Genomic DNA, 72,089 nt, shown 5'->3' with positions numbered 1-72,089 from the left:
CCCAGGAGGGAGACTGCTCCAATCTTTGATGGTTCGTGGAAAGAAAGAAAATTTCCGGTAATCATTTGATGCTGCTGGAATTTGGAAGCTTCTGTCATGCATATTTCTTGACAATCGTTTAGATGGAATCAAACGATCTTCCTTTGTCACAGCAACTTTCTCGTTTACTATTTTAAAGAGCATGGTTAGTCTTGCATCTTTTCGTCTTTGTTCGAGTGATCTCCATTCTAGGTGGTTTAGCATCTTGCTTACACTTGAGTGATTTTGGTGTTTATTCATCACATAACGTGCTGCACGTCTCTGGACCATCTCTATTCGGTCTATTTCTGTTTTGTTGTATGGGTCCCATACAGGACTGGCGTATTCTGTTATTGGTCTAACAAGTGTTTTGTACGCACTTTCCTTTACAGACGTTGATCCGATGTTCAGGTTTCGTTTTAGGAAACCGATTGTTCTATTGGCTTTGTTGCAGATGTTGTTAACATGGTCATTCCATTTCATTTCGGACGTGAATGTGCAGCCTAGGTATTTTGCGCTTTTGACAGGTTCTAAAGTGTGACCATGTAATTTTTATGATGTTGCAATGGTGTTGCTTTTCCGGCTGATGGTGAGTACATTGCACTTGTCTGGGTGGAAGGGCCATTTTCCATTTGGTTTCCCATATTGCCAATTTATCTAGATCTTTTTGTAGGTCGTTGGAATCTTTGTCGTTTGATATTGTAAGGTAGGCTATGGTGTCATCAGCAAATAGGCGAATAGTAGATTTAATTCCATCAGGCATGTCGTTGATGTAAAACAGGAATAGCGAAGGCCCAAGGACTGAGCCTTGTGGTACCCCAGATTTTACATCAATATGTGATGAGCTCTCTCCGTCCACTACTACTCCGATGTGATAGGAAGCTAGCAATCCACCTATTGACATTTCCTCTGATTCCGTAGTGTTCGAGTTTATGAACGAGTAGACTGTGACCAACTTTGTCGAAAGCTTTAGAGAAATCCATAATTAGTACGTCTGTCTGTTTACCTGCACTCATGTTTTTAGTGATGTCGTCCACAAATTCAATTAGCTGGGTTTCACAAGATCGTTTGGAGCGAAAGCCATGTTGTAATGGGTATAGAATTTGGTGGCGATCTGCATGGTTCATGATATGGCTTGTGATTATGTGCTCTATGAGTTTGCAGCATATACAAGTCAGAGATATTGGTCGGTTGTTCTCTGCTCTATATCTCTCGCCTTTCATGAAGACTGGGCTAACATTGGCATTCCTCCAGTCAGATGGTACATCCCCTGTTTCGATTGATGTTTGGAAGATCAGTGTGAGTATGGGGGCTATTTCCTTCGCCAGCTCTTTCAGTAATCTTGGTCTTATGTTGTCAGGTCCTGCTGCTTTGTTTGGATTGATGTTTATAAGCAATTTCAATATACCATTCTCTGCTGTTATGGTAAGTTCCTCAGCGGACGGGTATTTTCCTGACATCTGGCATCGAGATGAGAACTCATGCTGGTTGTATGTCTCTTTGGTGGAGAAAGCCGATTGGAACTGTTTGTTAAGGATGTTTGCTTGTTCTACTGGGTGTGAGTGTAGAAGTCCCTCACTTCGTAGTGGTGCCACTCCACTGCTCTATGTACGTTTATGTTTTATGTACGTCCAGAACTGTTTCATACTACTGTATTGATTATTTTCCTCTTTAGGTGTTACAATGTTCTCAATATATTTCCAGTATGCTCTGCGAAGTTCTCTCTGGACCATTTGCTTGGTTTCTTTAAATTTGGAGGTGATTTTTGGATCAGCAGACTTTTTCTTTTTCTTGTACAGTCTGTCTCGTCGATGGATTAACTTGCGTATATTCGGAGTGAGCCAGGGGAGGCTATCTTTCTGTTTTGCAGTTTTATGCGGGATATGATTATTTACACTCTGGTTAAGCTTGGATTTGAACAGTAACCAGAGTTCCTCCACTGAACTCCCATTTGCAGCTAATTCTTTGACCCTCTGGTAGGTTTCACGTCTTCTTATATCTAATCACTGATATAAACCTATTTAACCTAGACCGGCCAGTATTTATATACGGTCCCCGCAATGCATCGCTCGAGGGTGGGGATAAAAATCTACAAGAGGTTAAAACAAAAATTATCATGTTAAAGTTATGATAATCATATAACAGTTACATGAAAATTGTATATTAGATGGCCCGAACACCAATTCAACAGAATAATCATTTTTACGTACTAAATAATAATAAAAAAAAACAGAATACAGAAACTTCTCTCACCAGAAGTTAATTTTAATGTACATAATTTACCAGATGAATTGTATAACTTATTGAATGGTGCTGTAACCGAAGATGAGATTTTAAAAAGTGTAAAAAACTTTAAAATGATAAAGATAGTGGATGTGACAAAATAATTAATGAATATATAAAATGTACTGTATATGATCTTACCCCAATGTATGTTAACTTTTTTAATTCAGTATTAGATACAGGAATAGTTCCAGAGTAAGGTCTCTTAGTATTATGATTCCTATTTTTAAGAATAAAGGTTCCAAAGCAGACCCTGCATATTATAGAGGTGTAACATTAAACTCTTGTTTAGGAAAGACTTTTTCATCAATAATAAAAGAGAGATTAAATAGTTCCTCAGATGAAGTTGAACTTATATCAGAATCTCAGGCTGGATTAAGAAAAGGATTTTCAACTACCGATAATATTTTTGTGCTGCATTCAATTTTATCTGTATTTTTTTCGATGGGCAAAAAAATATTTTGCACATTTGTGGATTTTAAGAGAGCATTTTACACTGTTTGGAGAACAGGGTTATGGCAAAAGTTACAAAAATCTCACATTACTAGGAAAATATTTAGTTATTTATAATATGTATCAAAATATAAAGACATGTGTTCGATATGGTAACCAAAGGTCAGCTTTCTTCAACTGTGATGTTTGTGTTAGACAGGGTGAAAAATTATCACCGTTTTTGTTTTCGGTGTTTTTGAATGATTTAGAAAACTTTTTTGTGAAAAATGATGTGAAAGATTTAGAATATATTTCTAAAAACTGTGAAGAATTGTTACAAGTAATAGTCAAAATCTTTGTAATTTTGTACACAGATAACAGTTATTATGTCTGATAGTAAGGAAGAACTACAACATGCACTCGATGTTTTTGAACAATATTGTAACATATGGAAACTCCAAGTTTATATAGATAAAACAAAAATTATTGTGTTTAGTAAAAAAAAGGTACGAGACAAGTTTGATTTTCATGTATATGGTAATGCTATACTGAGAAGTTATTTAGGAATAACTTTTAATTATAACGGTAATTTTTGTACTGCTAGAAAAAGGATTTTTGATCAAGCACAAAAAGCAATGTTTGCTCTCTACAGGAAGATAAAACATATATCATTGCCTATTGATATTCAATTATAACTCTCCGATGCTGTAATCGCACTATATTATTATATTCATCAGAGGTTTGGGGGTTTGAAAATAAACAGAATATTGAGAAAATGCATTTGCAATTCTGTAAAAATATTCTTGGTGTTCGGAATAGTACACCAAATTTTATGGTTTACGGGGAATTAGGTCGGGTTCCGTTAGATATCTCTATAAAACTTAGGATGGCATCATTTTGGTGCAGAACTATTAAAACAAAGAGCAAACTGTCAAATATCCTTCTAAGACTTATGATTAAACTACATGAAACTAATCCTACCAAATTTAAATGGATTCAATATGTAAAATCTATATTTGATGATACAGGTCTTAGTTTTATATGGAACGATCTATTGACTGGTTAAAAAGTATGGTTAAACAGCGATTAACAGATCAGTACTATCAGCATTGGTTCTCGCAGATACATAATGCATCTAGGGGTGAATTCTTTTCTTTATTCAAACTCGAGTTTGGTTTGGAACCGTATCTATACTTCGATGCTCGAATCTGAAGTTACCTATTGAGACGGGCAGATGGGCGGGAATAGAATATGTACATTATGTAATTAGGGAATAGGGGATGAGTTTCATATATTGTTTACCTGTAAAAATGCTGAAGTTTCTGCTCTTAGATCAAAGTTTATACCAAATTACTATGTAAAAGCAAGAATAAATTTACTGGCTTGCTGTCTATATGTAACGTACAAGTTCAAAGGAAATTATCAATTTTCGTGAAGAAAATCATAAAATACTTAATCTAATTATACCAATTGTCTTTTATAATATACTATGTATTTGTGTTTCGTTTGTCCTGTCTCGCTATGTATTATCTTAATATGTTTGTATATGTTGTCCTCTTGTACACAAGGTACGTGTCTAGTGAGGTTATGAATAAAATCTTGAAAATCTTGAATCCCATTTGAATAATTTTCACCAGAATTTTTTTTTTACAAAGCTTGCATGGACATATTGCAATCATTTTATTAACCAATCGCTCATTACGCTAACTTTCGTGGTGTTCTGGAAGAACGTCAAAAGTAATATAGAACTTGCCATTCTCAGACACGCTGCATTATGCATGCATTAAACTCTTTAGGCAACAAAATAATTTAAAAAAGTGAAGTGATTAAAGAAAGTGACCGATTACGCACGAAGCATAATGGTTGCTAGAATCTATTCTCATTAATTCTCTGATTGACAGAAGTCATGGGCGTTATGTAATACTGTAAACAGAGTCGGGCTGCATATGTCGATACTTTTAACAGCGTGAACTTCACGATCTTGATTATATAAAAATGCAGTGCAACATTGTCTAAAATTTTCACTTGTGATCAGTACTTTTAATGTTTACAATGTTACATGTAAAAATATATCCAAGTATTTTTATTTCTAGTTTACATTCTTTAGAAATTTAAAAGGTCTACACGACAAGTGCCAACATTGGATAAAATACACAATAGATATTCAAAAGACCAATGTTAAAATTCATTTCAAACTTTTGAATACATGGTGCTTGATTTTTCCTTGATTAGAATTTAGAATTAATTTACATGTTTATTTAATTATATATTGCAACTGACACATGTTATGACCTAACCATACTTAATTAAATGCACTTAATTCATATGTTTTACTGTTACTTCTTATAACAGTAAAACATATAAAATTAGTGCATAATTAATAAATTTAACCTTCTAATGTGAATAACGTTCTCTCTCTCTCCTTTTATATAACATAGACTAGTATGACACATATTTTTTATCATGAGACGCAGATAAAAAAATATTTGAAGGATCGATTGGTGTTTGCATTACGTCTAGTGGCAAATATTTCATGCATGTTCAGACCAAGCACAAATTGACGATAAATACAAAAGGTAGGTCCTGTGATAAGAGTGCACTAGGATGACGACCAGAACATTTGGAATGCCACTAAAATATAAAGGTATATTGGATAGGGACAGACATTAAGCTTTACAACAGACAGCATACGGACCCTTTAGATAGTTGTTGAAAGAGTTTTTGACGTGCAGAGAACGTGGCACTCTGACTACACGAGGCATCGAATTTTACATCCCTATTTTTGGATTGGAAATTTATACATCGGTAACAGAAATTGCAAGAACTTGGTAAGAATCGTTATTTCTATAGGAGTCGATTGCATATTTTTGGAATCAAATTGAGAATGGAAATGGGAATTTCGGTATGCTGGTGTCAAGCAAACCTGATCTTGCGGATTATTTTTAGTAAAACGCAATGCATTTGCATAGAAGAAAGTCGCGATATACTGCTTAAATACGTTGATGACCATTTTGTGAATTTGACTTTTTTGAAAATTATTTTTATGGTTCAATATTAAAACTTTTCTTTATACAATTTTTCAAATCACAAAATAGTAATAACTCCTCTTGTATAGGCAAATACTTCTCAAAATCAAAAGTCAGCTTTAGTTTTGTCAACCCTTAACTGGTCTTGAAGTTTCCGAAAAATTAATTAAAGCAAATTTTAGGTATTGTACGAAGTAAAGACAAACAGACAGATGGACATCCAGACAAACAGACTATGCGGTATAACATAATATGTCCTATACGAGGGCATTAAAAATCAAACACAATTCATCATACACTGCACATGTGTTATTTGGAAGTTGACACTGGTCAAACAATACACAAAAAGGACAAACATAGATCATATACCTCAATATTGTTATGTGTGAAACAATTTTGCCTAATCTTCAAGACTCCATAACATTTATATGGTTCTTTAATCTGTCGGGCATTTTTATTTATAACCTTAATGGATATTTAGTAAGCACGGTATTTCCCTGTGACTGCCAATCGCCGTGTTCACTCCAACTTTGTAAGAAGATGTGGTATGATTAAAATCTCTATCAGAGACCAAACGCGGTATATAATGTCCTCGTTTCGTAATTGTCGTTGCTTATGTTCCCACGAAATAAACTTGAATTGCATCAATCTTTTGATTTCTTTGACACTTATTTTCTTCACAGATCTTAAACATGGACAAGTATTGATTTGATATATTCCTATTAAATAAGTTGTAGAAAAGAAATACAGTTTAATTGAACCAAGATGTTGGTTTCTTTTATACTTATTTTCTTTACCGATAATATACATGTTAGTATCAATATATTCGTATTAATTAAGTTAGAATTAAGTTGTATAACATACATTAATGAATAGTGAAAAATAATGAACAACAGCCTTTTTAACGAGACAATCATTCCACTATAAGTTTTAATACTGTAGATCTTGATTATTCCACTCAAGATAACAGGCCATATATTAAGGACAGTCCTTGATGATACCAATTACTAGTAGTCAGTACTATAATGTTGACAAACAATATAAAAGATGGACGAAAGATACCAGAGAGACAGTCAAACTCATAAATCTAAAACAAACTGACAACGCCATGGCTAAAAAAGAAAAAGACAAAAAGACAAACAAATGATGTATTAAAAAAAAAATCTTCTACGGTTATTTTAGACCTGGGATTGTTTTGACCCTTATGATTGATAAATTGATTAGTTTAAACATATTTCATTTTCTTAAATATGCAAAAGGGACGAGACCATACAGACCAGACGTGGCTGCGTACTTGTACATCCCATACAGTGACAGGTATGCGTTACTTTGCAGAAGGCGTTTCGATTCCCCAGTCACCATGCTTGAACATACTTTCTACTGTAGCGGGGTTGCTTCCCTCCTTAGTACAGGTAGAATATATAAAGCCAGTCTTAATCAACTGAGCTAGGGAGTCGATTCTTTGGCTCAGTGTGTTAACGCACTGACTGTCACGCAGGCGACCGGGGTTCGAATCCCGGTGGTGACGATATAAATTTGTAGAGTAGACACGTGCTCTCCGGTTACACTACAAACAGATTCTTTGATTGATTATTTATCTCTGAAAAAAGGAGAACTGTATGTTTAAAGACATGAATCATCATAAATTTCGCATGAAAAGAAGAATATTACTCAAGCTATTATATTTAACAAAAATATTGACTAAAGGATAATATTTAATTATTAATGAAATGAAATGCTCATTTATGGGGTTGAAGGCATATATAAACAATACAATACAAATACTTACTGTGGTTGGGCTTTCTTTTTCAACATATTGTCAGATCGATGCAGTTTAATAATTATGTATGTGTAAGGTAATATTAGTTACATAGTGTGTTAGTGACCTAATATGATATATACAGGTTCAGTAAATTCCATATGGGGTGAGAGCGAGTTAAGTCACTAACACACTATGTAACGAATTTATCTTACCGACTATCTTTATTTGTTGAATTAAGACTAGAGTTGTCTCATTTGCTATCATAGCACATCTTTTTATTTCTATATTAAAGTGTTCAAGTGTTCAATTTTAAGAACCTTCTTCAATTGGTCTGCCCTAAAAATCTAATGTAAACGATAATTATTTATTATCAGCATTCTTTATATAACAATATTAAACAGAACTTTCAATACTTTTAAATAATTAAACAGTGCAAAGTCGTAACTCCACTACTTATCGTTTACATTAGATTTTTAGGGCAGACCAATTGAAGAAGGTTCTTAAAATTGAACACTTGAACACTTTAATATAGAAATAAAAAGATGTGTTATGATAGCAAATGAGACAACTCTAGTCTTAATTCAACAAATAAAGATAGTCGGTAAGATAAATTCGTTACATAGTGTGTTAGTGACTTAATTCGCTCTCACCCCATATGGAATTTACTGACCCTGTACATATCATATTAGGTCACTAACCGTGACACTATGTAACTAATAATATCCGTTTTTGAGATACCGAAAATGTCTGATTATAAAATGAATACAGGCTTGACGTTGAATATTTTACGATATTTAAAGGTTCTACATTATCTTTATTATTGTTGGTGTTGTGTTTAAGTGCTATGAGATAGAGTCCGCCATTTTGTCCCTGGGCGAATTTCAATATTTTTACCATTCATGGTTGCAAAGTAGAAAACCGTTGTGTTTTGATCTATAAGGATAATCAGGCAGTTTTAAGAAGTTAATAATCGTTTTGCTTTTTGCAGTAATAAATGGATGGACTGACTTCCACATCTTTACATTAATACAAGCCGGTCCATCATATGATATGGGTTTGAGATTGTTACACGAGTTTCTGCGGATCTATACAATTTTCTGTAAATGTAAAATTAAAGATTTTAGTAATAATTTGAAATAAAAACATTTTTATTTATTTCTACAAAAGAAGAAGACGCCAAAAATACCCCGAACTTAAAAATATTTATAACAATGAATGTTCATTGTTAAGGTCTTTCCTCTCCGCGAGGAAAGACCTTATTGTTTTTCTCCTCCTGTTTTTTTTTTCATCCAGCATTTGTTTGACATGGCCACCCCTCGTTTCTATTGGAGTTATCAAGACCAAATATGGACCATCGGTAGACCTCATCATGAAGTATTACCAGATGAGGCTGTGTAGGATTTCATCATCCCCTTTAGAAGTTATCTCCCTTTTATTGTTTTTTTTCGACATGGCCCCCCCTCGTTGTTTTTAAAGATATCATGACCTTATTTGGACAAAAGTTAGATCTCATCATGATGTGTTACCATATGAGGCTCCTAAGGATTTCATCATTCCCTATGAGAGTTACGTCCCCTTAAAGCAATTTCTTTCTTTTACATTTTTCTCAAAAAGTATTCAAGATAGAATCGATTTGAAAACGGCAACATGTACAAGACCAGATGGCAATGATAATAAACATATACAATCATTTTGTTGTTAACCCTTATAAGGAGTTATTTCCCTTGAAAAAATATACACAATTTTTGAAAAATTGTATCTCGAGAACCGGGAGTCGTAAAGACTTAGGACCTACACCAATAATCTTAAGTTCATGTGACCTTTAATTTGCACCCAAGGTCAAAGGTCACCAAGTGCAAAAAAAAATACGCTGCAATTTCAAACTTGTATATTAAGAAAACGATAAGAGTTTGCTGCATACTTACATCGTATAAAATGTTCCTCTCGACGAGCTCTACATTTTATACACTGAGCTCAAAAGTGTCCGACTGTCTGTTAAAAAGTTACAATGGGATGATTCTTAAAAGTATAGTAGTTTGTGTATATCTTTTTAAAGGTAACAGATATTAACCTACTATAAACTGCAAAGATGATCAGTAATTCAAGACCTTCAATTTGAGGTCAATGTCAGGTCATGTCGACATTTCACCTTGACCTTCACATTATACTATGACCTTGACCTTGTGATATTTGAAAGGTCAAGTGGTCCTGAGTTGAATGGTGATAGTCCCATGTCTCTACGTCTTCCGGTTCTCAAGTTTGGTATTGCATCATATATTTGATGATTAATTGTGACCTTGGTGAACTTTGAAATTGTCCAAATTCTTTTTTATAATGTTGTCCTTTAACTGTAGATCATTTATCATTTAACAGATTTGAGATATCTTATGTCGTTTTAGAGATAATGCAGTTTGAAATTTTGCGAGCGGCGGCATGTATTTCTGAATCAACAACAGCTTACCACTTAAAATGTTTAAGAAATTGAAGAAGTTAACATAGTTATATGTTTGACCAAATACCCAAAAAAATCCATTGAAAAAAACACCAAAAAATCATTTTGAAATTTTCATGTTTTCCATTGACTTTATAAGTTTCATAACTTCTATTTATATAGTTGATATTGCATCATTTTTGGCACTTTGTCAAATGGGGTCATCTGATATATCAAATTGACGGTCTCAATAAACTCTACTTTTCAAATTTCAAATTGACGTCCCCCAACAATTGGTTGAATGGGGACATTGAGTGCAAAAAATAAATTTTCTTTTACGATAGGGTTGTTGTATATCAAATGAAAGGTCATGATGTGTACATTTGAAATATCAAATTCCAAACCTCCAAAAATTGGTTGGATGGGGTTATTAAGTGCAAAAATCAAACTTTTTAGAACATGGCGTTGTCGCATATCAAATGAAAGCTCATCTACCCTGTGTTACATATATCATACTTCCGATCTCAAAAATGTAGGCGGATGAGGTCATTAAGTGTAAAAAAGCGAAAAGTTTCAAAAGGTATGCTTGTCGTATATCAAACGAAGGTCGTACAGAGAACATTACGAAAACATCACTTTTACAGGAAAGACCTTTCAATTGTTTTACAAACAATTGAGATACTAGTTTAATTTGTTTTTATGCACAGAATGCGCGACTCATATTAGCGTAAATTACCAAACTTTTTTCAGAAATGTAAACAATGTAAACAATGTACCACGTTACAACAACACGTGGAACATGGGAAATGATTTATAGTTTGTGTGTTTTCCTCAATACAGTTTTCATCACTAAGAATAATAATCATAATTAATATAAGGTTATCTTTATTGAAAAGCACTTTACGCCCATATGGGCCAATGGCTTAAAACATTATACATAATATACAGTTTACATATATAAAACAATGAAAATAAACAATGCAGACACTTTGAACTATAATCCATGTCTTTCTTTAAATCAATATATATGTTCCAGACCGTATGAGTATTTGGACCGTACGCGTACGGTCTGGACCGTATGCGTACTTTTTCAAAATACGTATACGGTCGGACCGTACGCGTACGGTCTGACTTATATTAAGAAGTTGGTCAAGTTTATTAGATACAAATGTATATAACAGATCAACATAACTTATATCTCAAACTAATATAAAAAGTTCAATAGTAATTGAAATAAAAACTTAATACTTTAACTATTTAAAAAAATCACGCTTATTAAAATCTGTTAATCTCCTGTATTCAGCATGTCAGTAATTCATTAATTGCAGCCCAGTATGCTCATTGAAATTGAAGTTATCGGAAGTAAACATAATGTGGGAGGACAATTGTTATAGAATATTTAGGAACTTTACAAAAAAATGCATATGCAAAGGAACATGCATGAACAAAACATGTTAATGTAAAAAAAAAATATGACGTTCCTTGTGGTAGCAAGACTAGTGTCACCTTGGGCCAGAGTAACAAAATAGGATTCAGATATACAATTAAACAAATATTTAATGTCAATTGTTCGCTTATTTACTTCATCCATCTATTTGTAATAATAACAATTTGTATAACTAAAAATAAAGATTTTGATAAATGTTTGTTTAAAGATTAACCCATATGATCTCAAAACATGTCTGGTCAGCTGGACCGTACGCGTATACTCATACGGTCCGACCGTACGCGTATGGTCGGACCGTACGAGTATACGCATACGGTCCGGACCGTACGCGTACGGTCCAAATACTCATATGGTCTGGAACATATATATATGTATATATAAGAGATTCAAATTATATCAAGGACTTCCTGCCCTCAGTCTTAGTGACTTTTTTTAAAAAGGAGCCTAATTTGCAAGTGTGCTGTTTTGTTTCAGGATTGAGGACAGACTTGGGGTAATTGTAATTGTAATCGTTAATCAGCTGTAATTGATTACAATTTTTCAAGTAATCATTGTAATCATTAATCAGCCAAAAATCTGAATACATGTAATTTAATTTAATCAATTACTTTTCAAAATGCCCTGTAATCCTGATTACATTTTGATTACATTCTGATTACAATGAAAAAAATCTTGAACTGTGTTTATGGTCAATAAATGAACCTTTTTGTTATTCTTATTTAATCGATATTTAACAAGTTAAGATAATTTGGTTTACTTTATCAAGCATGTTAATTGATTTGTATACTTCAGTAAAAAATGAACTGTTACAATATTAAACAAGACTGTGTCCAAAGTACACCGATGCCCCACTCGCACTATCATTTTCCATGTTCAATGGACCGTGAAAATTGGTAAAAAATATAATAAGGCAATAAAATTAGAAAGATCATATCATAGGGAACATGTGTACTAAGTTTCAAGTTGATTGGACTTCAGCTTCATCAAAAACTACCTTGACCAAAAACTTTAACCTGAAACTCGCACTTTCATTTTCTATGTTCAGTGGACCGTGAAATTGGGGTCAAAAAAGTTTAATTTGGCTTTAAAATTAGAAAGATCATATCATAAGTAACATGTGTACTAAGTTTCAAGTTGATTGGACTTCAGCTCCATCAAAAACTACCTTGACCAAAAACTTTAACCTGAAGCGGGACAGACGGACGGACGGACGGACGAACGGACGCACAGACTAGAAAACATAATGCCCCTCTAATATCGTAGGTGGGGCATAAAAAGTCATCATTTATATAGCCTAAGAAGGCCTTAGTAAAAGATATTGTACATATATTCACAATTTAAAGAAGTACATATGTATATTTGATAAAAAAAACCCTGTTATATTTAAGCAATATTATATTTTTCTTTAACCCTGAATTATAATCTTTTGTTAATATTGTGATTATTGTAAACTTTGAATTGACAGGTAGGAAACCAATTAAGGTTTGTTTATATTGCAATTTCCAATTGAGTATAGCTGTAGGACAATATATATAATAAAAGATTAATCAGACATGTGAAAATTTATCTAATTAGCACATACTAAATCAAATGGTGGACAAATATCTTGTTTAATATAAGCAAATGTTTGTATGTACTTGGACTGGACCTGTAAATTGCATTGTACTTGTATTTTGTTTACAATTTGTTTAAACAATTCTATTAATTTTTTTCATAATTTTTATCTGTTAACTTTATTTCATCCGTATTTTAACTTCCAAAAACTGCACCTTGAAATACATATAAAGTCTGGAAGAGGTCAAAAGACAAACGCAAACTCTTTATAAAGCCATATTCAGTTGAAGTCAAAATGATTTAGAGATCAATGATGATAAAGTGTAATGGGTGACACAATGTTCATGTAGTGATTCTAGTGAACTTTTGTGGTTTATCAAATAGATGAAGTTTGAAGTTATCATTTTAAAATATATAAAACAAAATTCTTTCTAAAAAGAACTAACGTTATAGTAAACGTTAATTCATTCTCATCATTCAAAATGTGCTTTTTTTTAATTCATTGTAATCAGATGTAATCATGATTACTTTGCCAATGTAATCATTAATTTAATCAGACACTTTCAGAAATGAAGTAATCATTAATTTAATTTAATCGTACAAATGACAAAGTAATTGTAATTTAATCAATTACATTGAAAGTAATCGGACCCATCTCTGATTGAGGATGTTTTAATTTATCTATATCATTTAAGTTATTATATTTATTTTTATTTAAAAATTCTTTTCTTAATTGTTCATTTATTTTATATTTAAAAAAGAAATGAAACTCATCATCTAGTACATCACAATGTGATATCTTAACTTTCAACGTAAACATCTCGGGAGTTTTTATAGGTAACATGGTTCCATGTTTCGCGTGTTTTTCACAAAGACAAAGAAAGTCAAAGTTCAAGCCATTCGTTTTTCTCGGAGATTATAAACAATCCTAGCCAGAAGCATCGCACAGGTAGAAGTAGATAGAAGAACATCAAAGCAACAAAATGGTATTAAATTTGCACAAAAACAGCACTATGATAGACTGGACATTCGATTAACACTAGATTCTCCAGTGTATGTTTTATTATGAAAAACTTATTGTCAGTTCCCAAAAAATGCATTGTTAAAAGGAAACATTAAATTCTGATCTTCTCTACACGTATATATATATGTGATTAAGTTTATAAAATATGTATCTGAATTTCATGTTTTCAGTTTCTCCCACCCTATGAAGAGATAGACCTTTTAAATGAAGATGAAAATAACAAGTGGAGTGTTGACCCTGACTTCAAAAAACAAACTGAAGATGAAGATTAACAATTAGAATTAACCGAGGTTGTCGATGTTGATTTGTATGATGTGTGTGGAAATGATGGTAAATATATTTTAGTTTAAGAAATATACCTACAGAGAATAACAAAGCCCTACATTTGGTGATGAACATTTAGGCTGACATATACATTTGTATTGAAACTAGGTCAGACCAGACAGACTTCTGTCTGCCCAAAAAGTCAAAGACGTCCTTTTTTAGCTCACCTGGCCGAAAGGCCAAGTGAGCTTTTCTCATCACTTGGCGTCCGGCGTCCGTCGTCGTCGTCCTGCGTTAACTTTTACAAAAATCTTCTCCTCTGAAACTACTGGGCCAAATTTAACCAAACTTGGCCACAATCATTATTGGGGTATCTAGTTTAAAAAATGTGTCCGGTGACCCGGTCAACCAACCAAGATGGCCGCCATGGCTAAAAATAGAACATAGGGGTAAAATGCAGTTTTTGGCTTATAACTCAAAAACCAAAGCATTTAGAGCAAATCTGACATGGGGTAATATTGTTCATCAGGTCAAGATCTATCTGCCCTGAAATTTTCAGATGAATCGGACATTTCGTTGTTGGGTTGCTGCCCCTGAAATGGTAATTTTAAGGAAATTTTGCTGTTTTTGGTTATTATCTTGAATATTATTATAGATAGAGATAAACTGTAAACAGCAATAATGTTCAGCAAAGTAAGATCTACAAATAAGTTAAATGACCATAATGGTCAGTTGACCACTTTAGGAGTTATTGCCCTTTATAGTCAATTTTTAACCATTTTTCGTAAATCTTAGTAATCTTTTAGAAAAATCTTCTCCTCTGAAACTACTGGGCCAAATTTAACCAAACTTGGCCATAATCATTATTGGGGTATCTAGTTTAAAAAATGTGTCCGGTGACCCGCCCAACCAACCAAGATGGCCGCCATGGCTAAAAATAGAACATAGGGGTAAAATGCAGTTTTTGGCTTATAACTCAAAAACCAAAGCATTTAGAGCAAATCTGACATGGGGTAAAATTGTTCATCAGGTCAAGATCTATCTGCCCTGAAATTTTCAGATGAATCGGACATTCCGTTGTTGGGTTGCTGCCCCTGAAATGGTAATTTTAAGGAAATTTTGGTGTTTTTGGTTATTATCTTGAATATTATTATAGATAGAGATAAACTGTAAACAGCAATAATGTTCAGCAAAGTAAGATCTACAAATAAGTCAACATGACCAAAATGGTCAGTTGACCACTTTAGGAGTAATTGCCCTTTATAGTCAATTTTTAACCATTTTTCGTAAATCTTAGTAATCTTTTTGAAAAATCTTCTCCTCTGAAACTACTGGGCCAAATTTAACCAAACTTGGCCATAATCAACATTGGGATATCTAGTTTTAAAAATGTGTCCGGTGACCCGGCCTACCAACCTAGATGGCCGCCATGGCTAAAAATAGAACATAGGGGTAAAATGCAGTTTTTGGCTTATAACTCAAAAACCAAAGCATTTAGAGCAAATCTGACATGGGGTAAAATTGTTCATGAGGTCAAGATATATCTGCCCTGAAATTTTCAGATGAATTGGACATTTCGTTGTTGGGTTGCTGCCCCTGAAATGGTAATTTTAAGGAATTTTTGCTGTTTTTGGTTATTATCTTGAATATTATTATAGATAGAGATAAACTGTAAACAGCAATAATGTTCAGCAAAGTAAGATCTACAAATAAGTCAACATGACCAAAATGGTCAGTTTACCACTTTAGGAGTAATTGCCCTTTATAGTCAATTTTTAACCATTTTTCTTAAATCTTAGTAATCTTTTAGAAAAATCTTCTCCTCTGAAACTACTGGGCCAAATTTAACCAAACTTAGCCATAATCATCATTTGGGTATTTAGTTAAAAAAATGTGTCCGGTAACTCGGCCAACAAACCAAGATGGCCGCCATGGCTAAAAATAGAACATGGGGGTAAAATGCAGTTTTTGGCTTATAACTCAAAAACCAAAGCATTAAGAGCAAATCTGACAGGAAGTAGAATTGTTGATCAGGTCACGATCTATCTGCCCTGGAATTTTCAGATGAATCGGTTAATCGATTGTTAGGTTGCTGCCCCTGAATTGGTAATTTTGAGGAAATTTTGCTGTTTTTTTGTTATTATCTTGAATATTATTATAGATAGAGATAAACTGTAAACAGCAATAATGTACAGCAAAGTAAGAACTAAAAATAAGTCACTATGACCAAAATAGTCAATTGACCCCCTAAGGAGTTATTGCCCTTCATAGTCAATTTTTAACAATTTTCTTAAAATTTGAAGATTTTCAATAACATTTTCCACAGAAAGTACTGTTATAGATAGAGATAATTGTAAGCAGCAAGAATGTTTAGTAAAGTAAGATCTACAAACAAATCACCATCACCAAAACACAATTTTGTCATGAATCCATCAGTGTCCATTGTTTAATATTCACATGGACCAAGGTGAGCGACACAGGCTCTTTAGAGCCTCTAGTTCCAATTGTCATTAAAAAATAATTTGTAAAAGAGCCATTTCAAATTGCTGTTTTTTCATGGATTTGATTTTTTTTTAAAACATGTTGGTTTTTTACCGGACACGGAATGACCATTATATATTTTGACAAAATGTTCTGACATGATTGAATAATATTTATTTAGCGATTTTGGTAAATGATCTTCTAATAGAGAAAGATGATTCTTGACATTAAATTACTATTTCAGAAAGAGTACTAATAAAATGTTAATAAAATGTAAGTAAAGATAATTTAGTAATAATTTTCTTGACAAATATTAAACATATTTAAGTGATAAAACATGTGTAACTTATTTTGAAATTAACTATTCAGATTTTTAGATATTAATAAATACTAGTATTGTATTTACCTTACTCATGTATGGATCACGTGAGTACTCCTATTTTTGTTGTTAAACTTGTTTAATAATTAAGTTTTAAAATATTGTTTGAATATTTAGAAATAGGACTTGTGCCTATGTAAAAACTACCTCAGGACATTTAACCATGGACAATACATTTCATAAAGATACAAAAATAAACATACATACCAAAACCACACAGATATATGTAATTATATTTCATTGCTGGTAAAAATGAGGGTATATTGGATAGGGACAGAAATTTTACCTTGCAACAGGACACCTACGGACCCCTCAAAGAGTTGTTACAAGGGTTCTTACCGTACAAAGAGCGTGACAAGAGGCATCCGGTTTAACGTCCCCATTCTGACCGGACGTGACTGCGAACTTTATACATCCCGCACAGCCAAACGGACGCCCCCCTTCGGCAAGCGTTTTACTGCCGGTCGAGAGAAGACCAAGTGACCATATTTCGTTTCCTCAGTCACCCTTGGGGGTATAGGATGATGAAGAATCAGAACAATTGTTTTTATCCGACGAGTTGTTAACATTTTATTACATTGTTTTAGATTTTTTAAATATGGATATTTGCAAAAGAGGGAGGTTTGGCATGCCACAAAACCAGGTTCAACCCACAAGTTTTTCCTTTAAAAATGTCCTGTACCAAGTCAGGAATATGGCCATTGTTATATTATAGTTCGTTTCTGTTACATTTTAACGTTGTGTCGTTTGTTTTCTTTTATTTTTGAGTGTGAATTCACATTACTATAAGAGATCATCAGACGTGTCACGGTACTTATCTATCCCAAATTCATGTATTTGTTTTGATGTTATATTTGTTATTCTCATAGGATTTTGTCTAATGCTTAGTCCGTTTCTGCGTGTTTTACATTTTAATGTTGTGTCGTTGTTCTCCTCTTATATTTAATGCGTTTCCCTCAGTTTTAGTTTGTTACCCCGATTTTGTTTTTTGTCCATGGATTTATGAGTTTTGAACAGCGGTATACTACTGCTGCCTTTATTTATGTCTATCAAAACATGGATACAAATGGAAAGTTTGCAGAGAGGAATATTAATGAAAATGTCCTCAAAACCATGCAAATTATAAACAAAAAGAGGCTGACGGCTAGGAGTGTAGTAAATTTTAGAGGTGCTCCTTCTCTCGGGAGAAGTATATCTCCTTAGCCGGAAGTGATGTCTTCCAACTCGGGGCTGCCAGTTCTAACCCATGGTCTTTGACGAATGTGTATTACACAGCTGCTACAAGACGTTTATACATTTACAAGAAGCCGCGCTAATCTGACAATTGTTGTTGCTAATTAGTCATTTTACCTTTGTCTCTCAGCTAGATACAATTAGCGACTTAATTACTTTATTTACCTGTATTATTGTTGGTAAGTTATTAGCATGCCCACACAAGCACTTCAATAGGTGTCATAATCATTTCCAGAGACATACATACACAGAGCTGTAACAGTGGTCAGCGAAATCTAATAAAAAAACGCGCATCACACGAGACTTTAACGTGATCGCCATTTTTATTCTATCACGACAAGTACACCACCTCGCATCGATTTTTGTTTTCCATCAAGCATTTCAAAACAGCATAATGTAGGTATATTGTAACCCGTATTTGTTATTTTCTATCGATTTATGAGTTTCGAACAGCGGTATACTACGGATGCCTTTTTCTATATTTCAATTTCGTATATTATTTACCTTGTTTTATTCAGTTTGTAGTAATTATTAGTTAAAATATTGTGACGGTTAACGTTTTATTGCAGTCTATAATTAGGGGAAAGCCTGGCCGACATGGACGTTATGAAAATTTTGAACACGGTCGTATTTTTTTTTTTTTTATGAAAACCTTTTCATTCGAAAACGAATGAAACCATTTGTGAGATGAATTTATAGTTTCCCCAAGACATATTGGTTTTGTGTAAATAAGTTGAATTTTTCATAATTTCACCCACTTTGGTGCAATTTACAATTAAAAAAAATCAGTATTCAAGCTGTCGGCTATGTTCATTTTCTTCAATATTAAGACAGTCACCTGTCCATGGCTACAGTTTATAAACTTGTCCATCTTTGATAATGAATAATTGTTCCCATCACATGAATTACTTTCCTATGACACACTGGATTTGTGTCTATACATGTAAATAAACTCATCATGGATACCAGGACTAAAATTTTTATATACGCCAGACGCGCGTTTTATCTACAAAAGACTCATCAGTGACGCTCGAATCCAAAAAAAGTTAAAAAAAAAAAAAAAAAAAAGGCAAATAAAGTACGAAGTTGAAGAGCATTGAGATCCAAAATTCCTAAAAGTGTTGCCAAATACAGCTAAGGTAATCTATGCCTGAAAGTTTTTTTTTCATATTTTCACTCACTTTGACGCAATTTACAATTAAAAATCAGTATTCAAGCTGTCGTCCATGTTAAGGATTATGTACCCTTCTGTTGATTCAATGCTAAATATATGGAAATTTTATAGAAAATCCACAGCCTTTATCCTTGTTCTATCATATTTGGCAAGTTGATGACTGATAGATATAGGATCATTGCATGCAGTGCTAGCATTGATTTCCTTACAACAAGTTTATTAATGTCGTTATTGGTTAAAACAAATAAAAATATGGACCAAATCAAGTACACCTTTTAGGGTGCGCTCGACTTTAGTGACTCAGCACGAGGTATTTTGGAATTTACAGGTTGGTTAGAACTTTTTGTAAAAAATAAACACTAGCACAGCATAGAAAAGCAAGTGAGTAATATGTTTCAAATCTTATTACAAAACGCTGTGTATTAAAGGCTGTGGATTTTCTATAAAAATCTTGGATTATTTGCCACAAAGTACTCTTTTTCTTTTAAATGCAATGAAACAGTAAATTATAATGCTTTCCATCAAGTCCCCCCCTTGTATATGTACAAAATGGCCTGTCTCTATTATTCATTATAACTGTAGTTTTGATACAATTGATGTTTAAAAAATTCGTACAAAAATGGCTACAGAAGGGGTCATAAACCTTAAGTTTCTTCAATATAAAGACAGACACCTGTCCACGGCTACAGTTTATAAACTTGCCCATCTTAGAGAATAATTGTTCCAATCACACGAATAACTTTCCTATGACATACTGGATTTGTGTATATATTGCATACCAACTTTGTCGACCAAAATGTACAGCATCAGATCACTGCAGTGGCAACACAGACTGAGTCTCCCTTATCACAACTGTCTGAATATGGGCAATTAGTATGCACATTGAAATTAGAACTAAGTGAAAATTATATACTTTAGAAAGATTTAAATAGGAAAACATTATGGAGCCTTACCTTGTTGAAGATAAAACATACATTAAGATTAAACTCTCAGGGGTTGTTCTATCAAGGATTTTCGTCCACAACAAAGAAATTTGGAAGGACAATTGCATTTGGACAGGACAGTGTACAATAGCATAGATTAGGTGCAAAAACTGCTAGCAAGACTGCGCATGCTGTTTGTATGTGTTGGTTATCCAGATGAGCAATTTCAGTACATTACTCCAGTAAGCTCAGAAATTAGTAATGCATTTACGAATGAAATAAGGTGTTATAGAGAAGGTGATTATGGTGGCACAAAGTGGGATACTGCCTACGCATCAACTATACGTTCTGTCAAATGCAAACATCTGGGTAGTCGTTGCTTGTTTTGTGCAGAAGACCGACGAATGTTGAGAAAAAGACAACAGAAAGCCGAGGAGAAGAAAATTTCCCCACCTGTGACTTTTGTTCATCGAACATATCAACATGTGACGTGTCCCGAAAAAAATCTAGTGACCAAAATTGAACAACAAAAAACTGAAATGAGAACCTTGTCTTCAGAAGTACAAAAATTAAAGAGACAACTTCATAAACAAATAGTGCAAAATGGTGTAACTTTAAAAAATCCCAGCGTAGAAAACATTGAACTAAAAGACCTCATGTCAACATGTCAAAATGACTTTGAACAAGCCTTTCCAAATCCAAATAACCTCCAATGATTGTTCTGGGAACAGCAGATTAAATACAATACAACAGGAAAGAACGGTATGCGTTGGCATCTCATGTTGATAAGATTGTGCTTGTTCATGAGAAGAAAAAGTGCGATGGTAGATAATTCTATGATGGACAGTGGTTTTATTAAGCTACCAAGCACAAGTAAACTCATCATATATACTAGGACTAAATTTTGTATATACGCCAGACGCGCGTTTCGTCTACAAAAGACTCATCAGTGACGCTCGAATCCAAAAAGTTAAAAGGGCCAAATAAAGTACGAAGTTGAAGAGCAGTACGAACTAAAATTCCTAAAAGTTTTGCCAAAATACAGCTAAGGTAATCTATGCCTGAGGTAGAAAAACCTTAGAATTTCAAAAATTCTAAATTTTTTAAACACTCTGATTATTCTCATACAAAGAGTGCTCTGGGTTTCCAACCAGATGTGATGAAGATGTTACATGATGAAGCAAGCAAGTTAGGTAACAAATTAACTGTTACCATTACAATTTGTTCTATAGGCGGTAGCATAACTGTCAAAATGAATAATTTTATTATGAAAACATCTTATAGTGACCAACTTATGCAGCATTTCAAGACAGAAGAGAATAATTTAATCAGGCTCAAGCCATAATATAAAACATGATGCCATGTTATTAGAATCAGTCTTCGAGTTAATAATAAATGTCCACTTCTGTTTGGACATATTTCAGTAGGCACCCTTTAAGGTCGATAGAATAAATGTTACACTTGAATGTACAGGTATCTGTCATAATGCCTAAATGTATTGAATTATATTTAGGAAACATAGGAATTAATGCAAAAGTAGTCTGAATATAAATATATTGCAATGCATGTACATGTACAAACTGTTTCTAGCAATAAACATTTAACAATGTTTAAGTAATTAAATCACATGAATATTTTCACCTGCACATTGGTACTGCATGTTTAAATACAATGAAAACCGAGATGCTGTAAAAGAGCTAACCAACAACAACAAAAGTCTGGCATTTTTATTTTAACCTTATAGTCATGAAAGTCATACATGTTCAGTGAACATGTAAAATGTACAAAAATGTACCTATGAATATACAGCTGTACAGTTTCGTTGATCAGGTTTTGCGTCATGTATATGCCGCTTAAATTTTCTTGATTGTTTAAAATATCATGTACGTACATGTACCTTGAAAATAAACATCAAATTTAGGGTATCTAAGAGGTTTATATATATAAAAAAGAAGAGATGTGGTATGATTGTCAGAGTCTATATTCTGTGTCTTTATTTACATGATACAAATATATACATCATCAATAAATTCAATGACTTCATTATGTTATTCTATGAAAGGTTTCAATTTGTTTTCCAGCTATGTATGAAAACAACCATAAAAGCTTTGTTGGTATTTTATTTGACGAAATAAAGATACAGGAGGATTTAGTGTACGGTAAAAACACTGGGGATTTGATAGGATTTTGTGATCCGGACTCCATTGGCAATGAAATTCTGAACTTGGAAAATCTTGTAGGAAACTGTAAAAAATCACAACTTGCAAAATGTATGCTAGTGATTAAGGGTGGGAGAGGGTGTGACAAGTAACTTGAAAGGAGTAGGTTCAGTAAGACCCCTTTTTGGCCCCAAAATTTTGCAGTTTTACAAAATTGTGAAAATGTAATCTTTTATCTATTTATTGGAAAGAAGAATGCCTCTGCTACATAAACATGGGCTTTTTTGGACAACACAATGCACCTATATCGTGTACTAGCATCATTAAGCCATGCTAAATTACTGAAATCTTCACAATTTTAGAATTTTAGTTCAATTTAAAACGGTTTCCGTCTTAAATGAAAGTTGCCACATTCGTGTTCATTCGTAATATTGACATGTAAGTTGTATTTGATGATAATACATAACATATATAAAGGTTGAGGATGAACACGGATGCGGCCACTTTCATTTTTGACAAAAACCATCTGAAAAGTGACGTTTTTTGGCACATTTGATAAATTTGTCATATTTAAGCTTGAATCGGAGCGTTTTTAATGATCAGTTAAAATCTTTCACATAAACTAATCGAATCAATTGAAATAGACACTTAAGTGTTTAAAAAGTGTCCAAAATCTCTCGTTAGATGAAATTGAAATTTGAGGCCAAAATCGGTCCTTACCGGACATACTCCTGTCCCCTAGCTTCGCTACAAACAGTATTACTGCTGATTTGTATACCCTATATTGTCAGAAACTGTTTTGTTTAATATTTGAAACTTAAATATTTTTTTCGATTGCCTGAATGGGAGAAATTTGTTTGAAGGACGTAATAAAAGGATTTGGAACCCTTCACAGGTAGGTGGTGATGATCCTCGACTAAATTGGTTAAAAGTGGATATTTTATTTAAATATATTATTAATCATGGTTGAAATCGCAGGGCAGTGATTGCATTGCAATCTTATCTGGTAACTATGTACATTGTTTATATCTCCTGCGCCTCTGTATCATAACGTTATTCATATTGACCAATCAAGTTGCAGCATAGGTACCCTTGATATGTCTGGCATTTCATATCAACCAATCAAGAGCTAGTATTCATATTTCCCGCCTCATTAATTAGACAATCAGATTTAAGTAAATTATCATCGTCTGGCATCATCGGCAGTTTCAGCATTCAAAATAATAACTTGCAGCAGCAAACACCTTGTTTAAACTAAGGCTAAAGAATTTTATTCTCATACTCATTAATTATATGTTTAACAATCGAAAGTGGACGTTCTATACAGTACGATGGAAATCTTACATTTACAGTACTATGTGATGAATTTACGATACAAACGAAAGTTTGATTTCATCTGTGAAAAAACTTCAGGAATACGGTGATAAATCCATGGACTTCAAGATATAAACTCGTGTGGTACAGCGTAATAAATACCGATGAAACGGTGTAGAAATTCGCAGAATCGTATCGCATGTGCAAACCAGAACTTTTAAAGTTGATGAGCATTAAGCTGGAACGTTCTAGACATCGCAAGGGATAATACCATATTAGCGTAACTTCGGGAGCTGACCGGGAAATCATGTTTTGGTGCAGTTATGACTGGAAATATTAACTTTGCTGAGATAACGTGCAATCAGTTAGCAAGATGACTTTGGAAGGCTCAAGCTCCAAAACCATGACAGACGTGGAACGGGTTCTAACTTGGGCAGATGCAAAAAAGTTTAGCGAGGCCACGGTAAATGCAGTAATAAGCCTAGGATTTGACTCAATGAAAGCTTTGGCGCTTTTAGAAGGCGAAGATCTCCAGAAGACCAAAATACCGATTGGACAACAGAAGCTATTCCTGAAGAGCATAAGGCAGTCATTTAAAGCAGAAACTGAAAACGCGCCAAAAAGCAGTAATGGTGGACTTCCGGCATGTCCGACTATAGAAGATGCGTGCGCACCGGAAGTAACAGACATTCAAGATGGCGGTAACAATAACAAAAACAATCCAACATCCGGATTGACAGACACGTGTGTTGGCAATGTTTTGAATCAATTACAACAGCAGCAATTAGCATGCGGTGTTATTAGAAGAGGGTCCTCTAGTCAAGAATAACATACTGGACTACTTATCATATGCCAATCGTACATACAAGTTGTTTCTTTCGCATGATGTAACATCAGTTGTCTTTTATGATAGAGAGTATCGCAGGTTGCAAAATTTACATAAGTTCAGATGGGGAACTGATGTACCACATATTCAAACTGTGTTTATGAAATCAAAGGGTAGTAACTCAAACAAGTTTTCTAAACCTCCAGTTTCTACCTCTAAGGGTTTTAAACCATTTTCCTCTCACACAGCTGGTGGGAAAGAAATATGTAAAAAATTTAACTCCAGGCTATGTTGTTCACTTAGTGGGTGCAAATTTGAACATGTGTGTAATGTCCCAGGCTGTGGACAAAGACACTCTGGCTCTGGACATCAGTCTAGCTTTCCAAAAAACGGACAGGCCCAGTAAAACCTCTGCGTGACCTTCACCTTGATGCTTGGGTTACTGAACTAAAGTATGACTTTGACAAAGAATACTTACTTCATGGTATAGAATTTGGGTTTGACATTGTGACCTCAGCAGCTAATGAGTTACCATCAGGAATAGTTGTTAAAAAAACACCCATCCGCTTCACCTAACAACCCCTTTACGAAAAAGCTCATTTGCAAGTTCTAAATGAAATAGAATGTGGCAACTATGTTTTTGCTGAAAAAAAATCCCCGCATAATAAGTCCATTAGCAGTTATACCTAAACCAGATGGGGGAGTCCGTATTATTCATGACTGTAGTAGACCAGAGGGGTCTGTAGTAAATAAAGGCAACAGTAGTATACCGCTGTTCAAAACTCAGTAAACTCCTTTGTTGGTGAAATAGAAAAACAAAGATTTCAAACTTTAGATGAAGCATCAAAATTAGTTACTCCTAACTGTTATATGGCTAAAGTAGATTTGAAAACCGCTTATAGATCTGTGAACCTTAGCTCACAAAGTCAAGAAGTAACTGTTTAAAATGGACCTTCCCTGATGGAACAGAATATACTTTTTATGATACAAAGCTCCCATTTGGATCAAAATTGGCACCCCATATTTTTGATAGGCTATCCCAAGCTGTCAGTCGTCTGATGTCACGCAGAGGTTTTACTATCATCGCATACTTAGATGATTTTCTTATTTGTGAAACAACAAAGCAGCGTTGCATTCAAGCATTGAACATTTTACTCGCCCTTCTTCGCAAGTTGGGATTTATGATAAATTGGGAAATTGACTCTACTGCAATGGAGCTAAGGCTTCCAGGGGAAAAGCTTTCCCTACTTAAGCATGAATTGGCAGAATTTAGTAAGCGAAAAAGAGCATCAAAAAAGCAATTGCAATCTATAGCAGGCAAACTTAATTGGGCATCAGCAGTGGTTCATGGCGGGAGAGTATTCCTTCGCAGAATTATTGACGCGATTACCCTTTTAAAGCATGATTGGCATAAGGCAATCCTCCATGACGAAATATGGCATGATATTGGTGGAAAACATTCTTAGAGACTTTTAATGGAAAGTCCCTCATTTTAGAAAAGATCCCCTTGTCATCAGTATACACAGATGCATGTAAGAAGGGGGTAGGGGGTTTCTTTGGATGTGACTGGTTTTATACGAATTGGGAAAATGATTTCCCTGTAGTGAAAAATCTCCATCTGTAGTGAAAAATCTCCATCTGTAGTGAAAAATCTCAATAACAATGAGCTTGAGGCTCTTGCAGTAGTCTTGGCAGCGCAAAGATAGGGGAAAGATTGGGAAAATAAAAGAGTTGTTGTATTCTCAGACAATATGACCACTGTTGCATGCTTGAATAAGTGCACTTCACGCAGGAAAATTTTGACGTCTCACCTTAGGGGCTTGTTTTGGCTCTCTGCAACATATAATTTTCATATAAAAGCTGTCCATGTTCCAGGGAAAGCAAATATTATGGCAGACTTCATATCTAGGTTACATGAGCCAAATGCGTTTTACCAATTTATGAATTTCTATCTTCCCAAACCACGGTTTTTAAGGCATTTGGAATCCCATATGTCTAACCAAGCCCTATCCTATCTTTAATGTAGGCATTCCAAGTGAAGGGCAGGTGCAGGAGTAGGATAGCCTAGTTTTGTTTTTCCATAGCAGGAAGTTTGCAGACTCAACAAAAAAGACATGTATGTTGTATTTTAGAAGTTATGAATCCTTTTGCAGAGGTTTACTAATTCCTATGATCCCAATTAGCAAAGACAATTTGGCCAGATAAATTGTTTTTCTAACACAAAGGCTTTGTTATAACTCAGTTGTCAATTATTTAAATATTGTGCGCCTCCTGCATGAAGAGGCTGAGTTGCCTTACCCTATTGACACACATTTTGTCAAAGGTGTCTGAAAAGGGGTTAAAAGAGTTCTAGGGGCTGAAAAACGCCCAAAATTACCCATAACTCCTAAAATACTGTCTGGCATTTTTACAACTATAGACTTAAATGAAAGTTTGGATATAACTTTTTGGACAGCTTGCTTAGTAGCATGTTTTTCCTTTTTCAGGATATCAAACCTTTTTACACCATCTTTACAGGAATTTAATCCTGATCGGCATTTAAATAGGGCATCGATTAAGTTTTCGAAGGAGGGGCCACTTTAACACTCAGGAAAACAAAGACCATACAAAATAGGGAAAGAGCTCTTGAAGTACCTTTACCTATAATTCTAGGTTCCCCATTCTGTCCCTGTCAAGCTTTGAAACTATCGTTTGATATATGCCCTTCCTCTCATAATTTGGTGTCAGCTTTTTATGTTTTCATCCAAGTCCAAGTTAATGCCCCTTACATATAATGGGTTTTTAGCCAGATTAAAACAGTCTTTAGGATATGACAGTTCTAAGTACTCCGGGCACAGTTTTCGTAGAGGCGGGGCAACATTTGCATTAGAATGTGGCGTCCCTTCTGAAATAATCCAGACACAGGGGGATTGGAAGAGGGATGCATACAAAAAATATTTAGATCCTTCTTTCACTCACCGACAAACTGTTATGAATGTCTTTGCAAAAGCACTTCCCAAAATGGTATAAAATGGTTTTCTAATCATAAAATTTTTCAATATCATTGTAATCTTAGTTTTTATTTTTCTGAGTACAAATATTTATACACTATTCTAAATACATGTTTGGATTTCTATTTAGGAGAACCACAGTTTTTATTACACATCATTTATCTTTTGTATTCATGCATTACTTACATTTTGTATTTGCCTTAATTCATTTAGCATTATGTTCAATTATTGTATAATTGAAATAATTACATGCATACTTAAAAGGATTTAAAATCTACAATTTTAAATCCCGTTATCCATTGGGTACAAACTCGAAGATTTTAATTTGGGCAGGTGGTGGTTCACTGTTGGGTATTTAACATTTGTGTTGATTAGTTTGATCGCAACCTCGCTTTGGTCTTTTCGAAATACGTCGGCAAGATTGCAGAAGACGAAAATTGGACGAGAAAATAATCTTCTTAAAATTTAGTAAGTAGTAATTGATTCTTAGTTTATAAATCCTGAGAATAACACGAAAGAGCAAACTATAGGCATATAATCGGAGAGAGATTTGTGAAATACGTATGTTGTTCGATATTCACTTTTAATATTTTATATATATATAAGGTAAAGCACATGTATTTATTTGAATAAAGATAACACATACACTTTAAGTTTCAGATCATGTATAGGAGGTCCGGCAGAAAAAGGGTGCTGACAAGCAGGGCAAATAATGGAGGCGCAGCGGCGGCTGCAAAGAAGTCGAAACAGCAACAGGAAGAGGCGACAGCTAATATTGCAGATAGATTAGCTAGGAATTTACCTAGAACAAGTTGATTGATTGATTGTTGGTTGCTTAACGTCCAGTGGCAAATATTTCATGCATATTCAGGACGAGAACAAGTTCACAATAAATACAATAGGTAGGTTGTTGTAATAGAGGCCATCTAGGATGATGGTCGGGGAAATTTGGACTGCCACTGGAAAATGAGGGTATATTGGATAGGGACAGAAATTTTGCCTTGCAACAGGCCACCTACGGACCCCTCAAAGAGTTGTTGCAAGGGTTCTTAACGTGCAAAGAGCGTGGCACTCTCTTTGCACGAGGCATCGGATTTAACGTCCCCTTCTGACGGACGTGACTGCGAACTTGATACATCCCGCACAGCCAAACGGACGTCCCACTTCGGCAAGCGTTTTACTGCCGGTCGGGAGAAGACCAAGTGACCATATTTCTATACCCCAGTCACCCTTGGGGTACCTAGAACAAGTGGAACACCACCTGTACAGCTCGGCTCAAACACAGTGACAACTAATGTACTACCACACAGTCCAATAATGATCCCAGCAACACTGCCAGCAGAAACAATTTACCCTGCTCCAGGTAATACAACATTACACCAACCCCTAATTAACACAGGTTATGCCTTACCCATTGAAACGGTTAAGGCGTCAGATGACATAGCGCGAAACGTATCGCAAAATGTCAAACAAAAAGTAATAAATGGGGAATATGTAGATATGGGCAGTTTGTTAAATAATTCACAAAACATAACAGGAGTGAATCAAACACTTACATTTAATCAGGGACAGATTATATTACAACCTAAGCAACAGGATACAAGAATTAACACAATAGGTATATGGACGGATGCCTTTTTAATATATATCAGTATTTATTGTTCTATACATACATCTCAGTTCCAAGAACTGTTGAAGTATATGCAAACTGTCAGGTTAGGGGCTAAACGCTTTGCAGGTTTAGGATGGAAATTGTATGATTAACAGTTTAGACTACGTAGATCACAGGAGCCTGCTGGATCCTGGTCTGTTATAGACACTGAGCTATGGTTATTGTATATGCAACCAGCAGGTCCAATTAATGGGTCAGAGTTCGATATTGCACAAAAACCAACAAACAATTTTCTTAAATGCTATGCATATAATTATAATGGGACGTGCACCCAACAATATTGCACATACAAATATGCTTGTTTAAAATACAGTGGGGTACATCCGGTTATATATTGCACTAATAGCAAAGTGACTAACTCTAATAATCCTCAGTCACCTGGGATTGTTCAGAGATTCAGATCAGCCCGGCCTCAAGCACCACAAAAAACAGCATCTAATTTCAACCCTTTGCACCTAGGCAAATGCAAAATAACACAAGATTCCGTTCTCCTGGAGCATTTATGGGACAAAGGCAAAACCCCAGTCAAAATTAAATCTTTAAGGGAATTACTGTCAAATTATGAAAACAAAACTGATGCAGCAATGTTATTATTAGGATTTATAGAGGGGTTTAGATTAAACTATACTGGTCCAAGGATCTCGAGTTTTGCAAGCAATCTCATTTCGGCAGAAGTTCACAAAACTGAAACGAATTTAAAATTACAAAAAGAAGTGCATCTTGGTAGAATGTTGGGCCCCTTTTCAAAAATACCAATTTCAACTTTAAAAATATCTCCTATTGGGGTAGTTGCAAAAAATGACGGGGGCTGGCGTCTTATAACTCACTTGTCATATCCTCTAAACTGGATTGTGAATGATTTCATTGATCCAAAAATTTGTAAAGTAAAGTATTCTTCTTTTGATAAAGTGGTTGGGATGATCTCTGAATTAGGAAATAACGTGCTTTGCGCAAAAATGGACATTAGTCAGGCCTTTAGAATTTTATTGGTTCACCCAGCTGATTTTGACCTTCTGGGAATTTTCTTTGATGGGAAATATTATATTAATAAATGTCTGCCTGAAGGCTGTTCTATATCATGTGCCCTCTTTGAAAAATTTGCCACTTTTTTGCATAAAACAGTTGCATTGAAGGCTGGCATTGAGACTTTAGACCATTATTTGGATGACTTTTTCTTTGCTGGTGAAAGTTCAACGGATAATTGTACCATTTTGATGGACACTTTTAATGAAGTATGTAGGCAGCTAGGTGTTCCACTAGCAGAGAATAAAACAGTAGGTCCTACCACATGTATCACATTTTTAGGCCTTGAAATTGACACAGTACTTATGTTGGTTAGAATCCCCCCTGAAAAACTGGATAAACTTAAAATTTATGCTTGATCAGGTCTTGTCGAAAAAGAAAATGGCACTGAAGGAACTTGAATCAATTACTGGTTTAATGGCATTTTGTTCAAGGGCTATTATATCAGCCCGTGCATTCATTCGTCGTTTTTACGATTTGATAGCTTCAGTTAAGAATGGAAAGCCTTATTATACTGTCAGATTGAATTCAGAGGTCAAAGCAGATGCTAGAGTTTGGTTAAATTTTCTAGATCAATTCAATGGTCAGTGTTATTTTCCTGATAGATTTTGGTCGACTAATGAAAGTCTGGAATTATTCACTGATAGTGCAGGTTATGCTTTATTAGGTTGTGGAGCTTATTTTCAAGGTCACTGGGTACAATACCAGTGGCCAAGTAGTTGGGCTGATACTAGCATTTTATTGGATATAACATGTTTGGAGCTTATTCCCATTGTGCTGTCTTTCATGATATGGGGTCCTTCATTTAGAAATAAAAAGATTTTGTTGAGAATAGATAATCAGGCATTAGTAAGCATTGTGAACAAAAGAACATCAAAATCAAAGAGAGTTATGATATTGATAAGACAACTAGTTTTTCTCACTATGAACAATAACATACAATTTAGGGCACAACATATTGAGGGTGAGCATAATGCAATCGCAGATGCTCTTTCTCGATTTCAGGAACAACGTTTTATGGACTTGGTCCCGAATGCAGACAGTTCTCCAGCAGCAATCCCACAAGAATTCCTGTCGATGATTTCAGAACTGAAATGAATCATTTACTTATAAATTCATTAGCACCCAGTACACAGAAAGCATTTTTGCATAGCATGGACATATTTGTTAAATTCAGAGAAAATCATGGTTTTTCTGATGTCTGGCCTATTCCACTTGATGACTTGACATCATTCATTGTTTATATGTTTAGAAAGAAATTGTCCCACTCAACAGTATCTGGCTATATTTCAGTTTTAAGTTACTTTAATAAAATCAACAATTTAGAAGACAATACACAGAAATTTGTGGTCTACCGAAGCCCATAGGGGACCTAAAAAAAAAAAAAAAATATTTCGTTATCTCAATATATATATCGTTATTTCGATATAATTAAATCGTTATTTCGATATAATTAAATCGTTATCTCGATATATTTATATCGTTATCTCGATAATTATTTATTTCGTTATCTCGATATAATTATATCGTTATCTCGATATTTAAAATCGTTATATCGATATATTTATTTCGTTATCTCGATATAATTACATCGTTATCTCGATATAATTATATCGTAATATCGATATATTTATTTCGTTATCTCGATATAATTACATCGTTATCTCGATATTTATATCGTTATATCGATATATTTATTTCGTTATCTCGAAATAATTATATCGTTATATCGATATTTATTTTGTTAATCTTGATAAATTGACGCGTCACGTGTTTATTCCAGCATGGCGTCTAGGAATGAAGAGGAACCGAACGTGAGTGTGATTGTTGTATTTGTTTATATCGATTTGTTGACTTATCACAAGTAAAAGTATTTTTCTTTATCTTTTTGAATGTTCGGCATGTATATACTATATTAAATGTATTCTATTTATGGTTCGCAATACAGGAATCGTGAAGTAACAGGACTTTGGTCCAAAAAGGTCTGCTAAGTATTAAGGTTCTGTCCAAGTCAAAATGTAGGACATCAAAATAGAATTGTCAATATGGTTATTATTTCAAAATTGTTATGATTTGAAAATATATTTGTGTCATTGAAAATAGGCCCCAAACAGTTGAACCAGATATCGAAACAAGGTCTTAAACACCGTGGAAATCCCCATCTTGTTCAACTGAAAGTGAGCACTGTTTCTGTATTAAATGTATTATCTACTAAATAAGCTAGGGTTTTGTCACTTAGATTTATATTTAAATACTATTAAATTCTACATACACATGTAAATAAAATTAAACAAAGAATGCATGAGACTTAGGTATTGTTTTTCCGACGGCGTCAGCGGCAGCGTTCACAATTTTCACGTTTATGATTTAGCTGAAGTTACACATGAACCACTGATACTAGATCATAATATTTTTTATGTAGTTGCATTAGGCCAATTAAAATTAATTGCTAGATTTTCATCCCCGCCCGCCCCTCTGAAATCGTCCCGCCCCGATTTTTATTATTTTACAAAAATACGATTTCCGAACCATCGATAATTTCATTTCATTCAAAACTTCCTGTTTCAAATTTCGTTTTTTGTATTTCTTCGAGTAATCAAACGAAAAAAGATTAAGTCGACATATTCTACTGCTCTGACAACATCATCTACCGAGAATAGAGATTGATAATGAGACAGGCGCGGATCCAGAGGGGGGGTTCCGGGGGTTGGAAACCCCTCTTTTTTTGGACGATCAATGCATTTTGAATGGGGACATGTAATTGGAACCCCCCCTTTTGTCCTGGGTTAGGACCCCCCCCCCCCCCCGTTTTTAAAATGGCTGGATCCGCCCCTGCGAGAAGTGCATGAAATATTCGAGTTACGAGTAAAACGCCTTGTCCTTGAACGCAAATTGCGGTAGCCAGAAGTGAATCGAAAACCGTGTTTTTTTCTTTATTTATACAATGACTTTGTGTCAGGAAATTTGGACTATGAATGATATCCAAAGTGCAAGAATCGTAGAACAAATTGGTACAAAAAACATGACTGGATTAAAGAAATTGACACAAGCACGAACTTGTTTGATTTATGACCGTATATTGAGAGAAAAAATCGACAAACATGACAAATACGTATTTTAATTATAACAAGCCCTTATATTTACCCATGGCTGTTGTAATTGTTGAGAAACAGCAAACACCCTCTGTAACTGTCCCAATACCCTCAATTTAGTCATTAAACAACAACTACGTGTTGGTTAAGTTCATGTTTTACATCATAATTACTTTCAACACCGAGTTTACATTTTATTTTGTACTCATAATACTTGTGTTGCATACAACTGTACCAAATATTTTGATTTTATGGGGACTACAAATCATTGGTTAGAAAGCAAAATAATTTGGTGTAGGTATATAGTCCAACTGAAGAGAGCATTTCTCTTTTTTTTTTATGTATACTATAAATAGGTTTCTAAAGCGGCAATTACATGTATAACAGTGGTTGCCAGTCATTGTTTTTTATTTAAAAGTTTAAAAAATAGTGTAGGATTCCTTATACAGCATGTATATACATTATACAAGCTTGTTTTCCACGCGGTATGAAGAACTCGTGACAAGGGTTTCATATGAAATAAAATGTAAAAAATAAAATCCTCCCACCCGCCCCATTTTTTTCAAAAAATTTGGATGAAAATCTACTAATTAATTTTAGTTGGCCTTAGTATCCGGTAGTATATTTCGGATACATGATGATTTTACGCCTATGACCCCGCAGTCACGGTCCATTGACTGGTGTTTTCAATGCAAATTCAATGCTAAAGTTTGTGATATTTATAGATTATTTAAATATATTGTATAAATCCATATCGGCCCGGTTATCATCCTGATACCCGATATCGGCTGAGTCGTAGTCGGGAAGGCGCAAAAATTTTGGCCGGGTATATAATTTACAAAATATGAAGACTTGGCAAAAATTCATATTTTTTTTCAAAGTAAAAGGTCCACTACGCACCCTCTCAATCCGCCACTGAATGCGCCTCACGGACAATTTGCAATAGGCGAGACGTATCTCTTTGTTAACAGTCATAATTATGGTCATATTGGTTACACCTAGGTAAGGCACCTATAGGGTTCAATTGTAATCAAAGGGGTGACGGTCCGATAGGTTTAGAGCCGAGTTGACCCATCTAAATTTATGTCCGTTTCGTTCCCCTATTAGTGCATGCCCCATTTGCAGCACAGGACTTAGTTGTAAGTTACCAGAAAATTCCAATAACCCAAAAGCTATCTTAATATTACGTTGGCTGAGTTATGGCCCTTTGACTAAGAAATATAGTGAATATTATCTGACAGTTTTCCACACTTTTTGTCTTTGTGCTTGCAGATATTTATTTTATATTTGGTACATTGCTTTGCCATGATAAGTTACAGATCAAGTGATGCAAGTTCCAATTTCATTTTGGTCTGTTGATTTTTCGAGTTATGGCAATTTATAAAAATAGTGTGAATTACTGGCACTTTTTTTGGCTGTGCTTCCACATATATTTATTTCATGTTGTTTTGAAACATTTCCAAACTGGCTTTGATGATTGAAACACATGAAATGTAAACAACTCTTATCATGCTCATCACTGGTATAAACATGACATGATTTCATCTTTTTCATGTTGGAAAAGGACAAAATAAAATAAAAAAACAGAACATTTTTAATATTAAAGTCAAAATTCCACTTTATTCTTTATTTCAACATAAACCTTTTTTAAATTTTTTTCACTTTTTAATTACTAGTAATACATTTGTAGGTGAAAAAAGCTCATACAAACTTCAGATGGTCATCTTTAAAAAAATCTTTAACTTTTTCAAATAGACTTTGATTTTCATAAAACACGACAGCTATCTCATGTTTATACTATTCTCACAAATTCCAAAGTTATTTGATATTTGGTTTATTGCTTTCAAATTTAATGTTTAGCCTTTTTTTATAAAAATATGTGAAAAAAGTTCGATTTTTCAGTTCGGACTACATTCAAATGGACACCTTTAAAAAATGTATAACTTTTTAATTCAACTTGAATTTTTATAAAACATGACATCCATCTCATTTATATACTTATCTTACAAATTCCAAAGTTATTTGGTATTTGGTTTATTGTTGTCAAACTTAATGTTTTGATTAATAGGTGAAAAAAGCAAAAATTTTCAGTTTGGCCAAAATTCAGATGGTCACCTTTAAAAAAATACTTGACTTTTTCAAATCAACTTTTATTTTCATAAAACATGACAGCTATCTCATTTATATACTAATGTTACTTATTCCCAAAATGATTTGGTATTTTGTTTATTGCTGTCAAATTTAATGTTGATTTCAATACATGAAAAAAGCTAGATTTTTCAGTTCGAACTAAATTCAGATGTCACCTTAAAATTTTTTTATAACTTTTTTAATTCAACTTGTATTTTCATAAAACATGACAGCTAATTCAAGTATACACTATTCTTACTAATTCCAAATTGATTTGGTATTTAGTTTATTGCTGTCAAGTTAAAGTTTTAAATAAATTTGTGAAAAAGCTAGACTTTTCAGTTCTAACATAATTCAAATGGTCACCTTTAAAAATTACCATAACTCTTTTCAAAACAACTTGGATTTTCATAAAACATGACAGCTATCTCATTTATATACTAATCTTACAAATTCCAAAGTTATTAGGTACAAATGTATTACATGTAGGTTCATTGCTGTCAAATTTAATGTTTTAATTTATAGGTAAAAAAAAGCTACAGTTTTCAGTTCAGACGAAATTTTTGGATGGTCAACTTTAAAAATTTCTATAACTTTTTTAATTCAATTTGGATTTTCATAAAATATGACAGCAAACTGCTTGACATAACGCTTTATCAAGTTACTTGTCTTGTATAACATGGCATTCTTCAACAATGGTGGAACACATTTAAAAGCATTGTCATTACACCACATGTCAGTAGCATTTGAATGATGTATGACTGTCTGGCTCAATGGTTTGAAGGACAGTTTATACTATATGAACTAACATGTACATGGGACTCCAACTTATTTTGTTGAAAAAACAGAATGGGACATCAACTTTTTGTCCCCTGCGCAAAGTGTTGCGGGGGGCATGGAAATATCGGGCATCCGTCCGTCCGGTCTTGTTAGCACTCTCAGGGGTACAATTCTTGCCAGATTTTTATAAAACTCATACTATAGGTTAATATCAGCAATATCTTGGACAAGTTTTAAAATGGTGGACGATTGACTTTTTTTAAAAGAGTTTATATACCGGTTGGAAGTATTAAACTTATGGAAAATGGCTTCGTTCGCGCTCTCACGGGTACAATTCTTGCCAGATTTTTATAAAACTTATACTATAGGTTGATATCAGCAATATCTGGGACAAATATAACATATAAAATAAGTGCAATGTCTTCATTTGTATAACCGTGGGACTTCAACTTTTTTCATAGTTCATTTATGTTTTGCACTGTCCCATGCCTTCAGAAATTTTGACCGGTCCCTAACAGATCAAGTTTGAAATTCGAACAATGTACAACTGGTCAATATTTTGTGAGAATGAGTACATTTTATTGTCTCTTGTAGTTAGACATGGATGACAACCTGGATGTTGTGGTTGATTTCTTTGAAAGAAGAAATGTGGAAAAAAAGTACATACAGAGATTAAAAGAGGAGAAGGTTAGTATTGTAGTTCAAGGTCAATGTCGTAATCAATTTATTCCATACTTTAATATTAATGGCCGACCATGAAAATATAGCAATAACCAAACATAATCACCATGATCACTGCCCTATAGTTACCAGTAAATGTTTGTCAGTTCACCTGTCTGTCTGTGTTTCCTACAGTATACATGGCTTGACTGATATTAAATTAAAACTATATAAACATACGATTAACTTAGACATGCTTGAGGAAGCTCCCTTTGATTTTGAAGCTTTTTATTATGCCCCCACACATATGCATTGACACATTGTCAAGTTTTTGCCATGTCCGTATGTCCCTCCCGAAACTTTCTTCACAGATTTCTCTGTTTCTATTCAATAGAATGATTTGATTTGTGGTATGTGACTTTGACATGAATCATGATGAGTTGTACGCTGAAAGTAATTGTCAGACCCAGCAGCTGTCCACTTCCTGTTTGACGGAACATTGAAATTTTGCATAATGCTATATAAAACAATTTTTTGTAGCATTTGTCTCAGCAATTATTGGTCGGAATGAATTGATATTTGGTATATGACCTTGCCATGGTAAGTTGTGCGTTGTAAGCACTTTTCAGATTTTTGCGTAATTTTCCTCCTGGTTAAATGGCAGCCATTTTCCCACTAAAATTGAGTTTTGGCAGATTTTAACAATATTTGGTATATATTAAGTAAACACAGTTTTCTGAGTTGATTGGTGATGACAAACATTTGTTACAAGCCATGAATTTGAATGATATTTGGTTTGTAAGGTAAACATGGTATATTGTGTTGAATAGCCACAAGGAAAATTAGTTGCCAGCAGCCATTTTCTTTTGCGCTCCTGTATTCAATACAATTTGTCTATCCACAATGATGATTGTGTCAAAGAGCAACTGTCAATCCATATCAGCCTTCAACGTACAGAGTTACACTGTATATTGGGTTCAACTAGTGGGGGCATCTGTGTCCCTACGGGCACAACCATTTGCTAGTTGTTTCCCTGTGTTTTGTCTCACCAGCGACTTTTTTCCCAGAAGCGACAATTGATATAATTTTTTGGATCACCTCATTAAAAGTCTGGGTGAGCTTTTGCGTTCACCTTGCATCCGTCATCCGTCTGTCCATCATTCTTCTCTGAAACCCCTGAAGGCATTGTTTCAAACTTGGTAATTTTTATCTATATGATATCCTTTTAATACCAAGTTTGTGAAACTTATGGTCACCCGCTACAAAAAGACCACAGGGTCTGACACACGTTTTTTGCAAATAAGTTAAAAACGGTAACAGGGTTGAGTAAAATTGATCAGCACATTTAGATCTACCTATAAAGCCGAAATTTTGAGGTCAACAGAAAACCGGTCAAGGAGTTGTGTCCCTTTATTTGCAGTTTTTCCAAATTTTCATCATATTTGATCAAATATCTTGAAAACTGTGACAGCTTGAGCCTTTAATAGTTTAAATTACAAATAGTTCAGATCATCAAGAGAAGGCGGAGAAATTTTCTGGACGTTTCAAGATGGCCGCCATTTCAAAATGGCAGCTATCCAAAAGTCAAATGAATTCATAAAAAATCCAAAGATGATCCAATTTTCATGGAAATCAGTATAAAAGAGATTCAAAATGGCCCTCGTAAAAAAACAAAAATTGGCATCAGATTTAGACGAAAAATGGTTATTGTATTTTTTGTCATTGAACTGTCGATTTTCAAAATGGCGGCCATTTCACAGTTAGCGATGAAGGGTCCTTGGAGCCTCTAGTTATTATACCTGTTAAATGTTTCACTAGGTTCTTGTCCTGATTATGCATGTAATATTTGTGACTGGACATTTAGCAACAAACTCAGCTACTATACATGGTAGACCATGCAATGATATTTTGTCAAGAAATAGATCGTAGGTAGTACATCTGGGTTCACTAAGAATTTGGTCATTCCTACCTACTTTTGATGCTCATATATTTATCAATAACAGGAGGGACATCCTGTGGCTCATAGACACATTTTTTAGTTTAAGCAGGGCATCTGTGACTCATGGACACATTCTGTCTTCATTAGGGCCCCACATTGAGGATCTGTTGATAATCGTCATATTTAGATGTACATGTACATGTATTATATGTATTGGTATTTTGTTGGGCAATGTATGATAAATATGGGTTGAAAAACCTTGCCTGTAATTATAAATTATGCAATTCATTGACTGCTCCCTACATGTGTAACTTCAAAGCATATTTTAGCAGCGATTGATGCCGTTCAAAATTACTGCACTTTTCTTGTATCGCTGGTGCTTTTGACTGGAGAAATGTCGTACACAAACATCGCACAAGTTGGCACTCTGAGGCTGGTGGGGAGCAAGAAGGTGAACCGTGGTTTATTTTTATCAATAGTACCGCTTAAGTAGACGCTAGAGACTGTCTTTACCTTGTTGTAGGGTATGAACGATTCGTTCATTGTTGAAGACCCTACATCAACTGTCAAGATGAAGAACAGGAATAAAAGCCCTATTCATTGATAATTTTTTATTTATATAATATGTGTGTTGTGTGCGATTTTGACCCATGTACATTTACTCCATACCCTTTTGTTTTCTATGTACACCTTTTAAATTTTTGTAATTGTGGCGCAGGACCCTCTGTGACTTTGTCAGTATTCCAGCTTCTGGTGTAATCTCATTAAAATTCTCAGGTCTCTAAATTGAGTGTAGTGACTCTTAATAATGCTGCTTAACAAATCAATTTACTGTATTATTTCAGATGGATCCCCAGACATTTTTAGCGATGTCAGATGAACAGTTACATACTTATATACCAGCATACGGGGACATTTATGCTGCCAGGAGATACTTTAAAGATCTAATGAAAAGGGAACATAAAAACCAACGAAGTGATTCTCTATTTAAAAAACTGAGGAGAAAGATGGGAAAAGAAAAGTCCTCAGATAGTGAGGAAGAAGGTGAAGGTGACAAAAAAGGCACAAGAAAAAAATCAAAGAAGACAGATGGATTTCAGCTGCACAGCAACAGAAGTGAAAAACTTCGGGGCAATTCAAATGCAAAAAAGGCAGTCAGACAAATTGAAATAGGATGGTTTGATTATGAATATGATGACAATGCTTATCACCAAGTGAAAACCCCAAATGGGGGAGGAGCCAGACATGTATCTGCTCCAAAATCTTGGCTTTCAAACGATATAATGGAACATGGGAAGAAATTGTTTTTTAGAAATGGGAAGTCCAAAAAGGGAATGGTAACAGAGTTTGATTTTGAAATACGAAATTTCATGGGAGAGTCTATCGAAGAAGATTGCACAGTTGCAGATTTGTATGACGAAACAGGATCTCGTCAACTGAGATATTATCTTTATACAAAGAAAAGAACAACTTCAATACTAGAACAAGCCATAGATGAAAGTCAGTTGGAATTGGAGGAAGATGAAGATTTACCTGACATCTTATATACTGGAAACTTGCAAAGAAGCATATCAATGTCTACATTACCTGAAACAGGAAATCCTGGTACTAGTACTCCCTTACCTAAACCTTCATCCTCAATAAATCAGATTGTGACTCTGAAAATTGCATCAGATGACGAAGGTATAATTTTTTGTCCACAGGAAAATGACCATTACAAGTTATTACAGTCCTTAAATGCAGCAGTAGATATTTTACCACCTTCAGAGTTATCAACATACCTAGACTCTGTTGATGAAACTTTACCACACAATGAATCGTCAGCAGGCAGTGCACCACAATCAAACACATCAGCTGCAGGGGGACATGAGCAGACCATTACAACAGGTATTGCATTACCTGTTACAGAGTTAGAAGATGTTACAAAACAGGATATTGTAAAAATTCATAAGAGTAACCTATTTATAGAAATGATTAATCTGTTTAAAACAGGAGAAATGGATTTTTCCAAATGTAGAGTAATCAGAGTTAATGCAAACGGCCATGATGAAAGAGGAACTGGAGAAGGTTTTTTAAAAGATGTGTTCTGTGAGTTCTGGGAACTCTTCTACATGAAGTGCTGTGAAGGAGCTGACATTAAAGTGCCTATTTTAAGGCATGACATGCAGCAAGAAGAATGGACAGCTATTGCATACATTCTTGTGAATGGTTTTAAGACAGTTAATTATTTCCCTGTACAAATCTGCAAAGCATGTTTCGAAGATGCCTTGTTTGGAGTACCATATGCCAACCTAGTTGATGCATTTTTTCGATTTGTGCCAAAGACTGATAGGGTCGCATTAGAAAAAGCTTTCAATCACTTTCAAGACAGTGATTTAGGAGATCTTATTGATGTTCTTGAGACATATGATTGTAAAAAGTATCCAAGCCAAGATAACATTAAGAACATTATTCAGGAGATAGCTCACAAAGAAATCATACAACAACCTAAGTTTGTTACTGATTGCTGGAAGAGTGTATTTCAGACAAGACTTCATTTGAATCAAGAGACACTTAGCAAAATGTACCTTGAGATGTGTCCAACTGTCAACAAGATATTGAAATCTTTGACCTTTCCGGAGTCATTAGATCTCAAAGGGCAAGTAACTGCAGGGTACCTGAAAAAATTTGTTAAGGGATTGGATGACAAGGATGTGCATAGCTTTATGAGGTTTTGTACTGGTGCTAATCTTAGCTGTGACATAATATTGGTAGAATTTACAAAATTGTCTGGATTGCAGCGAAGACCAACAGCCCAAACTTGTGGAAACATATTAAGGTTGCCAACATCATACGAATCTGCTGCAGACTTAAGAGAAGATTTTTTAAACATATTTGAAAGAAGGGTGTGGGATATGGACTATGTATAAGTAACTTTAAATGTTATGGATTGGGATTGGAAGAATGAGCAGTTTGATTTTGAAGCTTACACTATTAGTTAAGACCAAATGATAAAAAAAATCTTAAGTTATAGGGCCTACTTGAATATTAGATTTTCACAACCTTGAAATTAAAATACTAATTTTGCAGTTCAGGGATATTATTTTGCGAATTACATGTATAATAGAGGGAAGTGCAAAATGTTCATAAAAACAAGATCTACATCCTACAAAATTTTAGTGTAATCACACTGAGTGGTGTAAGGGTTTTTAATCAAGAAAACCTTTTTTCACAGTTTCTATTACTATTGGTCATTATAAGACTATAATACAAATGATGATAAATAAATAAATAGCAAAATTGTTAATTATTAATAAATGATCTACAAACATGTACAGGCGAATTTCAGTTACTACCATAGAAATAATTTATTATCTTGAAAAATCAATTTTTATTTAAGAGCAGCTTTGTGATAATATCTCAAAAAGTATTGTAGGTAAATAGTAAACGTGTTTACATAGAAATAAATCAATCACCTTGCAAATTTATACCATTGGCTTTAAAAGAGTTGACCTTAAAATATGCTGTTTAGCTTGTGCTTTTTTTTTTGTCTGGTAGGCAATGTCAACTCAGTTACCAGGATTGTATTTTTTAATTTGTTGTGAGCAAAGGGAATTTGTTCAAATAATCTTTGTCAGTATAGAATTATTAGCTGTAACCACATGTTATGTTAACACAAAATGACAAGACATGTCATATGACATTTTTATTTACTATGCCAGGCAATGCTTCTTTGTTATCTGTCAGAAATACAATGACTTAGATTGCAATTGGTATTTGTTTTAATTAATAGTTATTTTTATGTTTACATGTATGATAAATATGACATACAAGAGATGTTTGAATATTTGACTATTACATGTATTTTGTACACGATAAAAATGACTATTGTGTTTGTTGAAGAATATTTTACACAATTTAATTGCTGAGACAAGCATGAATTATGTTGGTTTTTTAGAAAAAGGATTATTTGATCTTACTTCAAAAGTTTAATTATATTACACCTATATTAAAAATTGATCAGAACTTTTAATTTTATGTAGAATGCTGTTCAGAGATTTGTTGGGCATCTCTTTCTTGCGTGACAGAGGTGTCAATGACCAGAGACACATTTCTTTTATTTCCTATGAGGTGTGAGCCTTTCCACAATCCTGAAGATCTGTAAAGAATATCATATTTGTCAAGACTTTTGACTCCACTGATAAGTTATAACTAACGTAGTATTTTAGTAAGATTAATAAAAGTTTGAAAAACTTTCTCTTTATGATTTTTCAGTTACCAATTAGTGTTGGTCAGAATAAACAAATGAAAGCTGGCAAACACAACATCTTCAGAACACGATGTCATTGTGCACCTTATTAGCTCATGATCACCTAAATATAAGGTAGGGTGAGCTATTGATACACTGTTGTGTTCGTCGTTCGTTACCTTTCTTTGAAAAAATCTTCTCTGAAACCACTGACAGGATTTTCCAAACTTTGTCCAGATGCTCCTCAGAGTATCTTAACTTTTAAAATTGCATCCATTATTTTGATTTGTTAAAAACATAGCTGCCATGGCTTAAATAGACCATCTGAGTCCAACACCTGTTTTTACAAATAACTTAAAATATCAAAACTGGCAGATTTTGATTGGTCAATTTTGAAGAATTTTTTTTTTTCACAAACCATTGAAAGAACTTGAACTGGAACTAACAACATAGTTTCTACTGAAATCCTCAAAAATGTTACTTTTTGGACCGATCCGAAATTCAAAATGGCCACCAGCAAAGGTCAGAGTTTGGATTGAAACACTTTGAGACACGTCATTTTCATCTTCTTTTGGAGAACATTGGAAATAATTTAAAATGAAGCTCGAATTTTTAGTTAGGGAGCTACCATTTGATTTTTAAGGGGGGGAGGGGGGCTAGGATGAAATTTGAAAAAAGGCAGGACAGGAGTTTTGAGTAAAAAAAAAATCAGGATGACAATTTATGTAAAAAAAAAAGTCAGGATAAACTAATTTAAAAAAAGGCAGGACCGAATAGAGTGAAAAATAAAAATGCAGGACAGAGATAACAACAACAAAAAATTGCAGGACAAAATTTTTCATCGCCAGGGGCTCGTTTGTTACTTCGTTGAAATTACATAACTCGTGTTGATATTTCTCGATATTCAACCGTCACTCATGGTGAAACCTATACTTAGTTCACCTACCTAAAATGTAGGGTACGCTGTTGCCATCACCTTGCGTCCGTCGTCCCGGTTCACTTTTCTTTTAAAATCTCCTACTCTGAAACCTCTGAAAGGATTTTTGTCCACCATGGCTGAAATAGACTATGGGGTTATGGCACCTTCTTTGCAAATAAGTCAAAAACTTATACAGATATCAGAGATATTCTAGCAGAGGGTAAAATTGATCTGTACAATCAGTCATAATGATTTGCCTCTGCCGAAATTTAAGTTCAGGTTGATCGAAAAACTTGTTTAAGAGCTATGGCCCCTTATTTGCAATTTTTGTCTCGCCTGCGACGAAAGTCGCAGTATGCGAGACATAGGTATTACTATCAGGTGGCGTAAACTATTTGTTTAAAGCTTTATATTTCAGAAGACCTGTATGCTTCATATCTTGTATGCATATACCTTATGTTACGAAGTTTCCGTCTGTCATATGTCCTTTGTCCCTGACCTCATTTTCATGGTTCAGCGACTGCTTGAAAAAAAAAGATTTTTTTGTCATATGAATTTCTCACTTATTATGAGTAATAGGATAACCATATTTGGTATATGGGTTCATTGCAACGTTTTCATGTCTGTCAGACAAGTTTCACCTGACCTGGACCTCATTTCATGGATCAGTGATCAAGGTTAAAGTTACGTGATTAGGTCCGTTTCTCAAATACTATAAGCAGTAGGTCAACCATATGTGGTGTATGGAATGACTGTAACGGGTACATGTCAGTCTGGTAGGTTTCATCTGACCTTGACCTCATTTTCATGGTTCATTGGTCAATGTTAAGTTTTCATGGTTTGGTCTTTTTCTTGTATACTATAAGCAATAGGTCAACTATGTTTGGTGTATGGAATGATTGTAAGATGTACATGTCTGTCTGGCAGGGTTCATCTGACCTTGACCTCATTTCCATGGATCATTGATAATTTTAAGTTTATGTGATACTTGTAGTGAAACTTTATCATTAGGACCATCAACATTAAACCAATCATGGTTAGTAAAGCAGGCGAGACATTTCAGCGTGTGCACTCTTGTTTAACGAATCCACTACAAAGTAACGACACTTGTGTAGGACCTATATAGTGAACACCTATATCAAGTTTGGTTCGATTCTGATTAGTGATTCTCAAAAAGGGAGATGCAAATGTGGTTTTCCATAGGTTTTCAATGCAAATTTTGACCTCCGCTAGTGGCCAGACAGTTTGAATTTCGGATCGGCTCAAAAAGTAACAACACTTGTTAAGGACTTTGGTAAGAACATATTTACTTATAATTAGATTCAATCAAATCAATTCAGTAGTTATAGAAAACTCTTGAAAATCGACCAAACAGAATGTTCAAAGTCCCCTGGTGGATGTACGTACGTACGGGCGGACGGACAAGGGTAACACTATATGCCAGAATACCCATAGTGGTTCCAAAGAAGATTCTTAAACTAAACGGTTAATGGACGGAAGACGGATGCATGATGATGGCATTGGCTGAGGCTCATGTGATTCTTCAGATTAGGTGCAACAAAACACAAACCAACATATAAATATAAAAAAGAAGATGATATGGTATGATAGCCAATGAGACAACTCGCCACAAGAGACCAAATGACTCAGAAATTAACAGCTATAGGTCACCGTACGGCCTTCAACAATGAGCAAAGCCCATACCGCATAGTCAGCTATAAAAGGCCCCGAAATCACAAATGTAAAACAACTCAAACTAGAAAACTAACGGCCTACTTAATGTACAAAAAAATGAACGAAAAACAAATATGTAACACAGCAACAAACGACAACCACTGAATTACAGGCCCCTGACTTGGGACAGGCACATACATACAGAATGTGGCGGGGTTAAACATGTTAGCGGGATCCCAACCCTCCCCTAACCTGGGACAGTGGTGTAACAGTACAACATAAGAACGAACCATAAAAATCAGTTGAAAAAGGCTTAACTCATCAGATGGATACAAATAGAAATACATCAAACAAAAACACAATGTCAACTGGAAAGATTTCTTGAGATTGCATAACTTAGTTTTGCAAATGCTTAAAATATTATGAATATTATATACAGCACACAATTTAATTAAACAATGTTAAATGATAAGTTTTTTTTTCGCAAAATACGTTGAACAGAAGACGACGTGCTTCAAACTTTGGAATTCGTAAAATGAAGATTTATCTGAGAATTGTATTTTGTTTATTAATCTTTTTTATCATTGTCCATCAGATATCTATCTATCCTCGAGGCTTAATGATTATGTAATGATATCAACATAATTCATTATCAAACATAAATATTCACAAATCCATAAATATCCTGCGTTTTACGGATAAACACTCAATAATTGTGTGATGTCAAATATGATTCACAAATGACTAAGTAACCATTGACGAAGACCTAAGTAAAGAGCTTTGCATTCGTTTATATTTGTCGGAGGATCTACTTGATTAGCCCTCATGTACAAACAACCAAGTTCAAATAACTCTTCCTCACATGGAAAAAGGTCGTCATGTGCGCATTCCGATTTACAAATCTCCAACTCATCATCCGAAATACTTTGTACATAATCTGCTGATGCCCATAATTCGGGTAGTAAGAGCTATTGGACGATCATCAGGAAGGTTTGAACGACTTCGCCTGATACGATGCATATCCCACACCAATGCTGTTTCGTCGAGTTCAGCCTGAAAAATAATCATTGACACATGTATACTATCCACTGCACTTCTACAAATGCGACGCGGACGAGGAGCAAAATGCTTGATAATGCTGAGGCCGTAGTTTTTTATTAGTTTTTTTATTTTTATGAATCCTCAAACTATGAATTTTGTCAGAAAATGTCCTAAACATAAAATATAATAAGTATGGCCTTACTGGAAAGACAGCAATGGTACATTAATTTGACATAAGACTGATTCTATTTTATTGACATTTCGTGATTATAATGACTTGTATTCCTCTCATTCTGGCCAAGTGAAAAAACATTCACGTGCATTTTTTCAAAATTTTACAGAGATGGATGATCATTGTTAATTTGAGCAGAAAACATGTTCAGACTCAATAATAAATATAATTTCAGCAAATTTCAAATCCTAACCAAAGTTAATGAGTAATGCAACCAGAAAAACAAACCAACCTGCTCAGAAAGATATTCAAGGTTGAACCTCCACCACCACCACACACATACCCTACCGCCATACCCGTGACCCATACATCTCCAACACAATACCTCGATGAAGGATTTCATGTGAAGATGAATAACATACCTGTAGTAACTTCATGCAGCAAAACTGTACTAGATTAACATCAAGTTTATTGCCAGTAAAATTCCCAGTATCTCTAAGATCCTTCATTTCTTTTATCCATTTCCCTGTACATTGTTTGCGTAGAATTGCCCACCAAGACTCTATTCGAGTGTTTAAAGTACTTTTTCTATAAATGAATGAATCTTCATTTCTTTCGTTTCTTGATAAAAAATTCTGCATTGCTGCAACTGTGCCATTTTCGGTACCCATATCACCCCTCATATGATAAGGATACCCACCTGCATTCTGTATAGCCTCAATAAAGTATTTTGCTATGACTTTTGGATCGCTGCTAGTTTTTCCTACTTTAACCACATCATTTTTCTCGAGAAGCCATCTACACAACCGTTAATACATAGGCCATATGGTTTGAGTTTATCGTATGAATCAATATGCCAGCAATAGTTGGGGCCTTGGATGAAATATTTTCTTCTGATTAAGCGATGCTTTGACCTCATTTCTACTCCTCTAGGGTCAACTAGTTTAAGAATGTGTCTAATACTTTCTCTGGTTACTTTCAATCCATGTAGGACACATTTATTATACATCCATCTATATCCGTGTGAACCGTTTGATTCTACATCTGATTCTACTAAATTTATTACCGTACGTAAATCCGTATATTCCTTCCTTCGAGACAAGTGCATGTTCCGTAGAATCCTTTTTAGATGGCGTAAAGACAAAGAAATGCCATGGTTTAACAATAAAACTTCTACAATGTCTTTGTATGGTAAATTCATGTAGAAATAATTCTCCACAAGACGGAAAACCTTCTGCAAAGAAAACGCAAATTATTATGATAGTTTATAATGGTTTCATAGATCTACCTAGTAAATTCCTCTTAAAAGTCCGTATTTTTGTGCAATATACAGTGATGTATTTTTAAATTATTGAATGAAAGTAATACTTTAGGCTCTCCGTCTCATCAATTTCCCACAGAAAGTCACAAAACAAGAAAAAATAGTTTTAGTTCATGCTTCTGGTTATTTTTTTTTTTTGTTGAGTACTATTTGCCCATTTATGTTTAGTTATCTGTGGGGTTTTGCTTTCTTTTTAGCTTTTCGTGTTCTTATTATGTTTCTGCCTTGTAAATATATATGGACTTTGCCTTTTGAATAATGATAACAGTTGTTAACAGGACCTTGGTTCTGTTTTCAAATATCTAGTCCCATTAGGCTGTATAAAAAATGGTGGTTTCCAATCTAAGTTGGCCAACAACAGACAAAATTAATTAAACAAAGTCAAAAACCCATATGAAACAATGCTCACGTTCGGTTCTACCTGTTCATTCCCAGACGCCATGTTGGTATATAACACGTGACTTAAGTCAATTTATCAAGAAAAACAATAGATATCGTTATAACGATATAATTAAATCGAAATAACGAAATAAATATATCGAAATAACGATTTAATTATATCGAGATAACGAAATAAATATATCGAGATAACGATTTAATTATATCGAGATAACGAAATAAATATACCGAGATAACTAAATAAGTATATCGTAATAACGATATACATATCGATATAAATATCGAGATAACGATATAATTATATCGAGATAACGAAATAAATATATCGAGATAACGATATAATTATATCGATATAACGAAATAAATAAGTATCGAGATAACAATATAAATATATCGAAATAACGATTTAATTATATCGAAATAACGATATATATATTGAGATAACGAAATAATTGGTTTTTTTTTAGGTCCCCTATGGGCTTCCGTAGTGGTCAGAAAATTGATTGAAGGAATAAAAAAGTTGGGGGGGCCAAATCAAAAGGACACTAGATTACCTATAACGAGAGATATATTGGAAAAATTATTGAGGTCACTGGCGGTGATTTGCAAAAACGGGTATGAGACAAAACTGTTTATGACTTCATTTTCGCTAGCCTTTCATGGTTTTATGAAAGTAGGTGAAATAACAGTTGATTGCAAAAATAAGCAGATGCATACTGTAAAATTTGAAAATATAAAGCTTTGTGATGCAAGATTAGAGGTTTTATTGACGTCATCTAAAACTGATCAGTTTGGTTCTGGAACAACAATCGTTATTTCTAAGAAAGAAAAACAAAAATGTATGTCCAGTACAAATAATGGCTAATTTTATTAAAGTTCGCCCAACTTATCTGGGACCTTTATTTTGTCATTTTGATGGATCCCCCCCCTTACAAGATACCAGTTTTCAGCATTATTAAAAAGGTCTCTGTCAGTAATTGGTATAGAAAACAATGGATTTAAGTCCCATTCCTTTAGAATTGGCATGGCAACTACATGCGCATTAGAGGGTATTTCTGATGAACAAATTAAAGAAATGGGACGTTGGAAGTCGCAGGCCTTTTTGCGTTACATTAGGATTTAAATGCCTGAATATTATATATGTACATTTATTTGTGTAAATATGTTTCTATATTTGCTTATTTTGTAATGCAGTCTTGATCTGGCATTTGAATAAATATTGTATTATGTAAATAAATGGTATGTCTTGCACAGAGATGGGTCCGATTACTTTCAATGTAATTGATTAAATTACAATTACTTTGTCATTTGTACGATTAAATTAAATTAATGATTACTTCATTTCTGAAAGTGTCTGATTAAATTAATGATTACATTGGCAAAGTAATCATGATTACATCTGATTACAATGAATTAAAAAAAAGCACATTTTGAATGATGAGAATGAATTAACGTTTAATATAACGTTAGTTCTTTTTAGAAAGAATTTTGTTTTATATATTTTAAAATGATAACTTCAAACTTCATCTATTTGATAAACCACAAAAGTTCACTAGAATCACTACATGAACATTGTGTCACCCATTACACTTTATCATCATTGATCTCTAAATCATTTTGACTTCAACTGAATATGGCTTTATAAAGAGTTTGCGTTTGTCTTTTGACCTCTTCCAGACTTTATATGTATTTCAAGGTGCAGTTTTTGGAAGTTAAAATACGGATGAAATAAAGTTAACAGATAAAAATTATGAAAAAAATTAATAGAATTGTTTAAACAAATTGTAAACAAAATACAAGTACAATGCAATTTACAGGTCCAGTCCAAGTACATACAAACATTTGCTTATATTAAACAAGATATTTGTCCACCATTTGATTTAGTATGTGCTAATTAGATAAATTTTCACATGTCTGATTAATCTTTTATTATATATATTGTCCTACAGCTATACTCAATTGGAAATTGCAATAAAAACAAACCTTAATTGGTTTCCTACCTGTCAATTCAAAGTTTACAATAATCACAATATTAACAAAAGATTATAATTCAGGGTTAAAGAAAAATATAATATTGCTTAAATATAACAGGTTTTTTTTTTTTATCAAATATACATATGTACTTCTTTAAATTGTGAATATATGTACAATATCTTTTACTAAGGCCTTCTTAGGCTATATAAATGATGACTTTTTATGCCCCACCTACGATAGTAGAGGGGCATTATGTTTTCTAGTCTGTGCGTCCGTTCGTCCGTCCGTCCGTCCGTCTGTCCCGCTTCAGGTTTAAGTTTTTGGTCAAAGTAGTTTTTGATGGAGCTGAAGTCCAATCAACTTGAAACTTAGTACACATGTTACTTATGATATGATCTTTCTAATTTGAAAGCCAAATTAAACTTTTTTGACCCCAATTTCACGGTCCACTGAACATAGAAAATGAAAGTGCGAGTTTCAGGTTAAAGATTTGGTCAAGGTAGTTTTTGATGAAGCTGAAGTCCAATCAACTTGAAACTTAGTACACATGTTCCCTATGATATGATCTTTCTAATTTTATTGCCTTATTATATTTTTTACCCATTTTCACGGTCCATTGAACATGGAAAATGATAGTGCGAGTGGGGCATCGGTGTACTTTGGACACATTCTTGTTTAATATTGTAACAGTTCATTTTTTACTGAAGTATACAAATCAATTAACATGCTTGATAAAGTAAACCAAATTATCTTAACTTGTTAAATATCGATTAAATAAGAATAACAAAAAGGTTCATTTATTGACCATAAACACAGTTCAAGATTTTTTCATTGTAATCAGAATGTAATCAAAATGTAATCAGGATTACAGGGCATTTTGAAAAGTAATTGATTAAATTAAATTACATGTATTCAGATTTTTGGCTGATTAATGATTACAATGATTACTTGAAAAATTGTAATCAATTACAGCTGATTAACGATTACAATTACAATTACCCCAAGTCTGGTCTTGCATCAATATAAGCAAGTAATAATTGCTTTTTAAGAATTGCAGGACATGCTACAGTTTGGATCGTTGGATCCTCGATTATTAAGCATGCCTTTGGGGAAGCCAGAGGAAGACCGGGAGGGGTAAACTTGGGGCTGCAGAGGATGGGAGTAAATATTTGGTGGCAGGCAAAATGTGGAGGTAAAGTGCTGGACATGAAACAACAAAAAAGAACCATGTTAAAATATGAAGATCCGCCAACTATATTAGTTTTACATATTGGAGGCAATGATATAGGGGAAAAAAAGTTTCAATTATCTAATTACTACTACAATTTTATATTAATTAGTATTGTAATTTTCACTGTTAATAATAAATGTTAGATAGTCATACAAATCTTATCTTGAATTCCATACAAATTGTTGGGAACTTGTTTTACAAATTCATAAATTGTTGGGAATTTGTTTTACAAATTCAAATGTGACGTCATTTTGCGCCTTACACTGGGTTTTAGCTAAAACGACTGTGTATTTTTGTAATATGTCCGTTTGTATTCTATAGCTAGTTACCACTTCAGTTTGATCATGAAGATCTATTATATAGTCATTTTATAAAATTTCCTGTTCATAAAAGTATGAATTATTCTAAATTCTAAATAATGATGTTCTTGTCCCAGGCGTATTGGTTACATTTTACAAATTCAAATGTGACGTCATTTTGGGCCTTACACTGGGTTTTAGCGAACACATTACATTTTTAACCTGGTAAACTTGTTGGCTATTATTCATTTGTTTCTCTGTCCTGTATTTTGTCTCATTTATTTGTATTTTAGTCCTGTCATGTAATATTGTCATTTCAATGTTATAATTAACATTGCCATTAAAGCGGGAGGTCTGGCATGCCACAAAACTAGGTTCAACCCACCATTTTTGTTTTAAAATGCCCTGTACCAAGTCGGGGAAATGACCATTGTTATATTATAGTTCGTTTCTGTGTGTGTTTCATTTTAATGTTGTTTTTCTGTTGTGCCGTAGTTCTGTAACGCGTAACCAGGCGTTTATATTCAAACGTCCGTTCCAGTTAATACTTGGATCCAAGTTGTCCACAAACAATATGGTAATACTAAAAACAACTATCTATATTATGCACAATGAACCAAAATATATACATGGGCTCTTTGCCGATACAATGTAAGTATGAACTCTTATATATACAAGTTTATACAATATAACAGCCTGTCCTCCTAATGGGACGTTATGTCACTATAAGACAATGTGACTGGTACAGCTTGTCCTCCGAATGGGACAGTCTGTTACTACTAGACAGTGCAGCCTGGTACAACTTGTCCCCCGATCGGACAGTCTGTCACTACCAGACAGTGCGGGCTGGTACAGCCTGTCCTCCGACCGGGACAGGCTGTCACTACCAGACAGTGCGGGCTGGTACAGCCTATCCTCCGAGTGGGACATTCTGCCTTGTCAATCCGTTCAACTTGTACGTTTACTTTGTACCCGGTACAAAGTGTCCTTTGAATATTAAGGCTCTTACTAGCGCTAAATATAACCAACGTACGCTCTGTTGACTTGTGACGGCTCATCGACAGCCTCGAATGCCGTTTCTCACTCTCTTATATACCCGTGGTCGATACCACTATTTACTTGATAGGGGTGTTCTCTAAATGTTACCCTTACGGAGCATAGAGAGTCCCTTTGGATCACCCCTATAACTTTCGACCCGGCCACTAATTTTCCCGCCAAACGTCTAAATCCACACAACGCTTCTTTCTGAAAAAATATGCATATATACAAGATTCTCCTGATTTAAAACCATATATTTTCCTCTATCGATTTATGAATTTGGAATAGAGGTATACTACTGTTGCTTTTATCTATAACAGAATGTGTGAAATTTATGTTAGACCAAGGAGCAGATTTCATATCAACTTACAACTTCAAGCAGGACCCCCTGAAACAACATTTAGGTCACTATAGACACAAGGGAGGAGCCAATAACAACCCCAGTGTTTATGAAGTAAGACATACCATGACACAGTTACGTGCTGTTGGAGCTTAAGCATTGAATCCCAAGCGTGGAAATATAACCAATGTTAACAATAACGAAAATGTTATCAACAACACAAACTACCACGAAAATGATAAATACAGAATTTCTGAAAGCCAGTAGAGATTAAGTAAATACTACAATGTATAAATGTAGAGATCATTGAAGTAAGACAACATTTTTTATGCTTAATATAAACTTTAATTGTAAGTCTATGTATCTTAAATTGCATATATCTTTTTTTAATTTGAAATGTCAACTCATAATTATATACATATCATGTATATGCACATTGCAAATGTATAACATTTCACATTTATACAAATGATACAGTTAATTGTTATGTTTTTCCTTGAAAATCCATGAATTGTCAGAAATAGGTAAATGATGTCCTCCAAGATTAAAACGTAGTCATAGTCAATAACCACAAAAATCTGCTCAGAGTAATATTTCACCATAAATGAATCCATTATCATTTTTTTTAATTTATCATGTAGCAGGGATTTAGCATTTAGTTCTTGGTCTCCTATATGCTTCCTTACTACTGTTTCAAATTCTCTGGTCAACAAATAAAAGTTGTCAGACGGCATTATGATCCATTATCAAACCCCCTCCCTCTTTCTTCTCTGTCCATTTGTTGTATTTGCCTGATGTTGACTTAATTTGCTCAATGCAGTTCATTAACCGTGTTCACCTTTAAGCTTTGAATAGCGTTTTTCACATGCACGAATTATATAATCCAAATGTAAAACAAAATATTTTGATCTTTCTCACTAAGCTCTGAGTGATTTATATTGGATGATTTCTGTTCTTGGATTGTTTGTTGAGTAAGCAATTGGTTTATTAATTCCAACATAACAATTTGAATGAATGTTTTATTGTCCATAGTAGTAAAACCATTTGACCAAAGTGATCGGTGTATCCTTTGATGTCTTAAAGCGTGAATCTTTGTTAAGAATAACTCCCTGTCATGTTTCAAACTTAAGTTAGGATTTGAGTTAAATATCGCCCTGAACAGGTCATAGAAAAATATTTTTACCTCAACGCTATCAGGATTGCTTTTAACAATTATTTAAATATTTTTCTAGTAGATCATACATTTGTATTAATTCTGACTATATGTTATATAATTAATGTTTAAAATATCTCTGTACCCTGGATTTTGGTTTATGATAATAAAGATACATTCAATGAATCAGCCAGAGGCCCTTATTATTAATTTGTTGTTTTCATACATGTAGCTCTATGTTAAGATTACACAAATAATTTAATTTTACATTCTTCACCAGTGACTTCAAAAAGGTTCACATCATTGCTTATAAGTCATCATCCCTAATGGCCCCTCACAAGACCTTCCTATTGTATTTATTGTGAACTTGTTCTCGTCCTGAATATGCATGAAATATTTGCCACTGGACGTTAAGCAACCAACAATCAATCAATCTGTCTTGTGGCGTATCTTTCAGGTGACTGTTAGTATCTGCTTTTCACATTTCCTCTATACTAACAACGTCAAAATTATTTTTATTCACCTGCAAGCCATTGCAAATCAACAAATTTTTCAAGTTAAATGTATCAGGGAAATATTACTCAATATTTTTGTTTTATCTTTATAATTACTCAATATTAATTAATCATTAGTGCCGTTTATTTGCATTATATCCAGAGACCATTGTGTCCTTGTGTGTCAATCTTTCAAATTAAGCTAAATACGGGCAGCGACAAAATCATTTATATTTACCTGTAGGGTAACGGAAATCAATGAACATAAACATTAGAGTAAGAGTGATGTAGTCATTTAGGAGTAATGAAATATAATGATAAGTAACCCGTATGGAAGTATACACAAAACACTAGTGTATTGTGTTATTTCACTGAAGATACGAAATTGAATAAAGTTTAAATCTGAAATACTTTCAACGACAAAATTATTTTCCGTACCTGTTGACACAAGTTTTATGCTAACACATCTTGCCTTCATGATTGAAGATGCGAAAGAAATTTTTTTTGGTGCTTTTATAGACTTTGCAAAAATTTTTGACACAGTTTGGCGATCTGGTTTATGGCAAAAACTTCTTGAAAACTTTATCAGTGGAAAAATGTATGATACCATTGTAAATATGTATAGTAAAATTAAATCTAGAATTTTGGATGGTAGTGTATTTTCCTTGTAATGTCGGTGTACGTCAAGGCGAAAGCCTCTCACCTTTATTATTTTCTCTGTATATTAATGTTCTTGAATATTTTTTAAAAGAACATGATGTAGAAGGGTTAAAAACCATATCCGATGATATAGAAATTGACCTAGACTACGATTTAAAATTGTTTCTGATTCTGTCATGTACTGGTCTTACATTGTATTGGGTTATCAGATGTATCCGTATGTTGTACTCTCTTATGTGAAGTCATTAAACATATCTACCATGCTGCACTGAGTTATGATATGGTGTCAGATGTCGGTCCACTAAAATCATGAAATAAGGACCAAGAAGAAGTCGAAAAACCTAGTCATTAGTATAAACACTTAGATTTGTGTCAAATGAACGCATCGAGGTGAAATGGCAGACGGTATAAACGGTAAAACACCCTGTATGAACTGGGACAGTGGGGACTGTGAACATATATTTGTTCCGCATAATACTTGTTCCCCCTGGAACAAAACTATGGAACGTCATAGCTGTCTTATGTGATAGTATTTATTATGTGATGGTGGGTTTTGCATTATATGATGTGGGTTTGTTATTATATGCTGTTGGTTTTTCATTATATGCTGTGGTTCCGTCATTATATGCTGTGGGTTTATCATTATATGCTGTGGGTTTGTTATTATATGCTGTGGGTTTTTTTTTTATTATATGCTGTGGGTACGTCATTATTCGCTTTTTCTTTATGATCACTCTTCTTTATTATGATAACTCTTCTTTAAGGAACCTCCCAGGGACCTGGAAAGCATTTAAAACGCATTGCGAATTTATGTTCCAAGGACCGTTACAAAAGAAACAGGAATGTTTACAGTACTTGGGATATGACGGCAGAAGACCAGAAAAAACTTGAAAAATATTATGAAAACTTTGAAGCTTATGTTATAAAACCCAAATCCAACCAAGTTTTCTCAAGCTATAAATTCCAATGTAGACTACAAAAAACAAATGAAACTTGCGAAGAATTTGTAACAGATCAAAAAGTTTTGGTAAAAAATTGTCAGTATGCAAACCCCGATAGAATGGTCAGAGACACGATTGTTTTTGGAATAAAATCATCTAAAGTTAGAGAAAAATTAATAAATGAAGGGTCAGAACTTACATTAGAAAAAGCCTTAGATAAAGCAAGAACTTATGAGCTTTCTCAAAGACAATTACAAACAATGAATATTGGTGAAGACCCAAATGTCAACAGTATAAACAGAAAGAAAATATACTCAAAACAAAAAATAGTTATCCGCACAAATATGAACAAGGTGCTAAACCTAGAGATAAACAAGACAAATCAAAACTACACGTATGTCAGAGGTGTGGTTATGACCATAACGCAGGAAGTTATTGCCCAGCCAAAGGTAAACCATACAAAAAGTGTAACAAGAAAGATCATTTTGCTAAAATGTGCAAAACCAGGAAAGAAAAAAAGGTACACGAAATACACCGAGAAGAATGTTCTAATAACTATGACTCAAGTGACTCAGACACATAATTTGTTGGTGCACTCTACATTGAAAAAAATGAGAGTGACACATGGTGTGTAGATATGTCAGTATTAATTTTCAACTTGACACCGGTGCACGGTGTAATGTTCTGAATCGTATAGATTTTAGACGCATGAAGACAAATAATGTATTAAGCAAACCAGATTCTAGATTGAAATCATTCTCTGGACACAACATAGAATGTGATGGCAAAATAACATTACCAGTTACATTAAAAAACCAGAAACATGAGGTAGAATTTTATGTTTTGTGTATACTTCCATACGGGTTACTTATCATTATATTTTATGCGAATACAAAATCACAATCAGTATTAGGAGCTGCGACATGCTCAGAAGTAGGCTTAATCAAGAGAGTGTATAATCTAGAAGCCAAATATTCAGATTTATTACCTGGAATACATAAAATACATGTAGACGATAGTAGTAACTCTGTAGTACACCCACCAAGGAAGGTGCCAGTTTCACTGAAAGGTAGAATCAAAACTGAACTAGACCAAATGATGAAACTAGGAGTAATCGTTAGACAGAAAGAACCGACTGCGTAGGTCAACAAGTATGGTAACTGTAGTTAAGTCAAATGGAGATGTAAGAATATCCATTGATCTGAAGGACTTAAATAAAGCGATTAGTAGGGAACACTACCCTATGAAAACTGTAGAAGAAGTAGTAGCTAATATTCCGAATGCTAAAGTATTTAGTAAAATTGATGCAACGTCAGGGTTTTGGCATCTCAAACTAGATGAAGATAGCAGCAAACTGACACGTTTTAACACACCGTTTGGGAGATATCGCTTCTTAAGAGCTCCCTTTGGAATTAAGTCAATTCCGGAAATATTTCAACGAGTTATGACAGAAATAATGGAAAACATTGAAGGAGCAGAAGTTATTGTTGATGATATACTGATATGGGGATCAACAATCCAAGAACATGAGAGACTGAAAAAAGTTTTAGATCGAGCAAGACAATGCAATTTAAAACTAAGTAAATCAAAATGTCAGTTCAGAAAAAATGAAGTTGACTATGTTGGACACATTATCAGTAAAGATGGGTTGAAACCAGACCCTGAAAAGGTGCGTGCAGTCCAGAAGATGAAAAAGCCAGAAAACAAGAAAGAATTGCAAACATTTCTTGGTTTTATTACGTATCTCAATAAATTTCTGTCAAATATGTCAGATGTCAGTTCTCCATTAAGAGTACTTTTAGAAGAAAAGAATGACAATGAATGAGTGGTGTTGGGAAAAAGAACAAGATACTAGTTTTAATAAACTTAAAGACATGGCCACTAATGCGCCTATTCTATCCTACTATGATCAAAAACAGCCACTAACATCGAATGTTGATGCTAGCTCAAAAGGCTTAGGTGCTGTTTTACTCCAAAATGACAAGCCTATAGCCTATGCATCGAGAGCACTTACTCCAACTCAACAAAGATATGCTCAAATTGAGAAAGAGACTTTCGCTATTGTTTTTGGATGTCGAAAGTTCCGCCATTATGTATACGGTAGACATGTAGAAGTAGAAAGTGACCATAAGCCAATAGAAAACATATTTAGTAAACCACTAAATGAGGCACCACCAAGAATACAAAGATTTGTATTATAGATTCAGAAGTATGACATTGTCGTAAGATATAAGCCAGGAAAATCTATGTATGTATCAGATACATTGTCAAGAATGTACTTACAGGAAACAGTAGAAAAACTGGTACCAGATATAAAAATTAATGAAATTCAGTTAAATGCTCATCTTCCAATATCTACTGAGAAATATGAACTGTTGAAGAAACAGAGAGTGATGAAATTTTGCAGCAAATAAGATAATAAATGAAGGAGGATGGCCACTGAAAAAAGAAGAGTTACCAGAAGATCTCAAAATGTATTGGCAGTTTAGAAATGAAATGACCTGCATCGATAACCTATTGTACAAAGGATTAAAGCTTATAATACTAACAAGTTTACGTAAAGAAGTGTTACAACCAATCCATGAAACACATATGGGAATCGTTAAATGCAAAACCAGAGCCAGAGAGTTCATGTATTGGCCTGGAATGATGTCCGATATACAAGACATTGTAGAAAAATGTGAAACATGCGCAGTAAACAACAAGAAAACTAACAACAAGGAACCTATGATAACGTCAAAGCTTCCAGATAGACCTTCATCTAAACTAGCAGCTGATTTGTTTCAAAACAAATGAGATTATTTACTAACAGTTGATTATTATTCAAAATGGCCAGATATTGATAAACTGGATGAATTAAGTTCATCAAATACAATTTGCTACTTAAAAAAGCAAATGTCTAGATTTGGATACATTGATCAGTTGATCACAAACAATAGTCCGCAATTCGCTTGCAGAGAATTTGCACAGTTTGCAAAAGAATATGGATTTGTTCATACCACAACTAGTCCACATTATCCACAAGCAAATGGACAAGCAGAAAGATTTGTACAAACCGTGAAAAACCTAATAAAGAAGAGCAAAGATCCATACAAAGCTATGTTGGATTACAGGAACACACCGCTAGATGAAATAGAACTATCACCAGCACAATTGCACATTGGACGACGTTTGAAATCAAGTCTTCCGACATCAGCGCCACTATTAAAACCAACTTTTGTAAACGAACAGAAAGTTAAAAAAACTATACAACAAAAGACAACAAACTCAACAATACTATTTCAACAAACACAGTGGAAAACCGTTGAGAGAACTAAAAGACAATGAAACAGTCATGATTCAACACAACAATTAGTTAACACCAGGAAAGGTTCTCCGTAAACATGAAACACCTAGATCTTACATAGTTGAAACTCTTGGAGGTACACGCCTAAGAAGAAACCGTAAACATCTTAAAAAAACAAGAGCAACATTTCAACCAGAAATTGAAATAGAACAACATTTGGATGTAAATACACCTCAACAAGAAATCCGAAATGACCGTATCACTGAAAATTTCAAACAAGCAACAGAAATAAACAAACCCGTTCAAAATCAGGAAACTCAAATTGAAAGGAAATCTGTTGGACCAACTTGTAGCACAAGATCAGGAAGATCCGTTCAAGTGCCGATCAAATATAATGATTATGTATGTAATTCAATCAGTGTAAATTCAGAAGGAAAGGAAATTTATGTTTAGAAAATATGTGAAATCTAAGTGAAAGCAAAATAGCAAAATATATGTGAAAGCAAAATAGCAAAATATATGTGGAATCTAAGTGAAAGCAAAATAGCAAAAATATTTGCATATAAAATATAATCAAATATATAGAAATGTCAATAATGTTGTAAAGAAAGTTTTTTTTAAGAATTTAAGATATCAAGTGAAATCTGAAATAACAAGTGAAAAAATTATAATATCTAGTGAAAATCTATAATATCAAGTGAAAATCTATAATATCAAGTGAAAATCTATAATATCAAGTGAAAATGTAAGATATCAAGTGAAATCAAAGATATCAAGTGAAAAATCTAAGATATCAAATGTCAAATTAGTGAAAGTTCTGAAATATTGTTGTTATATAATTTAGTAATTCTAGTCAGTAGATCTAGTCATTTTTGTTTTATTCAATACTCAGTAGAATAGTTGTTATTTGATATAAAAATAGACATGGTTAAGAACAATTACAATAACATTAATAGTTATGATTGATGATCAGTATTAACATTGTTTAAAAGGAGACAATGTATGATACACAAAACAAAGCTTTACGACATTAAGAAGTGACAATTTATACCATGAGTGAAATCCATTAGAACTTTATTAACAATAATGAAGATGTGACAACTTAAATTTTAACAGTGAAATCCAATAGAACTTTATCTATATTGCACACATTGAATCAGGACTTTATTCTTAAAGAGAGAACTGTAATTAAATTTAATTCAATTTGAGTTGAACAGCAAACTTACAAAATAACTCTTTTCAAAAAAGGGGGGATGTCATGTATTGGTCTTGCATTGTATTAGGTTATCAGATGTATCCGTATGTTGTATTCGCTTATGTGAAGTCATTAAACATATCTACCATGCTGCAGTGAGTTATATGATAGATTCTGTATGCAGATGACAGCTCTTTTGGCAGAGTCAAAAAATGACTTACAAAAGCAGCTTGACTCTTTGTATAAATATTGTGAACTTTGGAAACTGAAGGTTAATGTAAATAAAAGCAAAATTGTAGTTTTTTGAAAAGGTAGACCATTATCAAATATAGAATTTAAATATAATGATACTGTTTTAGAAATTGTAAATGAGTTTACGTACCTTGGTGTTATTTTTTCTAGAACAGGAAGTTTTTCTAAGGCAAAAAAGGCACAAACAGAAAAAGTCACACACGCTATGTACGATGTTATCCGCAAAGGTCGAAAACATAATTTATCTATAGAATGCAAACTCGATCTTTTCGATAAAATTGTCAAGCCTATTTTATTGTATGGAAGTGAAATTTGGGGAGTCGGCAATAATTCTGTTATTGAAAGGGTCCACCTTAAATTCTGTAAAATTTCGTTAAATGTAAAGAAGTCAACGCCAGATTTCATGATTTATGGAGAACTTGGAATATATCCTTTGGAAATTGATATTAAATTGCGGATTTAAAATTACTGGTCGAAACTTATGAGTGGAAAGCAAGAAAAACTTCCTGTTATTTTGTATAAATGTTAATGTGGAAGATTTTAACTTAATGAGTCATATTAAACGCCCCGATTCAAGCTTAAATATGAAAAATCTATTAAATATGCCAAAAATCGTCACTTTTCAGATGGTTTTTGTCAAAAATGAAAGTGGCCGCATCCGTGTTCATCCTCAACCTTTATATATATTATGTATTATCATCAAATAATTACATTAGATGTATGTTTCATTATTTAACGTTATTCTGATTGGCTAACTAGCAATCTCGTGATATTCCTTAATCAATTGCATTACACAATGCAACTTTTCATTCATGATGACACGAGGTCCCACAATAAAGTGCACAGGTAAATGAAATAAAAACTTGATAAAAGGCGTGTTTTCATGATCCTATAGGTAAAAATGTAATTATAAGTATTGAATGCTTTTTTTGTAACTTTATGGGGTTGTAAAAGCGTTGACCGTGCGCACATTATTAGTATGAAGCGCTTCCGCGCTTCATACAAAATGTACTTCGGTCAACGCTTTTATACCCCAATAAATTTACAAAAAAGAGCATTCAATTCTTAAATACAACTTGAATTTCAATATTATGAATGAACACGATTGCGGCCACTTTCATTTCAGACGGAAACCGTCTAAAATTTAACTAAAATGCTACAATTGTGAAGATTTCAGTACTTTAACATGACTTAATGATGCTAGTACCCGATATATGTGCATTGTGTTGTCATATACAGCCCATATGTATGTAGCAGAAGCATTCTACTTTGCAATAAATATCCAAACGATTACATTTTCACAATTTTCTAAAACTGCTATATTTTGAGGCCAAAAAGGGGTCTTACTGAACCTACTCCTTTCATGATTTGATGAATACTAGAAACATCAGTATGTTGAATCATTTGTGCCAATTTATCAGACTGATTAATAAACAGCTGGACTCTTAGGGGAAACATTGTTTAATATTTTTTTATATAATATTGTAAACATGCATAATGTGTTTTTTATATTACGTATAGCTGGAAATATTTTTCTAGTTGTACTTGTAGATCATACATTTGTATTAATTCTGACTATATGTTATATAATTAATGTTTATAATATCTCTGTACCATGGATTTTGGTTTATGATGATAAAGATATATTCAATGAATCAGCCAGAGGTCCTTATTATTCATTTGTTGTTTTCATACATGTAGCTCTATGTTAACATTGCACAGACTTCAAACAGGTTTTCAAACAGGTTCACATCATTGCTTACAAGTCATCATCCCTAATGGCCTCTCACAAGACCTACCTATTGTATTTATTGTGAACTTGTTCTCGTTCTGAATATGCATGAAATATTAACCACTGGACGTTAAGCAACCAACAATCAATCAATCTGTCTTGTGGCGTATCGTTAGTATCTGCTTTTCACATTTCCTCAATACTAACAACGTTAAAATTATTTTTATTCACCTGCAAGCCATTGCAAATCAACAAATTTTTCAAGTTAAATGTATCAGGGAAATATTACTCAATATTTTTGTTTTATCTTTATAATTACTCAATATTAATTAATCATTAGTGCCGTTTATTTGCATTATATCCAGAGACCATTGTGTCCTTGTGTGTCAATCTTTCAAATTAAGCTAAATACGGGCAGCGACAAAATCATTTATATTTACCTGTAGGGTAACGGAAATCAAAAAACATAAACATTAGAGAAAGAGTGATGTAGTCATTTAGGAGTAATGAAATATAATGATAAGTAACCAGTATGGAAGAATACACATTTTCACACATTTTCTAAAACACTAGTGTATGGTGTTTTTTTCACTTGAGATACGAAATTATTGAATAAAGTTTAAATCTGAAATACTTTCAACGACAAAATTATTTTCAGTACCTGTTGACACAAGTTTTGTGCTAACACACAGTTCATCTAACGATTATCTCTTGTCTACATAATGGCCACACAGACTATTCTATACCAGCTCGAGAAAGAATCTTCAAACTTATTAAACCTATTAAAAGCTATTAAACTAAGAGTTCCAGGTGGTGAAATCATCCCTTCGTAAATTTTACGGACGCCATCACGAGTTGGTTGACCGTTATAGAATAACCTTTTCACAAATGATATCGGATATGTTCCTTACGTCGTAACTACAATCCCCTTCCCTTTCATAAATCCGACCCACCGAATGAGAATTTTTACCGGATTTGTTATCACATAAGCAACACGACGGGTGCCACATGTGGAGCGAGATCTGCTTACCCTTCCGGAGCACCTGAGATCACCCCGAGTTTTTTGGTGGGGTTCGTGTTGTTTATTCTTTAGTTTTCTATGTTGTGTCATGTGTACTATTGTTTGTCTTTTTCATTTTTAGCCATGGCGTTGTCAGTTTATTTTAGATTTATGAGTTTGACTGTCCCTTTGGTATCTTTCGTCCCTCTTTTATACCTTTATGAGTTTTTCTGCGATAATAAAGCCAAACTGAAGGTTGAAATACGACAGTAATTAGTGTTGAAATACTTGTATGCCTCTAATAATTCGTGTGCCTCCATGGACTCTTTCGTAAAGATTGATGGCGTATCTATCAGATACAGGTAGATGACCCCAAATGTGAGATCTGGTCATGTGTTCGGGTCCGTGCTCCATTACTCAATCAAAACATATGGATCAGGTAAACTTTTGGTACCGGCATCATATTATAACGTTGTGGAATATCTATTCTTAGCTTCATTTTGAAGTGATTGTGTTGAATATCTATTCTTAGCGTCATTTTGAAGGGAGTGGGAATGAGTCGAAAATTTTGACTTGCCATCGTTATCACTTGTAAATTTGTCAACCACTTTTCTATGACCATTTAAAATTTTTCCGTGACGTCACATCCGGAAAATCCAAACATCGCTATAAAAGTCTTGTCCAATATCAAATAATTTAATTTCTAAATAAGAAGACTAAATCTACATTTGTTTTTTTTTAATATACAGTGTATATAAAACATTTTACTGTTTTTAATATCAAATTGCTTGGTCTTCCATCTAAATGGTCTTCTTTCATTATTATTAACCTCTGGAGGGTATTATTGACTATCACACTAAAAGTCATATAATTGTTTAAATTCACCACTTTCCGTTTTTGTTAACATCCGTGTTGCCTTGATTTAAATTTCAATTATGATTTAACTAGCTGATTAAAAATTTCAATGATTGCTAATAAACTCATTATATATACCAGGATTATAACTTTATTTGAATTATTAAGGACAGAAAAAATAGCTACACTAGGAAAAATTGTTCTTTGTGACATATTTTTTTATAAAACATCGATGAAATTCTGTCCCAAGAACTATGTACAATTTTTTTATACGACCACCTATTTTTTTTTGGATCGTATAATGGTATGATGTTGTCGTTGTCGTCGTTCGAAGACACATTGGTTTCCGAACAATAACTTTAGTTTAAGTGAATAGATCTTAATGATTTTTTTCAGAAGGTTCAATATCACAAAAAGAAAGCTGGGATTAAGGAATTAGGGGCTCCAAACAAGCATTTTTCTAGTTTCAGGATAATAACTTGTGTGTAAATATTAAATTTGCACTGAAAGTGTACCACAACATTAAATATCACAAGTAGAAGGTTGGGATTTACTTTGAGGGTGATATGGGGCCAACAGTTAAGGAATTAAGGCAACAAAAGGGACCAAAACCCAGCATTTTCTAGTCTAGTCAATAACTCTGAAATTGTACCACAATGTTTCATATAACAAAGGGTAGAATGGGATTGAGTTTGGGGTTAATTGTTCCAATCATGAAGGAATTATGGACCAAAAGAAGCATTTTGTTAGTTTCAGTCAACAACTTGTGTTTAAGTGTATGGATCTCTCTGAAATTGTACTACAAGGTTAAATACTACTAAGGAAAGGCTGGAATTAACTTTTGGGGTTATTGCTCTATTTTTTAAAAATAAATTTGGGGTGGGGGTGTTTACAATTTTAAAATGTTTTTTTTTCTTTTTTTTTAAATTTCAAATTTTTTAAAAGTTTTCAAGATGAAATCTTCAATTGCACATTGACAGTACTGAGCAATAGATTTGTAAGATCTTTGACCAGATTTATTTTGTGTCAGAAACCTTTATTATGTCAAATATTTGATCTTAATCAAAATTCAGACAGTATCAAGCTTGAATGTTGTGTCCATACTTGCCCAACTGATCAGGGTTCGACCTCTGCGGTCGTATAAAGCTGCGCCCTGGTTTAATAAGGAGGACACTATTATATAATCCACAAATGTGAATTCCGTTTTGTAATGTAACATCAGATCTGGAATGACTGTCGACCCATATGTAACACTGTCGTCTAAAGTCAAACCAAGGGCCAGAGACAAGCCACATGAGCCTTGTGTTTATTTAGAGAAGATAAGAACTGTATTGTGCCCATTGTACATGCATGGCAGGGTAGATGTCAATAGATTGCATACTTAATGTATATAAAAGAAGATGTCATATGATTGCCAGACGTAATAACAACTTGTTTCTTTATCTTTTCTTGTTCTCTTGTTATCCTATCTCTCTCCATCTCTTCTTTGATTATCTTTTCTCTGGCATATGCGTCAACAAGTTTATTGTATTCAGCATCTCTGACAGATTTCGATTACTGTGGTATAGGTACCCTTGAAGTCAAATGCCCGTTAAAGAATAAATTACAGAAAGCAGTTATAGAAACTTTGTTGTGTATACCAAATGTGATCCACCAAGTATGGCTATTGTTAGGTTGAACTTGGACTTAGACCTCTGTAAATCTGGTAAAGGGTAGATAAGAAAATGAGAAAAACCCAAACATCAGACATTTGAAAAGCTACTATAGGTTTAAGCATAAGTCATGTTACTACTAAATGTACATGTACTTGTATTACTTTGTGTGATAAATTTTGACAAGAGCTACTATATAAGTAAAGGCTATTTTTTAAGATAAACATGATAAAAGCTACTATTATTGATTACGATACATAACGCAAATTTAAAAACAACCTGAAAAGCAGGATCTTGTAACACTTTATATTGTCCTGAACATGATCATGATGAACTTATTTGATGAAGTAAAATTACAACTCAATTTTTTTTACGTTTTTTATTGCACATGTACATATGTTCATACACTACCATATATATTTAATTTGATTCAATAAATATTCTTATATATAGATGTTATGAAGACCCTGATAAACTTTTGTACAAAAAAATAAAATAAATGAATAAAACGATGCAATATCTTCAAATTTCTCTTCGAATACTCGTTTATACAAATTAACGTAAGAAACAAGAGCTGGTTGTAAATTACAAATACATGAACAAACAGTCACAATACTGTCTAAATTTGGTACAAGATGAAGAAGGGCCATGTTGGTACTAAGAATGTTAAGGGTTTTCACTCTTTCGATGTATGCGTTCATGAGCAATCTGTCTTGCGATTTCAATCTCTATTGCACTTAGTTGAGATTTCCACGAGTAAATGCTGGGATGATCAAGGTAGCTCCGTGATAAGCTAATTCTTCAGAAATCAGAAATCCTCGGTCAGCTAAAACTTGGTAATTATGTTCTAATTTGTTAGATACCCACTGCGTAAAGGAATTGCTGTATCTGATGTTCGTCAACCGAATGCTCGCGAAACATATGAAAAGGCACCAGTTGGTGTTATCGAAACGAGATGTTATCGAAACGAGAAACGTAATATGGTTTTGTGGTGTTTGTAGTTGGACCATGTTTGAGCTCTTGCTGTAAGGTGACCTGGTCGATTTATGAAAACATCAAATCACAGCATTTTGGGAGACGACACGAGAAGAAGGAAGCAAAATTGAACTAAAACTCAAAACCCACATAAATAAAGCTTTAGAAGGAATACCCGTATAAAATGTTGTCTTGGTGTCTGTAGCCAATGCAGATTTTAGGCTGAGCAGTTCTGTTTTAAGACGTGTTCTGTTAACCTATTTAGCTCTGTATAAAGTTGTTGATGCTCTAAACTCAGGCTAGTAATGGTCTTAATACAGCTATCGTGTACTGATGTTTTTATTCTGAAAAAAGAAAATACACATGTTTAATATCTCAAACAAAGGCAATGATAGTCATTCATAATATTGCATACATATCTGACGGCAAGTTACAACACATTATTAACTAAAATTTTCAAATATTTTGTGGTTGTTAGTACATAGACTAATTGTAAGTAAAAACATGATTTCTCTGCATTTAGTGTTTTTAACTTTAAAAGGTACGTAAATCATTTAGCTAACGGCTACAAGATAAATCACGTGATTATCCGCGTTATTTGTAAATAAAAACGAATTTATCACTGTATTTACTAGCAAAGTAACAAAGGCTACTATTTTCCCTCGTAGCTTTGATATCAATATCTAGCTTTGTTTCTTCACTGAAAATAGTATCTTGCACGTTGCATCTCATGTTAACCTCATGCACGAGATAAATTGATGTATCGGCTAGAGTAACAGTCAAGAACTGAATAATATTCAGATGACGTAATTTTGCGTGTATGTTTATTTCCTTTTCCATAGTTCGCAGCATAGTAGTTTTTGCTCTCTTTATTATTTTGAAAGGACTCCGAGGACACATGTATTTGTCACCTTATCGCCACAACATGGATGTTCGAAGGTTAGATATTTGATTATTTTGATACCAAAAGAAGAAAGATTATGCAAAAAATGTAAACAAATTGAAGATGAAATTCATTTCTTTTTATATTGTAATAGAAACCATAATAATAGAAAATCTATTATTTTTTTTGATAAATGAGAATATCCACTTTATTAATTTAAATGACATAGATAAAATAACATATTTAACTCATCATAGATACCAAGACTAAATTTTGTATATACGCCAGACGCGCGTTTCGTCTACAAAAGACCCATATATATTATATGAGATATCTTATATATTATATGAGATATCTTGTATTATATGAGATATCTTATATATTTATACCCCAAGGGTGACTGGGGTATAGAAATATGGTCACTTGGTCTTCTCCCGACCGGCAGTAAAACGCTTGGGGCGTCCGTTTGGCTGTGCGGGATGTATCAAGTTCGCAGTCACGTCCGGTCAGAAGGGGGACGTTAAATCCGATGCCTCGTGTAAAGAGAGTGCCACGCTCTTTGTACGTTAAGAACCCTTGCAACAACTCTTTGAGGGGTCCGTAGGTGGCCTGTTGCAAGGCAAAATTTCTGTCCCTATCCAATATACCCCCAATTTCTAGTGGCAGTCCAAATTTCCCCGAACATCATCCTAGATAGCCTTTATTACACCAACCTACCTATTGTATTTATTGTTAACTTGTTCTCGTCCTGAATATGCATGAAATATTTGCCACTGGACGTTAAGCAACCAACAATCAATCAATCTATCTTATATATTTAAAAACTTTATAAGATATCTTATATATTTTAAAAAGAAGTTTAAAAGGCCAAATAAAGTACGAGTTGAAGAGCATTGAGGACCAAAATTCCTAACAGTTTTGCCAAATACAGCTAAGGTAATCTATGCCTGAGGTAGAAAAGCCTTAGTATTTTAAAAATTCAATAGTCAGTTAATTTATAAATATAACCATATTAATGATAACTCATGTTCGCACAAAAGTGCTGACTACTGGGCTGTATATACTCAACCCAATTTCCCACATTCAGGGAAATAAGCTACGATCCCTTTGAAAACATTCTATTGAACTGAAAACAGGGGACTCTTAAAATATTTACTTTTATTGTGCATATTAATGATCTTGTTAATTTTTAATTTCATTTTGTTATGTTGTGTCACATACTATAAATATGTAGTTTTTTTGGCAATAAAGATTTGATTTGATTTGAATTGAATTGAATTATTACTTTTAAACCTGTAATTGTTTTCTGCTGGACATTTGATAGCTTTCATTTAGCCACCTAGTCAACAACCTCCATTTCTAGAGGACACATGCAGTAAACATTTTCACCCAACTTGAGTGCTTGGAGCTAAATTAAAGTCAACATATAGCTTATAAAAATATAAGTTTGTTATGAATTCTACTTTGCAAAGAGAAAAAATGAAGTGAGATTTCGTTAAAAAAAACCTGCTGAAATACCCTTTTCTCCAGTAAATTATTTGACAATTTTTTATAATCAACCCGAAAATTTTACCTAGTAGATAAAGATATAAAAAAAGTAAGGAAACACAATTATAAAATCAAATCAGACTAACGCTGTATCTTGCATTTTTTGCTGAAAAACAAATTTTCATGATAATTTTTATTTATGTCCAAACTGACTTATGACAATTCCGAACTACCTCCGGTATTTTCGTCATGAAATCATGAAATTTTTTCATCATATAAACGGTACTATTAAAATCATAGCATCAATCTTAGATATTTGATTATATTTAAGGGACTTTGAGGACATAGGCATCTGACATTACTCACCCGAGAGAGAATGATCAAAATTTAGTTCTTTTATTGTTTTCTGTGTGATTTATGAAAGCTTTCATTCAGCTACTAACTCCACAACCTCCAGTTATATGTGGACACACGCATTTTAAATTTTTACCCAGGCATCAATTTCCAACGTTTAAACCTGTAATTGTTTTCTGCTGGACATTTGATAGCTTTCATTTTACCGAATTACACACAAATGATTATTTGATTGATTGTTGGTTGCTTAACGTCCAGTGGCAAATATTTCATGCATATTCAGGACGAGAACAAGTTTACAATAAATACAAAAGGTAGGTTGATACAATAGAGGCCATCTGGGATGATGGTCGGGGAAATTTGGACTGCCACTGATAAATACGGGTATATTGGAGAGGGACAGACATTTGGCCTTGCAACAGGCCACCTACGGACCCCTCAAAGAGTTGTTGCAAGGGTTCTTAACGTGCAAAGAGCGTGACCCTCTCTTTACACGAGGCATCAGATTTAACGTCCCCCTTCTGACCGGACGTGACTGCGAACTTGATACATCCCGCACAGTCAAATGGACGCCCCACTTCGGCAAGCGTTTTACTGCCGGTCGGGAGAAGACCAAGTGACCATATTTCTATACACCAGTCACCCTTGGGGTTTGTAAAACTATTGAAAGGTCTTTCCTGTAAAAGTGATGTTTTCGTAATGTACTTTGTACGACCTTTCGTTTAATATACGACAAGCATACCTTCTGAAACTTTTCGTTTTTAACACTTAATGACCTCATCCGCCCACATTTTTGAGATCGGAATTATGATATATTTAACATAGAGTAGATGAGCTTTCATTTGATATGCGACAACGCCATGTTCTAGAAATATTGATTTTTGCACTTAATAACCCTATCCAACTAAATTTTGGAGGTCGGGAATTTGATATTTCAAATGTACACATCATGACCTTTCATTTGATATACAACAACCCTATCTTAAAAGAAAATTTATTGTTTGCACTCAATGACCCCATCCAGCCCATTTTTGGGAGACGTCAATTTGAAATTTGAAATGTACGCTTTATGTTCTTTCATTTGATATGCGACAACAACCTTACCATCTGAGAAATTTGAATGTTTGCACTAAATGACCCAACCCGTCCCCCTGGGATGAAAAGGGGGTTTAAAATTTTCATTTTTAAGTAGTTTATTAAGACCTTCGATTTGATATATCAGATGACCCCATTTGACAAAGTGCAAATAATGATGCAATATTAACTATATAAATAGAAGTTATGAAACTTACGAAGTCAATGCTAAACTTGAAAATTTCAAATTGATTTTTTGGTGTTTTTTTCCCCAGAATGTTTTTGGTATTTGGTCAAACATATAACTATGTTAACCTCTTCAATTTCTAAAACATTTTAAGTGGTAAGCTTTTGTTGATTCAGAAATACATGCCTCCGCTCGCAAACATTCAAACTGCATTATCTCTAAAACGACAATAGATATCTCAAATCTGTTCAATGAT

The 72,089-nt window shown here is 33.8% G+C and overlaps 1 protein-coding gene, 1 long non-coding RNA gene and 1 pseudogene across 2 annotated transcripts; 2 read left to right on the top strand and 1 right to left on the bottom strand.

Moving 5' to 3' along the window:
• The first annotated feature begins 24,819 nt into the window (after positions 1 to 24,819).
• LOC143052065 (uncharacterized) lies at positions 24,820 to 26,354 on the top strand (annotated as a pseudogene).
• An 8,241-nt stretch (positions 26,355 to 34,595) lies between these two features.
• LOC143051821 (uncharacterized) lies at positions 34,596 to 43,249 on the top strand. Its single transcript, XM_076224788.1, has 3 exons — positions 34,596 to 34,646; positions 37,012 to 37,104; positions 39,862 to 43,249. The coding sequence occupies exons 2-3, from the start codon at positions 37,018 to 37,020 to the stop codon at positions 41,923 to 41,925; spliced, it is 2,151 nt and encodes a 716-aa protein (XP_076080903.1). The 5' UTR covers positions 34,596 to 34,646; positions 37,012 to 37,017; the 3' UTR covers positions 41,926 to 43,249.
• A 3,017-nt stretch (positions 43,250 to 46,266) lies between these two features.
• LOC143051820 (uncharacterized) lies at positions 46,267 to 48,795 on the bottom strand. Its single transcript, XR_012970913.1, has 2 exons — positions 47,473 to 48,795; positions 46,267 to 46,890 (listed from the first exon to the last, which is right to left on the bottom strand). It is a non-coding gene; the product is annotated as an uncharacterized LOC143051820 (long non-coding RNA).
• Between the last annotated feature and the right edge of the window lie 23,294 nt (positions 48,796 to 72,089).

This window comes from Mytilus galloprovincialis, chromosome 11 (assembly GCF_965363235.1).
Source record: "Mytilus galloprovincialis chromosome 11, xbMytGall1.hap1.1, whole genome shotgun sequence".
NCBI lineage: Eukaryota > Metazoa > Mollusca > Bivalvia > Mytilida > Mytilidae > Mytilus > Mytilus galloprovincialis.
This window is presented reverse-complemented; position numbering and strand designations above follow the sequence as displayed.

What these genes read in the sequence shown, in the direction of transcription:
- LOC143051821 (XM_076224788.1), top strand. Translation starts at nt 37,018, where the DNA reads ATGGATGACAACCTGGATGTTGTGGTTGATTTCTTTGAAAGAAGAAAT. An exon ending in AGAGATTAAAAGAGGAGAAG is followed by an intron (nt 37,105 to 39,861) that starts GTTAGTATTGTA and finishes GTATTATTTCAG; the next exon opens with ATGGATCCCCAGACATTTTT.